Source organism: Panthera tigris, chromosome C2, assembly GCF_018350195.1.
Source record: "Panthera tigris isolate Pti1 chromosome C2, P.tigris_Pti1_mat1.1, whole genome shotgun sequence".
In the NCBI taxonomy this organism is placed as follows: domain Eukaryota; kingdom Metazoa; phylum Chordata; class Mammalia; order Carnivora; family Felidae; genus Panthera; species Panthera tigris.
Genome location: NC_056668.1, coordinates 123,051,987 through 123,124,075, shown reverse-complemented (window position 1 = coordinate 123,124,075; position 72,089 = coordinate 123,051,987).

Sequence of the window (72,089 nt, the reverse complement as noted above, 5' to 3'; positions counted from 1 at the left end):
CTCTTTCCCTCTGCTTTTATAACCTCACCCCCTCCAAAGACCCTTGAGGCCCAAGCTCTTCCCTGGTCTATCCCAGGAGGCAGCTTGGTCTGTTGGTATTGGGAAACAGCATCTCCAGGATAAACACACCTTCCTGCTGATTATGGTCACTTTTCATGGCACAACTTTGATATGTATGTGGAGATACTCCCTTCCCTAGGGGTGAGGTACTCCTCTATCCTTTTTGGTGAGGGACAGGGTGGCCTAAAGGGCCCAATCTCCCCCTCCCCCACCCCCCATGATTTTCTCTACCCTATTCCTTAGTTTCCTGTCTTGTTTGACAGTGTCTAGATTATGGGGTCTGGAGCTGGACTACTTTACATTCTGATTCCTGCTCAGTCTCTTTCTGACTGTATGATCTCTCCAGCACCATTTGTTGAAAAGACTGTCTTCCTCTATCCAATTACTTTGGCATCGTTGTCAAAAATCAGTTGGCATATATATGTGCATCTACCTCCATACTTCCTATTTTGTTCTATTGACCTTTATGTCTATATGCCAATACCATTCTGTCTGGATTACTATAGTTTCCAGTAAGCTTGGAAATCAGGGAGTGTAAGTCCTTCAACTTGGTTCTTCTCTTTCAGAGTTGTTTGACTATCTAGGTCATTCTGCATTTCCTTATAAATTTTAGAACGAGCTTGGCAAATTATTAAAAAATATACTGCTGGGATTTTGATTAAGATTCTGTTGAATCTATAAACCAATTCGGGGATGATTGCCATCTTAGCAGTGTTGAGACTTTCAATCCATGAACATAGGATACCTCTTCATTTATTTAAATCTTATCATCTATTTTTGTTGTAAAGGTCCATAGGTTTTTAGTTTTCCTAATTAAACACTTCCTGTTTTGATATTGGGATCTGGGAAGATGAAAAAACTATTCTGCCACTATTGCCATCTCTCCTGAATCTCTTTTGCTTACTTCTTGAGAAACAATGCTTAGTTCATTAATTTTTATTATTTTTTTCATTATAAACATGGGCATTTGTGGCTATGTTTTCATCCAAGCACTGCTTTATGTCTATCTGACAAATTGTGGTGCATAGTAATTTTTCCATTCAATTCACTTCAAAAGATTGTCTATTTTCTCTTGGGACTTCTTCTTTCATTCATTGGTCATTTCAAAATATATCCCTTAATTTCTAGGCATATAAATATATTTTAGATTTTATTGTTGCTGTTGTTACTGATTTTAATTTAATTGTATATAGTTAGAGAATATACTATTACTATTCTAGTATATTCTAGAGAATATACTATTACTATTCTAGTATATGCTAGAGAATATACTATTACTATTTCCATACTTTTCAGTTTGTTGAGATTTGTTTCATGGTCCATTATATGTTAATTTAGTCATTTTTGTGTGCCCTTGAAAATAATTTTTTCTGCAGGTGTTGGGTGCACTGTTCTATAATTGTCCCTTAGTTACATGTTGTTATCATGTTATTTATCCTTATTGATTTTTTTAATCTACTTTTATTAACAGCTACTGATTGTTAAATATCTCATTTTGAGAATTTATATCTTTATAGATTTGTCCATATTTGAAGGCATATTACATGTTTTAAGGACATATTATTGACTACATATAATTTAGAATTATTTTATCTTCTTGATGAACTGAACTTTTTGTCATCATGAATTGGCTCTCCTATTTCTAGTAATGCTTTTTGCCTTAAGGTTTTCACTGACTAATAACAATCTAGTCATACTACTTCTTTAGGTTACTGAGTGCATGGTGTATGTTTTTCTATCCTTCAGCTTGTAACTTTTCCGTCTTAGTCCATGTGGATTGTTATAGCAAAATGCCCATTTAGACTGGCTGGCTTAGAAGCAACATTCTCACAATTCCGGAGGCTGGAAGTCCAAGGTCATGGCACTGGCAGATTAGGTGTTTGGTGAGGGCTTGCTTCTTCACAGATAGCTCTTTTCTCACTGTGATCACACATGATGGAAGGGATGAGAGAGCTCTGTGGGGCCTCTTTCTTAAGGTCACTAATTCCATTCATGAGGGCTCTGTCTTCACAACCCAGTCACCTCCCAGATGCCCCACTTCCAAATACCATCACCTTTCAACATATGAATGGAGGGGGACGCAAATATTCAGACCATAACACCTTTCTGTATACTTACGTTTTATGTTTCTTATGTATGTATGTATTATTTTTAATTGAAGTATAGCTGATATATAACATTCTATTACTTTCAGGTGTACAACAAGTGATTTGACAATTATATACGTTATGAAATGTTTACCATGATAAGTGTCATTACCATTGGTCACCATAGAAAGTAATTGCAGTATTATTGACTATATTTCCCATGCTGTACTTTTCATCCTTGTAACTTATTTATTTTATAACTGTAAGTTTGTACCTCTTAATCCCCTTCATTTAATTTTATCTTCTTCCACTCCCCTCCCCTCTGGCAACCACTAGTTTTTTCTCTATATTTATGAGTCTGTTTCTCTTTATTGTTATTGTTGTTTGTTTGTTCATTTGTTTTGTTTTTTTAGATTCCACTTATGAGTGAAATCATATGGTATTTGTTTTTCTCTGCCTGACTTATTTCTTATAGTATAATACTTTCTTTTTTTTTAATGTATTATTTGTTTTTGAGACAGAGAGAGACAGAGCATGAACGGGGGAGGGTCAGAGAGAGGGAGACACAGAATCTGAAACAGGCTCCAGGCTCTGAGCTGTCAGCACAGAGCCTGACGCGGGGCTTGAACTCACGGACCGCGAGATCGTGACCTGAGCCGAAGTCAGCTGCTTAACCGACTGAGCCACCCAGGCGCCCCAATACTTTCTAGATCCATCCATGTTGTTGCAAATGGCAAGATTTCATTCTTTTTTATGGCTGAGTAATATTCCACTATGTCTATATACCACATCTTTTAAAAAATTACATGTGTTTTTATTTTATTTTGTTTTTTGTTACTGTCTTTATTTTTACCCTATTCTGTTAACAGTTTTCTAGTATCCCATTGCCTTTATACATTCATCTATTGATGGACACTTAGTTTACTTCATATCTTAGCTATCGGGTATTTGGGGATGCATATATCTTTTCAAATCAATGTTTTCACTTTCTTTGGGTAAACACCCAGGAGTGGAATTACTGGATTTTATGGCACTTCTATTTTTATTTTTTTTTTGAGGTTTATGATTCTCTTTTTACTATTTTATTATTTTTAAAAACACTTTATTCCTACTGCAAATATCGCATTTATTATGCTATGTTAAGATTAGTGGTCAGTGTGTGGGTCTCCTGATTCCTTTTTTTTAAATAATTAAAAAAATCTTTAATGTTTATCTATTTTTGAGAAAGAGACAGAGTGCAAGCAGGGGAGGTACAGAGAAAGAGGGAGACACAGAATCCAAAGCAGGCTTCAGGCTCTGAACTGACAGCACAGAGCCCAATGCAGGGTTGAACTCATGAGCCATGAGATCATGACCTGAGCTGAAGTTGGCCGCTTAACCAACTGAGCCACCCAGACGCCCTTATAATTTTTTAAAAATAAGCTCTATGCCCAATGTGTGGCTCGAACTCATGACCCTGAGATCAAGAGTCGCATGCTCTGCTAAATGAGCCATCCAGATACCCCTATGTTTCTCTTTTTAAACAGATATATTTAATTTAAAAAATACTTCTGATAGTCTTTCAGATTTTTATTTTTTAATTTAATTTATTTTTTTTAAGGTCATTTATTTATTTTGAGAGAAAGAGAGAGAGCATGAGCAGGGGATGAGGCAGAGAGAGAGAAGGAGAGAGTATCTCAAGTAGGCTCTGCACTGACAGCACAGAGCCTGACACACGGTTCAATCCCACAAACCGTGAGTTCATTACCTGAGCTGAAATCAAGAGTTGGATGCTCAGCCAACTAGGCCACCCAGGCGGCCCTTCAAAGTTCTCTTCCTAAAAGATATTTTGCCATGTGCTTTGAAGTAACATGTTTTTACACTATGTATTAGAATCAAATAAGATATTGTATGAAAATCATCTAGTTTGTCAAATCAAAGTTTCTCAGTTAATGTTAGTTCCATGTAAACTGAAATAACAACTACAACAATAAAAGAAACAAAACATGAAGATTGGTAACCAACTGATCCTACAAGGTACTGGTTTTAAGCAATTGCTTTTAGAACAAGGCAGGATATAAGCCAGTGAAAACCCTAGTAGGGAAGCTAAAGTGCTTCACTCATGCATGAGCTCCACCCACCTTCTTTGGGGTGAGGACACAGCTCTGGGTCTGGAGGACTGCACCACTCATCCCAGCCCTCTGAGGGCAGCATGGCACTTATGCAACTTTGGAACTGAGCTAAGCTCTACCTACAGGCTCTCATTTAATCCTTAGAACAATCTCATGGAGCAGGTTGTTCTTCTTTTCAGATTAAGAATCCAAGGCCCAAAGACAACTTGGGTGACTCAGTCCATTAAGCTTCTAACTCTTGATCTCAGCTCAGGTCATGATCTCACGGTTTAGGAGACTGAGCCCTGTGTCAGGCTCTGCACTGACAGCGTGGAGCCTGCTTGGGATTCTATCTCTCTCCCTCTCTCTTTACTCTTCCCCTTGCCTCAAAATAATAAATAAACATTAAAAAAAAAAAAGAATCCAAGGCCCAAGAGCACCAATCACTTGTTTGTTTTCCTCTCGCATAGGCCCTATGGATATGGTCTGATTGGTTTTTCCAAATGCTCCCCTAACCCTGCCTCTGCAGTTAGTGTGGAGACTGGGGCTGGGCTGGTTTAAGGAGCTGCCTTGGTCACTGCCACATGAATGGGTGTAGAGGCAGAGCATCTTTTTGTTCTGACCCCACCACTAGGGCATGTCAGTGGATAGTCTATCTTCTGTGGCTGGTTGGGGCCAGAACAAACCAGTTATCTGAGTGCATCCCTGGGCTCTCCCCTGCAAGCAAAGCCATTTATTACCTAGTGGACCTTGTCCATATCTAGAATTGCCCCATTGTCATGGTAGCTTTGGACTTGGAGATGAACTTCCCTGTGGAAAACAGGCTGGGTCATGTGTCTACCCCGCCTCCTGGGCTTCCTTGTCTCACAGCACTGATTTTCCCACACTGCCATTATCAGACTAACCTGTGTGTCTTCCTTCCTGCCGTGGATGCATGGGGGGGCACAGACCAAGTCGTAGTCATCCTGGCATGGGGCCTGGAAGTGGGTAGGTAAATGCTTCTTGGATGGACTAAAAGGTATAATTTGAGCCCTGATCCTGTGTCCTGAAGTTGCTGTAAGTTCCCAGCCTGGTCTCACGTTTGTTGAGGTTTAAATAGCCTTCTGGGCAGCCTTCCTGACCACTCAGCTCCTCTGAGCCTGGTCTGGCCCCCTATGTCTCTAAGCCCAGGCTTTTCCTACTTTCTGCTGCCTCAGCTGTATGAGGCTGTCAAAGCCTCTGTGGCCCCAACCTGGTCTTGTAGCCCTTCTAGTACAGTTCACTTGCTTTGAAACTCTAATTCTTTAAAGCCAGACTCTTCATGGCCTTCTTCATCTTTTCACTAGCCAGCTTGTAGACTGGCCCCTCTTGGGTAAGTGTCCATCCAGGTCTGATCACCTGGGTTCGGCTGGTGGGATCCCATGGCCCACACGATGGCAGCCCAGGCAGCAGATGGTCCTCACTGGTTGAAGGCTACAGAAGGGAGCTGGGGGCAGCAGGCTCAGTGACATGCATCTCTAACCCACTGACAGCCACTCACGGATGCAGGGCTGATCACCTGACTGTCCTCCCTCACCAGCCTGAGCTCTGTGGAGGTGGACCCACATCTCATTTGCATCTGGATCTTGAGTGCTTAGCACACAGCCTGGTCCACAGTGACAACCAATAGCTGAGAACCACGGCAGGGATGTTGATTCCTGTTGGGGTGGGCCGAAGGTTCTACTGCTGGCTTCCCGAAGATCCAGATTGCTGTGTGGCAGAGGAGTCTGCTTTTGTTTGTATCTACCAGACCATAAGCAGCCCAGCTCTGATCTGTAGGGACCTGGGCCTCGGAAGTTTTTAGCAGGGGCATCTGTTGTTCAGGAAAATCTCATTGCCTGTACATTGCACCAGTTCCCAACCTGCACAGCATCAGAGTGTCACCAAATAGGGAGGATAAACAGTAGAGCCGCTCACGGGGCTTGACCCCACAGCCTGACTCCCCATAATATAGCATGCGTGCTAGAAGCCCGCTGCCTTTCTCACAGATGCCCTGCCTATCGCCCTCAGAGTGGTGCCCAGGAGCTGCTACTTTCTGCCTGCCACTCACAGGGAGAGGAAGGGAGTGTTGTGTCCTGCAACTAAGTGGGCAGCTTCCAGCAGACTCCTACGCTTACCTTTGCCCCCCTCCCAGGCGGCACTGAGGAGGCTTGCCGGGAGACCTTCCCTAGCACTCGCAGCTGCTCCTGGACCTGAGTGGAACCCGCCATGTCCTCCTCAGACCAGGAGGAGAAGAGTCTATAGTTGGCGATCCCCTTGGGGTGAGGGGTTATTATCATCCCTCCCAGGGGATTTGGGTGGAACATGGGGATGGCATAGTGTAGTGGAAAGGGTGAGAACAACCAGGGCTTGGATGCGGGCTCTGGGTGACTGGAGTGGAGCTGTGGGCAGAAGGAGAGAGGATACATATGTGAAATTTAAGAAACAAGATAGATGAAAGTAGGAGAAAGAAAAAAAAATGGAGGTAAACAGTAAGAGAGACTGTTAACTATAGAGAACATACTGAGGTGTGACAGAGGGAGATGGGTGGGGAGATGGGCTAAATGGGTGACAGCCATTGAGGAGGGCGCTTGTTGCGATGAGCGCTGGTGTTGTATGTAAGTGATGGATCACTAAATTCTACTCTTGAAAACAATATTACACTATATGTTAACTGACTAGAATTTAAATAAAACCTTGAAGCATTAAAAAAAAAAAAGGAGAGGGACTAAGCATGTGGTGTTCCTCAGAAATGGATTTTGTGAGGCTTGTGGAAGCGGCAAACAGCTAGAATGTGCAAGGTCAGGAGGGTGCTTGCCGTGACCCGGGGATCAGGTGAGGAAAGTTGGACTGGGCTGGCAACAGGAGAAGGGAAGGTGAGAGGGAGGCCAGGAATCTGAGAATAGGAAACCGGTCATGGTGGCTTGAGCAGAGAGGAGCGGGGGTGAGGACAGTCCCAAAGCAAATTCCCACATGTTGTGTCTGGGTCTGGGGACAGGGGCAGAGCTGACAGGACCAGCTGGGCCGGTCCTTGAGTGGGAGGCTGGGATAGGAGGTGCTGAGTGTGCTTGCCCGTGGGCCAGAGGGTGTGTGGTTCACCATGGTGTGGCTCCCAGGGCCTCGCTGGAGGGAGGTGGTGTGGCAGAGTGGGACGGTGCAGGCTTTGGTCTGGCCTCACCATGCCACTCTTAGCTATGTGACCCCAGGAGGAGTCCCTCACCTTTCTGAGCCTGACTGTAACATATCAGCTCCCTCCCCCTGGCCTCGAGGCAGTAATTACAGCTGCTACAGTCCAGCGTACCCAAAGAGGGCAGATAGAAAGGAGCCACAGATAAATGGGTGAAGAAATTGTGGTATATATACGATGAGGTATTATTCAGCCTTAGAAGAGAGGGAGATGTTGTCATTTGCAGTACCACGATGACCTGGAGAGCATTATGCTAAGTGAAATAAGCCAGACACAGGAAGAAAAATTCTGCACGATCTCACTCACATGTGGAATCTAAAAAAGTCAAATTCATAGAAGCGGAGAGTAGACCAGTGATTACCAGGGGCAAGGGGCAGAGGAAATGGGCCGGTCAGAGGATGCAAAGCTGCAGTTGTGTAGAATAAATAAGTCTATAGAGATCTAATGCACAGCGTGGTGACTATAGTTGATAATACTGTATTGGCTGCTGGGTTATTTGTCGAGTATGTTTCAGGTTCTCTCCTGTGACACACACATAACTGTGTGAGGAGATATAGTAATCATTTCACCATGCACATGTGTATCAAATCTTCGTCTTCTACACCTTCAGTATATACAACTTTTATTTAAAAAGGAAAAGAAAAGAAAGGAGCCACGGCCAGACTGAGTCCAGACTGGGCAGCTCCATTTCACAGGCTGGAGAACTGAGACCCTAGAAAGACCTCCCTCACCCAGCTGGCCTGCTGGGGCCTGCTTGTGGCTCCTCACATGGTGCTGCTGGCAGTGCCTGGCGGCCTTGCCGTGGCCGCTCCCACCCCCTATTAGCTGTTGACATACAAATGCCCTGGTAAGGAAAATATTTTCATTCTTTTATTACAACATTCTCGGGCCTGCTTAATCATATTTTTCTTTGTCTTTAAAAACAAGCTTCTGTGTGGTTTTTTTATCTTCTTGCTGCTTTTCTCAGGACATCCTAGAACCGAGCCTCACCGATGCTTAATGCCTTTTCATGTGTCACCGCCCTCTGGCTACTTTAGGGGAGTTTAGGGTGGGCAGCTGCTGAGCCCCTCCAAGTGCCTCACACCACACTTGACACTTTGCATCCAGGGATCTTTTACCAACCTCACTTCTACTCTGGGAGGAAGGTGTCAATCACCTCATTTTGCAGAAGAAACTGCTATTCAGAGAGGTTCAATTCAGACCTGGCCAAGGTCACACAGCTATAAGTGGTAAAGCCAGAGCTCACGATGGGATTCAAGCCAATTTGATTTCCAAGTCAGGAATTATTCTGTTAATATATCTGCTCTGCTAGCGCTCTGTTCTGATCTCTGGCACCAGACTGCTGTGGTGACCTAAAGCAAGTCCCTGACAGTCCGTCTCTGTGTCCTATCATATCCTCTGGGTGTGACTCATCGTGAAAATGGGAGTATGAAGATGATAGTGGTCATTGACTGACTGTATAAGTGGTTAGTCAGTTCTTTGGCCAGATGTTTATTGAGGGCTTACTATGTGCTGCTGAAGTTGTAGTCCCCCCAACCAGATTGTGAGCACTACACCCCCCACTCATGGTGTCCTCACTGACACACAGGGCTCAGCAAAGATGTACTGAATGTTGGAACTGGATCCCATACACTGCAGCCAGGTTGTGACAGAAGGAAGAATCCATAGAGGTGTTTGCTGGAAGCCCAGGGATTTCATGGGTTTGGGGAGGTGGCATCCTTCACAGAAGGGAAGAGGAGAAACGTGTCCTGGATGAAGCCTGGATTCCAGACCTGGAAACCCATCCTCAGAGCAGCCTTCCATTACTCTGTGCCTGACAGCAAAGCCTCTTCCTGTTTGGCCTCTGTTTCTTCAGCAGGAAAATGTAGGGTCTGTCCCTGCTGGCTGCATGGCCTCGTATCCAGGTTAATTTCACTGAGCTCCAGCTTCTTCTCTGAGCATCCCACCTGCTTTCCTTGCACCCTAACAGCCCCTGTGGGAGCCCAGGCCTGGCCTTTCTCCCCTCTGTCAAACACTCCTTTCTGGAGATGGACACACACACACACACACACACACACACGACTGGAGAGAGTTACTCTGTCCTGCTGCTGCCCTGGCCGCTTGTGGGGACAGGTGTTCTGCGGAGGGAGTGGAGGGGAAGGGGCTGTTATTAGCTGCACAGAGTTCCTCTAGGCTACCTTCATTCTCTGCTCAATAGAGCCCCCAGGTCCTGCCCTCTGCTCTGGGATCTCTCCCTGTCCCAGGGTCCTTTGGTTCTGACCTGACTGATGATGGGCTCTGGCCACCGTCCCAAGCTGGGAAGAGCAGTTGGTGGAAAGTGTGTGAACTCCGTACTATCTTCAGCTGTGCCTCTTTATTCTCAAGGTCTTTTGGTTGTGAAGCAAGACCTGGGGCCTTGGCTGGCAAGATTAGCGTGGGAGGTGGTGGTTCCCTCCTGCTGTCTGTGGTGAAAGCTGGGCGGCCTTTCCTTCAGCCAGTGTCAGAAGCTGTACTGTAGCCTGTAATTATGGACATGAAAATCCCCACATGCAGAGAGTCTGGATGGGGCCTGCCATGCAAGTAGCCTTGGGCCAAGGAAAGGTTGGAGTCAATAGGCCTGTGTTTGAATCTAGGTTCTGCCTCTCAATCATCTGTGTGTCCTTCGGCAGGTTACCTGCCCCTGGTGGCCTCAGCTGCCTCCTCTGCAAATGCAATAACTCTGCTCACCTTTTGGTGTCGCTCTGAGGGTTAATTAGACTGATGTGTATAAAATATATGACACAGGGCCCGGACTGAGCAATGTCACGTCAAAGTGAAATGGATCTTCTGTGCATGATCACACTGTGTACCCAGCGTAGCAGTCCCTCATTCATTCCCTGGGCTCCCCCATTCTCACCTTTGCCTAGAGCCTCATGCAGACTTGTCTTCTTTTTCCATCTCCCCAGATCCACAGTCCTCTTTCTTCCTTCTGCCAGCATCCTCCTCCAAGCCTGAACTAGCTACCACTCTGGAAACCAACAGGACAAACAAATTCTCACCAGTATGTGAACAACTGATAGGATCCTAGAGTTTCACTCTCCCATGGGCATTTGTATTTTCAGAGATTATTTTTTTTAAACCCCACTTTCCCAGCTTTGGGTCTGGCACACACATGGTAGATGCTCAGTAAATGCTGGTTAATTGAGTAAGTGAAAGGACCTTAATAATGTTCTACTGGTGGAGTTTCAGTCATATGTTCACACATTTAGCTTCTTTACAAATATTTTTTTTTTGTCTGCCAGACATTGGGGATATCTGGATGGATCAAATAGCTACAGTCCTACCCCTCTGGAGCTTTTTTTTTTGTTTGTTTATCTAATTACTTTGAGAGAGAGAGAGAGAGAGTGAGCAAGAGGGGTGGGGACAGAGAGAGGGAGAGAGAGAATCCCAAATAGGCTCTGATGAGGGGCTTGAACTCATGAACCTATGAGATCGTGACCTGAGCCAAGATCAGAGTCAGACGCTTAATTGACTGAGCCATCCAGGCGCGCCCCACCAAGCATGGAACTTTTGGTGTACTATTCCTATAGTGGAGATAATCAGACAATAAGCAAACGAACACACTTCTATTTACAAATTGTGATAAATTCTGGGGTGCCTGGGTGGCTCAGTCGGTGAAGCGTCCGACTTCAGCCCGGGTCATGATCTCACAGTGAGTTCGAACCCCGCGTCGGGCTCTGTGCTGACAGCTCAGAGCCTGGAGCCTGCTTTTGATTCTGTGTCTCCCTCTCTTTCTGCCCCTCCCCTACTCATGCTCTGTCTCTCTCTGTCTCAGAAATAAATAAACGTTAAAAAAATTAAAAAAAACCCAAATTGTGATAAATTCCTTGCCTGAAATAATATTGCAGATTCTATGTGATCTGGTATGACAGGGGCTCCTAATTAAACTGAGGTGATCCTAATCCCAGTTAGGAGTAGGATTTGGGAAGGACTTCCAGAGAAGCTAAACTTTTAGGTGAGAGGGAATTAGGGCCAGACAGGGCAGATGTCCTGGCTTGCGGGCCTTCCTGGGCTCTGTGACACCCCCTCATAGGCCAAGACCTCCAGCCTGTATCCAGTTCTACACACACAGTGCCCCTGTCTTGGAGGCCCTCACAGTGGTCCATGTCTGCAAGGCCCCAGGGGTTAGTGCCCAAACTCCTTGTGCTGCTAAAGATTGTCACCCAGAGATGCTGCAGCAGACTGCAGTGTTAGCAGACTTAAGTTAGTACACTTAGCAGACTAAGTACAGGTTGCACATTCCGCCCTGGCCTGCCCATGACCTGGTCCAGCAGATGTCCCTGATGCTTCAGAACAAGAATGAGTTGTCCTCCACCCGCCTGGGGGCTTTTTTAAAGTACTTGTCTGACACCACATGCCTGGCTTTGAAAGCTGTCCTAGAATTCCAGAACCCATGGAGATCAAACCTTCATGCAAGCCAAAATGGAGGTATTTTAGACAAAAGACCACTTCTTGAAAATATAGATGTTCTTCACAGCCATCTTCTCATTTAGTCAGGGAGCCACTGGTGGAGTCTCTGAGGCTGAGTTGTTTCTCCCAGCCCTTAGGGTCAGACTGCCTGATGCCTCTGCACCCACTCTTCCTTCTTCTGCTTGCCTGTCGTAGCCTGTGTCCATATCATGTCCTCCAGATCCTTCCAGGATCATGCTGCTTGTAGGCTACTCTATAAAAGCCACTCTACCATCCCGATTGTTTACCATCCGTTATCCTTAAGCCTTTGTTTGTCCTTATGTCTGAGTGGATAAACTTAGTGTTGAATCCAGTCTGTGTTTGAATCTTGTCTTGGCCACTCACTAGCCTTGGAGGTGGCAAAACAGGGTGGCCATATAATTTATCATCTCAACTGGATTCTTTTGAGAGTGAATCGCACAGGGACAACACACATAAACTAGGACTGTCACAGGCAGTGGGAACCTGCTTACCCTTTATTATACACCCAAAAAGGGCACCGGCTTTCCAAGATAGATTGTGTTGAGAGGAGGAACTGGTCTGGGGTGGTCAAGGTCATGGTCATTTCCCACTTCCTGTGCTGGTCATGGGGGCTCTGAGTTGAGTGAGACTAGGCCCCAGTCATCTTCTCCTTCCCTCCATGCAGAGTGTCTGGGGCCGAGGGGGAGAAGGTGGAGTTGCTGGCCTGAACATTCTCCACTAGGAAAGCCAGTATATGATATGGCATTGGAATGAACTCTTCAAGTGTCTCTTTCTGCTGAAAGGAGAGGAGGTGGGAGAGAGTGAGCAGAAGGACATGAGCTGTGTTCATAGACACGCCAGTTGAGTTGGTTAAGGGACACTGTGACGCTGCAGACCCAGAACCTGGATGGCTGCTCTCCCTGCACTAAGCCACTTCAGACAAGAAGAGACTGTGGTACCTTTTCCATTTCCAGAGGTCATCTGAAAGCCAGCCAGCCTGGCACCAGTCCCTGACTCACGGGGCCCAAAGGTACCTGGCCTCCACCCTCAAACGCAGTGAGGCTCCCTGGGTTTCCAGTTTTATGGAGTGATATTCCCAAGGCCAAGAGCAGGCAGGGGGCCGGCCCCAGTCTGGATTTCAACCTGCCCTGCACTGGGGGCCGTGCCAAGGCCCAGAGCTCGCTCTGACCCCCGTGTCCCAAGGCAGGGCAGACTGAGCCTGTTTTGGGGCAGTTATCAATAGTAGAAGCTGCCACCCGAGATTGTGGGGGCCAGAAATGGGAGAAAGGGCAACAGGCTCAGCTGACTTCTCCTGTCTTTGATCACTGTGAAAGCCTTCAGCCTGGGGGCTGGGAGGCACAGAGGCTTGGCACTCCTCCAGGAAGCCATGCCTGCTTTCTGTTTGTCAGGTGGCATTTCAGGTCTAAGGAGCCATCTTAGAGGACCCTTGGAAATGAGAACATATCAGGGAATAAACTTGGAAGGATGAAACTTTGCTTATTCCTGCTTCTCTGCAAAGCTTCTCCTTTTGTCCTGCTTTTACTATCCTCACACACTGTGTTTATTCCCACCTCCATGTCTTAGCATTTGCTCTGCCACCTGCCTTAAATGCCTTCCCCTTTCCTGCCAGTCCTTTGTGACCCAAATTCAGGCCTATCTCTGGAAAGCCTTTATGCCTTTTTAAGCCCACAGAGACCTTTGACCTCTTGGGTTTTTTTTTTTTTTGAGAGAAAGAGAGAGAGAGAGAGAGAGAGAGAGAGAGAGAGAGAGAATCCTAAGCAGGCTTTGTGCCCAGAATGGAGCCCAATGTGGGGCTTGATCTCATGACTGTGAGATCATGACCTGAGCTGAAATCAAGAGTTGAACACTGAACCAACTGAGCCACCCAGGTGCCCTGACCTTTTTCCTCTTGGAGTCCATTATTTAATGTGTGCCCAAGGGACACCATTCAGGTCCATGGCTTGTGCAGTTCCCTACCTTCCACATGAAGGTCCCGTCTCTCCAATGAGGCAGCAACCTGTATCACCAAGATCACTTCCTCTCCACCAGCCCACTGTAGTGAGCTATGGGACCCAGCACTGGGAGCAGGTGTGCAGGAAGCCCTAGCATCAGAGAAGCCACATGTAGACGTGTGGGCTGGGATTGTCCTCAGATGGGGTCAAGGTGCCCCATGGAACCTCAGGCTCCAAAGCCTGGAGTGCCAGATGGTTTTTATTCTACTGGCATTTGTCACTCAACCAGTTGGCTCATGGGAGTAGAGAGCAACCACAGTCCCATCACTACCCAGCCATCCTTTCCCAGTTCTCCAAAGGGGCAATTTGTCCTCCTGGCCCTGTGTTTGAATTGCCCCTATTGTGGTGACAGTGATATCAAACTGGCCAACTCTTCTGCCCTCGAGATGGTAGTGAGTTCACAGAGACAAAGAGCAGCCTCAGAGAGTGATGCTCTGGTTTTTAAATTTCAGGGTTTCTTGGCACAATTCAAGGAAGTTACCCCATATAGGACAAATACATGCATATTCTCATGATTGTCTTATTTTTTTTCTGGCATTTATCAGCTGCCTCTTATTCATTGCCTTGATTTCTTTCCAAAAGACAACTACATTCATTCCAAAATTCTAAGTTGGGCTCCAAATGTCAAAGGATTGGTCTCTGCCATGTGTCAAGCCATACGCCTGAATCTTTGCTCATTCAACAGGCCATTCTTGTGATGTCCCGCAGGGGTACGGCCAGAATACAAAGTCGCTCCTGGAGCCCCTCATCTCAGAATGTGAAATGTGTTCAGTAGAGGGGTGCTTGGTGGAGGAACAGTTCCCTGCAGGGCTGCCAGAAGGAGTTTCTAGCTTATGTACGTTTGGACCACCTGGGGCCCAGACATTCTGTGCCCTGGTAGCTGACAATCCCTTCTCTCATGAGAACGGTCCACTTCAAACTTGCCTCAACTGTGTAAATATGCTAGGCAAGCCAGGAATCCAGGCCCGATCCATTATCCATTTGGAACACAGCCTTCTCTCCAGGCCTCAATTTATACCAATAGATAGGGGTGATGGACATACCCGCTTGAAAGGCCAGCCAGAGTGGTGAGTTCATTCTGTCCATCTCTGTGGCTGGTCCTTCTGGGAATGCCCCCAGAGTATTCCTACTTTAACACTCACACACCCTAGACTAATTAGAGGACCACTGTTGACTGCTTTTGGAAAAGAGGGAGAAAAGCACATTCCAGAGGACACATGCCACCCTTGATGTCAAAGTTTCTCTAGTGGAAGGTTACCTTGGTTAGATTTCAGTTGCAGGCTGAAAACACTTCACTCTGCAATGTTGTTAAAAAGCTTCAAAAAAAATCCTCCTGTGGTATGTTTCTAATTTAAGATTGAAAAAATATTTCTATTGTGCCATATATAGAGTAACCTAAAACCCAATAAAAGCTCCGAATTAGGGCCGGACTGAATGGTTTGAATTAAGCTCAGGTAGAGGCGAGGACACCGTATCTGTTGGCTGGGGCTGCTGGCTCTCAGGCCAAAAGGCAGGTTCAAACTGGGAGAATGGACCTGCCAAGTCTGGAGAGGAACCAGCTTTTCTGCCAGATTCTGAGGCTTTTGGCCACTGGCCCATAGGGCTCCGATACTATTGTCATCTGCCCCAGCCCAGGAAGGGCCTATTGCTTTTCATGTCATCTTGGTTGTTTTGTAGGTTTCTCACTGGGGCTTAGTTTATTTGATTTGCTGGATATATTTTTTTCTTTTCTGGAGGTACCTGCCAGCCTTTGCCTGGCACCTCCCTTTGAGAAGCTGCTTATGGCTTGGTCTCTATCCATACCATGATTGCACATTTTTTTTTGAGCTGAGACTAGACTTCCTTGCCTCAGTGTCCAGTGTTCCATTTGGAGTCCGGAAAGCAGCACGTGCTCAGTGAATGCGTAGTGAATTAATAAATTTGGAACCAGTGAGTGAGAAAAATGATTTTTTTGTTATTGTAGATAACAATGCTCCATGAAACATTTTTGCACCCATCTATCTACTGACCTGTCAGTCATGTGTCTATGTCTATCATAGTCCTCCTGCCTCCACTCCATTCTCACATCACATACTCTCATTGCTCAGTTTGTGCTGCACAACCCAACCCTAACTACCCTCCCCACTCCAGCCCCCTGGGGCCAGCCCACAGCTTATTGGATAAGGAAGGTCATCTGCCTCCAGAGGACCCAAATCATAGGCTACATTAAACCAGTCAGACTCTCTTGAGATTTGAACTAAGAAACAGAGAAAGGTTGTGGCAGTGGTTAGACTGGTAGGACAGTAGCATCAAGAGCTGAGGCTAGATTCTGGTTGGCCATGGTGGGGCTATGTGCAAGCAGGTGAGTGAACAGAAAAAGCCTAGAGATGGAGATGATAGAGATAGAGATAGAGATAGAGATAGAGATAGAGATAGAGACAGAGATAGAGATAGAGAGACAGATAGACAGATAGAGACAGAGAGATAGAGATACTCCCATGGCCCCAGTGATGTGAAAGATGTGACTTTAGTTCCTGTGAGGACTGCCTACACTTTCTACCCTCAGATGCCATGAGATATTCCTGTATCCTTTCAAAAACAAAACAAAACAAAACAAAACAAAACAAAACAATCTTTCTTTTTTATGTCACCTTCTGACTCTGATATGGGCTTCTCCTTTACACTGTGCAGCTTCCCAGTGGGCCAGGTGGTGCTGGGAGTTGACTTTCTTGTGGCACCAGAGGTGGTCCAATGTGAGCCAGGTGGAGGGGAAGATATGAGGTGACTTGAACTGTAAACTCCCTTCCTCCCCCATTCCCTGTCCCACTCCACCCCACCAAACCTAAGAGATCAATGTGGACATTATTGTTCATTTCTCTCTGCTCATTTCTGGGGCAGAAGAAAATCTCTGACCTATGTGCCCATCTCCGTGCCAGAATTTGTCAGTGATGTCTCTCTTCCACCTCCAGGTACCTCACTACTATGACCATGGCTCCCATGACCATAATCACAGAATTGGCCTACTGTTTGAAGAGGCACAATAGCCACACAGACCTGGGTCCCGGTCCAGGCTCCTCTGCCTACCTTGGTGGCCTCAGGCAAGATGAGTCCCCTAATCTTGAGGGTGCTTCCTGTAGGGTAGGTATCTCAGAACCTGACTCAGCCCCTTGTGCCATTTAAAATAGATAATGTGTAGGTAAAGTGGCCAGCACCTCACAGGCCCTGCTGCCCACCATGACTTTCCTCTCCAATCTGAGGGATGATCATGTGCCATGGCCCACTCTCTTCCCCTTCAGTGGCTCTGTCTGCCCACTCCCTCTTCCCCATCCTGGCCAGTGCTGTTCTGGGGACCTCTCACCTGGGCCCCTGGTTTGGTCTTGGCCTTCCTTTGCCTGGAATCTGGGCCTAAGAAAGGTGGGATGTGGAGAGGAAAATGGACGGACCCAGAGTCAGGAGGCTGGGTAGGTCAGAGAGGAGGCCCCAGTGGAATGAAACCACCACCTTCACAGTCCTGGATCTGGAGATCATCTCTCTGGGGCTCATCAAGGGGAACTCTGAGGGCAGGACAGCCCCCAGCCTCCACTAGATGGCACTGTTGCAGGTCATTTCTATTCAGGAACCCTTCTCAGAGTGAGAGTGTGCACGCATGAATACCTGAACTGGTTGGTGTGTGTGTGTGTGTGTGTGTGTGTGTGTGTGTGTTGTGTTGGACATTCCTGGCTTCAGTCTTGCAATGTCCTAGCCTACCCTTTGTTCCTTAGGATAGAAGTTACTGCTTCTGAAACATCTTCCAGGGCCCCTGTGGGTCAGGGCATGAGTACCTGACTCTAGGGAGTTACAGAGAGACCAGGGCAGGTCCAGTGCTCCTCATGGCACACCCACCTGTGGGAGGATGGTGAGTTCTTCTGAAACTGAAGCCCAGAAGGTGCAGAGCCCCAGTAGGCTCCATGCTCTGGGTGGGCATTATTGGGGGATTTGGACTGGGGGCAAGCTTTCAGGGTCTTGAATGTTTCCAATGCAAATTTTATTTTGTGTATTAATGCTGGATGGTTGGTAGCATGTACTGGAGTGCTATGTTGAACATGCTTTTGAGGCTGGGTCTGGTTCAGGAGGAAAGAATGCTCTTGCCAGTCAATGATATCTGCCAGAGGCTTGGGGTAAGAGTAGCACTCATGACATTTTTTTTTTAGTGTAAGTTGTCACTTGTCTATGAGGATGTACCTGTATGTCAAGAGAATCCTAGATATTTAGGACTTTAGAAATTTTCCAACTTACTCATTTACTTCATAGATGGAAAAACTGAGGCACACATAGACAAATGAGTTATTCTTGGACACATGGCTTGTGGCAGAGGGAAGATTGGAAGGTGTCTCTGACCACCTGTACTGGTGTCTTTCAGACACATCCTTGTATTTCTTGTTGATCCAGTTCTGTGTTCAAACAAGGTACCCAACACCACATTAACTACTGTTATCTGGTGTTTTGAGATCTTTGGACATGGCTGCCAAGAGAAAGTTCCAAATTAAATCTCTTTGTGTCTTTATTGTACCCCAGATAGATTTTGAGTAGGGCAGATTGTAAGGGCTGAAACTTGGAAAACAAAATCTTAGAAGAAAGGAAAGAAACTGGGGTTCTGTATATTTTAAAGGGAACCCAGGGCAGCAAATTAGATATGGCTTCCGCCAAGGGTAGTAATTCTTATTTAGTACAAAGAGGTAGGCTGAAAGAGAGCAAGAGGGTCTCAGGTGCGACTTGAGGAAAGATTCCCTCGTGGTGGAGGGGGCTGCTGTGTCGGTATCTCGGAGCTGGGTCTGCACAGGCAGCCTCACATGCTCATCTGCTAGAGTGGAATAGGAGCCAGCAGAGTTCCATGGAGTAGAGCAGGTGCTCAGGACCTGGAGCCAGGAGCTGCAGGTTCTAGGCCCAGCTGCATTACCAAATTAAGTGTATTGCATGCTGTCCCTTTGCTTCACTTTTGTTACCAGGCATATGGGGTTGGTGGTACCCCAGGATTCAGTGAGAATCAAATGAGATAATGGCTATCAGTCTGTGTGGGTATATGAATTGGTTCGAAAGCAAGGGTGGAATCTCCTGAGGATTCCATGAAGAAAACCACAAGCCCTGTTTAATAGTCTTTGTGTGCCTAAATGTGAGGGTGAGAACATGTGTGCATATTGCAAGTAGTAATATTAAATGTTGGGAAGTAGCCAGGAGCTGTGCTAGGCACTCTATCTTGGTTAACTCTGCAATAATCCTAGGGGACAGGTACTATCATTACTCCCATTTTCCAAAAGAAGAAGCTGAGGCCAGAGAGGTGAAATCACATGTTCAAGAATATACACTCAGCAAGGGGCAGAATGCTTAATCAACTGCCTGCCTGTAATGAAGTGGGTGCTATCTGTTAGCCTGAGAGAGGGCTAGCTCTATATATTATTTGGACTTATTGCAGGTGTTGTGGTGTGAATAAGGGCTTAGAGTTTTTCCAGGTAGGGTGCGTATTTTGTATGTGTGTGTGCATGCACATGCATACATTTTAGAAAACGATGCCCAAGGTGGAACCCAGAAGGTGGTGACCCTTCCATGAGAGCAATACCATCCTTGCATGGTACCCAAGCTGGAGATCAGGCCTCCATTACCCATGATGTATTGTACTAATACAATTAGGATTCTCATGAGAAGCCAGCAGGCGATGTATATATACATGTACACATATATTTGTGAATATACACACACATATACACACCTATGCACCCATATATATGTATATATATATAAATATACATATTTTTAAGGAACTGGCTCATGTAATTATGGGGGCTGGGAGCTGGCAAGTCAAAAATTTGCAGGATAGCCTGGCAGACTGGAAACCTAATCTTCAACTGATTGGATAGGGCCCACTCAAATTACAAAAGGTAATCTGCTTTATTCAAAGTCTACTGACTTAAATGTTAACTTTACCTAAAAAATATCTTCACAGCAACATCTAGACATGTGTGACCAAATATCTGAGTACTGTAGCCCAGCCAATTTGACACATAAAATTAATCATCACATCTCTCCATTCTGGTCACTGGAAGGCTTAGGAAACATCTTTTTTTGTGAGGGGATTCCCCCACAGATAAAAACCTGGCAGGTAAAACAATATGGCTGCTTTCCCCTGTTCGGGGGAGGACTGGGCTGTACCCGTGGGTCAGGAGGAAGAGCCTTATCTGGGGCACGTACACTGAAGAATCCCCTGGAGCTAGCTCTGCTGCCTTTTTGGTGGGTCTGGTAAAGGATTTGGTAGAACTGTCCCTCTGGATCAGCTGAACAGCTATTGTGTTCCTAGAGAGCCCCACTGTATTAACGGGAAGCCTGAGGAGACTTCTGGGTGTGGGCATGGCCTGCAGCTTTTTCTTCTGTCCACAAATGGTTAATAGCACACAGGATTTCTAGCCCTGGAATGTCCTCTTTCCAGAATATTCTCTAGCCCTTCCTGTTGGTGGCTGTGAATTTTCTGGAGTTCTTGGTGGGCACTAATCTGCAGGCTCTGGTTATACTCTCATAGGGACTGCTGGAAGCTCTCTAGGAACCTGACCAGAGCCTCTCTAGGCAGGAGGAGATGGCATAAGAAGTGGTGAATAGCTTTAGCCATGGTGCCTGACTCCAGGGAATGGGGAGCCTGTACAACCTGGCCTGCCCACCCTAGCCAGTATCTTTGGTTCTCTGAACCTAATGAAGACAGAGCTGGGCAAACAGATGCCATGCTTCTGACTGCATCTTCATCTGGTGGAGAACAGTATAGACTTTACCAGTTGTCTGTTCCCAGGAAGGGCCTACCTCTATGAGCTCAACTCTTGAGGGCAGGGTTTTGTGGCATGGGTGACCCTGAGAGCAAATGTGGAGGCATCTAGTGTGGCCTGGCAGGTCAGGGAAGGACATTTGAGAAGACATAGGGACAGTAGTAGTCAGGTGAGGTTATGTATGTCTGTGCATCCTTTGTGTGAGTGTGTGTGCATCCTTTGCAAAAGTCCTGATGCAAGATTCACATGGCCCAGTGAAGGCCCTGGTTAAATGTAGCAGGACCCTAGAGTTGTAGAGGAGATGCAGAGGGAGGCAGGACAGAAGGGCAGGCTCTTAGAGATGCAAGGTGTAAGCCAAAGGAGTTTAGACTTATGGGAAGCTTTTAGTTTTCCAGAGCTCACAGTGTGGAGCAGATGGGGTGACACTGGAGGCCAGTGGCCACAAGGCAGCTGTTGTGGTCACCCAGGTGACTGAAAAGAGGACTGTGGCCAAAGAGGTCTGGTTGAGGGGATAGAGCTGAATGTTATGGATAGGCTATGTTGGTTGACTAAGCATATGCAGCATGATAAGGCATGAGTCAAGGGTGAGGGAGGCCTGGTCTCTAGCTTGGGTACCATTTGGGGGAATGGTGCTATTTTCTTGTCAGGGCCACCATCTTTTTCATGGATGTTGGTCTCACCTTCCTTGGGGCACCCGTTATGCTCTCATGAGTCCCCTTACTTTAATGGCCCATCTCATAAACCTGAGCTTGGCTGGGATTGCTGGGTGCCATTGTCACTCCTTGGAACATATCCTCAGGGTCTATCTAAGCCTAGGAACCTGATTCAGTAGTGAGTGGTTTGGAAGCTGGTGCTGGGCAAGTTCAGTCATGGCACCACAGCTCTGCCAGGGCACTGGGGCCAGACTCCCAAGGCATTCAGAGCCCTCTCTTGACCCCTGGCTCTGGTTTCCAAAGAGCTGTTACATCTCCCAGGAAACAGCTCGGGTCCTGATGGTTAGGCTCTTCTCAGAGATTTTCTAAATTGTTACATGGTGGCTGGAGACTCTTGGGGTTTGGCAGTTGCATGTCAGGAAAACCTCAGGTAGGACCCATTAGGAGACCAATAACTGGCACCCAGTTACCAGAAATTGGTTTGGTTGGCAACTTCAGGAAGGGAGAGCGCAGTGTGGACTAGAGGGGTGGGGATGCCTCAGATAGGAGGGAGAGCTTAATCTAAGTCTTGTCCTGTGCTCACAGAAAGGAAAGAAAGAGAGGTGTTGTCTATGAGGGAGGAAGGGCAAGAGCAAAGGTCAGGAGTGAGCAATTGGGAAAGACTGGCTTTTGGAGTGAGTGTGTGTATGTGTGTGTGTAAGCTGCACAGATCAGGCACTGTTTCGTTATGTATCCTCCTGTGTCTACAATGTACAAATTATACATTTCTGCTTCTAAAGGGGTTAGGGGGGAAATTGGGCACATTTTCTTTTGAGTCACAAGTTGAGGCAGACAGTTTTGGTTTCACATAGGCCTTGGTACAGCCCTTCCCACAGTGCTGACTGCTGCCATCAGGAGCAGGGTGGAGAGTGTGAGGAGCTGCCTCTACCCCGACTCCACCTCCATCAGGGCTCAGTAACCCGACACTCTCCCCAAGGCCTCTCAGCCCAGGCCAGTAGCACTCCCTGTCACCATGGCAACCTTCCTGGATCTGGGTATGGTTAGGGGCACTCACAGGGACCTCTGTCTGAGAGGGCCTGAAGTCATTAGTTGGCCTGTCATGAAAACTGACATCAGGGAATTGGTTTCTAGCACCAAGCCCACAGGTGGACAGTGGACAGCCTGAATGGCTGTGAACAGTAGTTCTGTCATCAGGTGGGAGTGGGGCTGACACCTACACCCATAGCAGTGGCATGTAGGGGGAGAGGGAGGAGGGTCTTGGGTCATTTCCGAGGTGGGAGAAGCTCTGGTCTGACCATGACAGGGTAGATGGCCCAGCCACCTGAGAGGTTGGATTGAATCAGATCCAGTCCACCCTGTGCTGTTTCCCACCTGTTTTTCCCATCTCCCGCCCAGTGTGATGGGCTGCAGCTTGGACTTGTGTAGTGGGCTGGGCCAGGGCTGGGCTCATGGGGCCTCAGAGAGGACCTGCCTTAGGAGGGAGGCCAGGGAAAGGGCTATGGCATATCCAGCTTGCCTCATAGGTAACTTGATTCCTGGATATGAGATTTTCTCCATTTGTCAAATTGGTTTTCACTTCCAGTTACAGAGTGAAGATAAGCCTGGTCCAGCTGTCAGCAGGCCACCAGGCTGCCCTTCTCCTTTGAATGGCTGCCTCTACCTTCCCCCTGGCCACCAGATCCTGAATTTCACCTGTGCAGTCCCTTTTCCTCACTTGGCTGGAATTATCTTCCTAAACACACACACGGGAAGCATGAGCTCCTTAATGCTGTAGCCAGACACCTGTGCATAGCTCCTACTTCCTGGACGAGGAAGCTATCGTCTCTCCTCTGTGCTCCCCAAAGCATCAATACACACATCTTTCATTGCCCTGATCAGGAGGTGCTGGGATTATCTGTCTATTTCCTCCCTTCAAAGTAAGCACCTTGAGAGCAGTGGCTTCGGTGAAGTTTTCTGAACCAAATCCAATCATGAAGGGGACCAAGGAGGGGTGGGAGGAGCCCTCTACTGATGGTGATTGCTGAGCAGTCTAAGGAGAGGAATGTTCTACATCTCAGCCTTTCTCCTGTCCTGGGACTGCTGGGCAGACCATGCCACTGAGGGGCCAGTAGACTCAAAACTCACATTAGAGTAGGCAGTTAGATGGTAATGGTAATGGCACTAAGTTTCCACATAGAGAACATACTATGTGCCAGGACTTATTCCCAATGTTTACATATCTTTTTAAAAAATGTATTTATTTTTGAGAGAGAGAGAGCGAGCACACATGAGCACAAGCAGGGGAGGGGCAGAGAGAGAGGAGGACAGAGGATCTGAAGTGGGCTTTGCACTGACAGCAGAGAGCCTGATGCGAGTTTTGAACTCACTAACCATGAGATCATGACCTGAGCTGAAGCCAACCAACTGAGCCACCCAGGTGGCCCCCAGTGTTTACCTCTAACACTCACACAGCCCTGTGAGGTACAGAGTATTAAAAAAAAATCCCTCCAATGAAGAAACTGAGGTTCAGAGAGGCTGACTTGTCCAGAGTCTCACAGCTGGTAACATTCAGGGCAGGGATCAGAATTCATGCCGGTCTCATCTCAAAATCTGTTTCTTTCCATGACTCCACCCTGGCCCTTTGTAAGTCTGGCCTGTGGGAACAAGCTCACTCCAGAAAGGTCCATTTCTGCCTGAATAGCATGTGCTGTTTGTTTCTTACCCAGTATTCTGTCAGGGTCCTTGGCATAAGCATCTGACAAGTCGTGTAAACTCTTATGGGCGTGAGCCCTGACGTCAGGACCAGCTCCTCTTCTGTTAGTGTTTCCTAATTGGTATTATCTCAGCAGTTGCTTTAGAGATTTGACTTTGATGAAAAAAAGTTAATTACATAATGAATTACTCTCTGAGGACCGGGCTGTTGTGTCATGGCTCAGCCACGTGTGGGGCAGGGAGCTGGCTGAAGGGGAGTGTTTGGGATGAGCTGATGTGCATCCCCCCACAGTGTGCCCTGCATTTTTTCGTGGTGACTGCAAGATGGATTTTGGGACTTGAATGGCCCGCGGGGATAACACACGAGTATATGGGCCACAAGGAAACATCTGCGCCATTTTGCTCCTAACGGACCAGAGAAAGCGGAGTGCGTAAGAAGCCTTGTTTTGAAATGTGTTTTCAAAATAAAGGGTTTCATAACAACCATGATTGCAGAAACAACTGCTGATGGGAATAACTTCCTGGAAAGCAGAGGCCTCCATGAGAGCTGGGATTTAAAAGGCCAAGTTGAGTTCCAAACCTAATTGAAGTTGAGCACTGTTTTTTGTGTGCGCGTGCACGCACATATACACGTGTGCACACACACACTCACACACATGTGGGTGCCTCCCTCAGGCTTCAGGCTTTGTTGTTAGCCTCTGATACTCCACCCAGGACCACCGAGCTTTTGTTTCAAGGTCTGGGGCGACATAGGAGGCTAAGAGAACTCTCCATTCTTCCAAGAACTTGAGGCCCCTGGTCTAAACAGAGTGGCTGGAAGTAGCTCCTTCTCCAGTGATTGCGCAAAGCTGAACTTTGTAGCGGTCCTTTGGTCACATGATCGGACCAGAGAGTGAGGCTCAGTCAAAGGCAAATCTCATAGGTTAGCAAATAGCCTGTGGGATGGTCTGTTGCAGGATGCTGTCCAATAGAGACTCAGCATTTGATATCATGGCTATAGGCCCAATCAGATCTTCTGTGTGGATACCACAGCAGCTAGATGGCAGGCAGAGAAAAGGGGGAAGTCAAGATATTCTTAGAAGCCATGGACCAGCAGGATAGCAGGGACTATTGAAAGGATACCTGGTGGCAAGAGGAGGAGACAGAAGACTAGGGGGTTAAGAATGTCAGAATCCCGGAGCCACTGGAGCCATGGTGGCCTCCTGAAGGTAACAACTGTTCCTCATGGCTGAGCACCTGTATGTCTTTGCATAACCTTACAATAAATATACATTCCTGGAGGTCCTTTGAACCCATTTAGCTACTTGGTTCCTAATGGAACCTAGCCAGCCAAGGGTCCACCATGTTCTTGCCCATGGTGATGTTTCTGTCAGTCTCCACAGATGAGCAAAAAGAGAAGACTCTTCCAAGAGGAATTGCCAGCCTTGGCACTGTCTTCGTCTCACCCTTCCTTGGGCTTTTGGGTGGGGTAGGGTGGCTGTGGGACCCTCCGCTTCCCACTCAGGGGAGGTTGGTGGGAGGTGGTGTGCTAAGGCTGGGGACTTTTGGAAGTCCCAGGAGACCCTGGTTTCCAGACCAGAAGAGTTTCCTACAGAGGTGGAAGGACACGGTTCTGCTTTGGATTTGGAAGGGGTCTTGCTGAATTTTTCCAATGTTGGTTCAACGAAACTAAAAACTTTTTCTTAATGCTTTCCTCCCTTCATTTTAAAGTCACTCTATACACACAAAGAGGCAGTACATGTGCTTTTGATTCCTTTGCCCTAAAATCATCACCCTTTCTCCCTTGAGAAATCCCAGGTCTCAGAAACCTTTGGAGACATTTAAGCCCTTTCACACCCTCTTAAAACCAGGACCCTGCATGCTGCTAAAAGCAAATGGATGCCGAGTGTTTCAATCAAGACAAAAAAGCATTCCTCCCGGCTTGATCCAGTGTGATCAAGGCCAACCTAAGAGCAGCCACGTTCCCAGGAAACAAGGCCTTGGAGAAATCAACACCTGATATGAAGACACTGAAGACCAAAAAGAATAGCAATGGGGTGTCAAGTTGTAAATGATTGTCAAAAGTTGACTTGTGTATTGCATCCTTCAGCTGCAGTACACAGTCTTCTCTCTCCCCAGCTCTGGGGGCTGGAGGCTCACACCCTGTACACCGGTCTATATTCTGCCCTCAGCAGAGTCTCAGTGGGTGTAGATGGGGGTCCTCAGGGTCCACTCCTCCTGCCTCTTGTCTTCAAGACAGCGTCTCCTCTCAGGTAACCTTATGACGATGGTGATGTGGCAGGGGTGATAAGACAGGATGGCAGAGGTGACAGGCTGTGTGCATGAACTGCTGGAAACTCATTCTGGGCCAGTTCTCTGGGGAGGGGGAGAGGAGCATGCTGCATTCACCCAGGCTGGGAAATGGCTATGCTCCCTTGAGGTGGTGCAGTTCAGGGGTTAAGTGCACAGACCACCTGAGTTCAAGTGCTAGTTTTGCCACTTACCAGCCCGGGGACCCTGAGCCAGTTGCTTTTGTATTTGAGCCACAGCTTCACCATCTGTAAGATGAGGATAATAATAGGTCTCCCATGGTTGTGGTCTTTCATGATCGAAGATATATGAGTGTGTGTTTGTCATGTTGTACCTACGTGGCATTCAGCAAATGCTCTTCAAATGTTTGCTGTTATCAAGAATGACATGTATATGAATGAAATAATATGGTGTCTTAGATTTGCTTTAAAATAATATGGGATAAAGAAAATGTGGTATATATATATACAATGGAGTATTACTCGGCAATCAAAAAGAATGAAATCTTGCCATTTGCAACTACATGGATGGAACTGGAGGGTATTATGCTAAGTGAAATTAGAGAAAGACAAATATCATATGACTTCACTCATATGAGGACGTTAAGAGACAAAACAGATGAACATAAGGGAAGGGAAACAAAAATAATATAAAAACAGGGAGGGGGACAAAACAGAAGAGACTCATAAATATGGAGAACAAACTGAGGGTTACAGGAGGGGTTGTGGGAGGGGGGGATGGGCTAAATGGGTAAGGAGCACTAACGAATCTCCTGAAATCATTGTTGTACTATATGCTAACTAATTTGGATGTAAATTCTAAAAAAATAAAAAATAAAATAAAAAATAACAAAAAAAAAAAAGAAATCATCTGAAATCCATAAAGAACAGGAACCCTTATGTGTTTAAAATAGACTTTGAGAGAGAAACTTACTGGTAAATGTTAAAATTTGGTCTCTGAATATTTAATTATATTAAACATTGTTTGGACTTTGGAAAAAAAATAATAATATGGGATTGGGAAGTGGGTTGGTATACAGATTAAGTGGGACTAGCCATGCTGATAGTTGTTGAAGCTGGGTGAGGGATACACAGGGGTTCCTGATATTGTTCTTTCTACTTTTGTTTTTGAAATTTTCCATAATAAAAAGAAAAAAAACCTTCATAATAAAAAGTTGTATGCATGTGTATATATGTATATTCATATGAGAGATATCAATATTTATAGCAAAGCTTCATTAGATATGTGCAGTGCACAAGCTGATTTTAAGTGATGCCCATGAACTTTTAAATTTTAACAATTATGTATTTAAAATGTAATTAATTGTAGCAAGTGGTATGGGCTGTGACAGTGTGAAATATTTTCTTTTAAAATAAAGTTAAGTAGAAAAATTGAGTTATTTGATGAGAGAAATTAAGATAATGTGAGAAGAAGAGAAAGTCTGGATATGGCAGACATGATGGCAGTAGAGATTGAATTGCTGAGGTTTGGAAAACATCATTAAAGTTCTGATGAGGAAGGGCTCATGTTTGTTTCTCTGAGTGCATGCTGTGTTGGCCTTATGGGACCATTTATCTAGAAGGTTCAGCATGGGGGTCACAGCAGCAAGAGACAGGAGGGAGACTGTGGGCTTTGAGGATTCACAGACCTTGTTTCCGTTCCTGACTCTGCCACTTAATGGCTGTGTGACATTGGGCAAATGACTTACCTACTCTGGGCCTTGTTTCTTCGTCTTCAAAACTGGGATGTTACTACACATCTTAAAATGTCCCTGGGGTGCCTGGGTGGCTCAGTCACCTGAGTGTCTGACTCTTGATTTCTGCTTAGGTCATGGTCCCAGAGTCATGGGGTTGAGCCCTGCATTGGGCTCTGTGCTGAGCATGGAACCCACTGAGCATGGAGCCTTCCTAAGAGTCTCTCTTTTCTCTCCCTCTGCCCCTCTTCCCTGCTCGTCTCAAAAAAGTAAAAAATAAGAAAAATAGAATGTCCTTGTGAAAATTAAATGAGATGATGCCTGTGGTGTATCTGGCATTGTGCATGACATGCAACAGGTGCTTAATAAATGGTAGTGCACTTGAGAAAGAAATAGAAAAGGCAAGGTGGAGTGTAAAGGCCATGTCTGAGCTCTGGGCATAGTCCTCACAGGTTCAGACTTTCATTCTGAACAATTTTACTCCCACCTGAGACACAGTTTTAAATGAGTGTGTTTTTTATTTGTTTTGCTGTTCTCCTACTCTGTGGATCCTAAGAAGTGGATAAGAGACAGGTGGGGATATGCTGAGCAAACAGAAGGGGGAGGCTGTTGATTGACACAATCAACACGTCGTTAGCCGCAGGACGCATCATGTGGCTCTTCAGCTTTTTATAACACTGTTGGTTTCTGTTGCTTGAGACAGCTCCTACCCCAGTCAAGCCAAAATTTGCTGTCTATAATTCACAGATAATAGTTTTTATTGAGCATTTGCTGTGAGCTAGGACCATGCCGAGCCTCCACATTCATTTTCTGACTCTACTGCCCTGACAGCCCTCCAAGCGAGGGGTCACTGTTTGCACCTCATGGCTGAGGAAGCAGAGGCTAAGAAGACGTGGTAACTTCCCGAAGGCCCCACATCAGGTGAGTGGAAAGGCCAGGACAGAACCAGGTGTGATTTCAAAGCCCATGTGCTTGGTCACAGGACTCCACCACCACTCTAACTGAGGGCCCCTGGGCTCCTCAGGACATCCCTTCCTCCTAGTGTATGGTCCTGGTCCTGGCCTAGTGGCATGAAACCTCATCAGGTCAGCTTTTGGGGTCAGCTTCCTGGTGGCAAGGGTGCCCACCGAGTGTGGCTGCAGCCTGGCAGACATGTGGCTCTCCCCAGTCTGGAGACCCTTCAGACATTTACACTTAAAAGTGCAAGCTCTGCCTGACTTCAGAGGACAAGTAATCACAAGCAGGCTCTGAACATTTGTATTTTTAGGTCACAAGGACCTTACCTTTTTTGTCTGTGATTAAAGGGTAAGGATGGAAAACTTAGGCCTTGGCTTCTGCCACTTGTGCCCAGAATGCCAGAGATAATGGTTGTTTGAGCTTCATAGTAGTCTGCTATCAGATTTCCAGGTGATTCCCCACTAATCCAGCAGTTCTCTGTAGATGCCCATAGGCATCTAGCATTGCCAAAGACAAAAACAGCCAGCCCAGGGTTTAGAAATGGTAATATCCATTTATTGAATTCTCATAACTTCTAAATGGGACCATCTCCTATGCAGAAAAAATATGGTCACTTCAGCAGTCACACTAGGAAGTACTCAGAAGATATGAGAGATGATACCTATTATCACAGGTAAATATGCCAGCATTTACATGTCTGAATGTGCGTTCCTTTTTTAAAAGGTAATTCCCTTGAGAGTGCTACATTTATTCCAAAGATGCTTCCATTGCTCCATGCTTTTGGATGTTGTGTTCTACACGTCAGCTTTTAGGACCTATTACATGTTCATTTCAGTGTCTCTAAGGCATTTCTTTGTCTTTAGGGGCAGATCTGGCTTTTAGAAAATCCCAAAGTCAATCCAAGCTCAGTTCAGCTCAGTGTGTGTGTGTGTGTGTGTGTGTGTGTGTGTGTGTGTATGTGGTGGGGGGAGGGGTGGTGGTGGTTGTATCAGTTATCAGTTGCCACAGTATTGCTGCAAAAGAAACAGCCCAAGAAACCTCAGGGACCCACAATAATGAATATTATTTAGCTCATGACTCTGCAGGGATTCAGCTGGGCTGGGCTGGGTTTGGCTGATCTTGGCAGGTCTTGCTCATGAGTCTGCTGTCTGCTGATCTTGGCCGAGCTTGCTCAGATATCTAGGGAACAGCTGGATGACAGCTGGTCTAGAGTAGCCTCATCTGAACATCTCAGGGACTCAGCTCTGTTTGACTTGTCTTTCGTTTGTCATGAAGCTAGCTGGGGCATGTTTTCATGGTGATGGCAGAGGCATAAAGAGAAGAAACCTCAACGTGCATTTCCATTTCAAGCCTGTGCATTATTTCTGCCAACATCCCATTGGCCAAAACAAGTCATATGGCAAAAGATATGGACACAAAGAGGAGTGAAGAACTGTGACTTTTTTTTGCCATCTATCACAGTGATTAAAGTTGCCATTCTATCACAGTGACTAAATTGGAATGTATTTTGTTGTTATTGTTCCAAAGGGAGTTGTGGCCTCAAAATTCTGACAATGATCTTGTGGGTAGTCAGTGAATTGCCCCAGACAAGCGTTCCAGACAGCTGTCTAAGGGGACGATTCCAAATGATCTGTACCAACAGCAGAATCTTTTGAAGGAGGGGTATGGCCTGTGAGGTGACTGTGGGGAGGACAGTGGTTGCCCCCTTTTTTAATGGAAAAAAATTTGTGTTTTTTTGGTGTATTCATATACTTAGAAAAGGAGAAATATTTAATACTTAGAAAAGGAAAAATATTTACCTTTTCAGCTAATTGTAAAATATTTCTTTAATGCTACACCAAAACTTGACCAGCCAAACTTTTTCAAAGGTTAGTTGTCATGTGGAGCCTGAAACTAAGTAACTGCACTTTTGTGCACTATTACACTAAAGTATATTGGTTTGTTGTGGGTATTTTATTAATTGTTATCCATGCATGATTTCATGATACTGTTTGTTGGTCATTTAGAACACATTGGTTCACTGAGTCATGTAGATCTTCTAAATATTGAATATATCTTTTTTGAATATATATATTTAAACTTTCTTTATTTTGAGAAAGAGAGAGACAGAGAGAGACAGAGAAAACACCCATGAGTGGCAGAGGGGCAGAGAGAGAGGGAGGGAGAGAATTCCAAGTGCTGTCAGTGAGGAACCTGATGCCAGGCTCAAACCCACGAACTGTGAGATCATCACCTGAGCCGAAATCAAGTGTTGGATGGACCGGTCACTTAACTGACTGAGCCATCCAGGTGCCCTGGATATATTTTTTACTGAGCCATCCAGGTGCCTTGGATATATTTTTTAATTGAAATATTGTTGACGCACAATGTTACATTAGTTTCAGGTGTGCAGTATAGTGATTCAACAAGCCAGTATAGTATGCTATTCTCACTAGGAGTGAAGCAGTTATCACCATACAATGCTATTACAATACCATTGACTATATTTTCATGCTGTACCTTTTATCCTTGTGACTTATTTATTCCATACCGGAAGTCTGTATCTTCCACTCCCCTTCATCGATTTTCCCCTCATCCCCCAGCTCTCTGGCAATCATTTCTCGACCTGTTCCTGCTTTTTGTTTGTTTATTCATTTGTTTTGTTTTTAAATTCCACATGTAAGTGAAATCATATGGTATTTGTCTTTCTCTGATTTATTTCACTTAGCTTAATACCCCCTAGCTCTATCCTCTTGGCAAATGGCAAGATCTCATTCTTTTGTATGGCTGAGTAACATTCCAGTATATATAGTCCATATATATATATCCCACATCTTTTTTATTCATTTATCTCTCTTTTTTGTCTTTTTGATTCTAGTCATTCTGACAAGTGTAAGGTGATATCTTGTGATTTTGATTTACATTTTCCTAATGATTAGTGATATTGAGCATCTTTTCATATGTCTCTTGGCCATTTGTAAGTCTTTTTTGAAAAATGTTCAGGTCTTCTTCCATTTAAATCAGATTCTTGATATTATTATTTTTGGTGTTGAGTTGTATAAGTTCTTTATACATTTTGGATACTAACCCCTTATTGGATTTATCATTTGCAAATATCTTCTCCCATTCAGTAGATTGCCTTTTTGTTTTGTTGATGGTTTCCTTCACTGAACAAAAGCATTTTATTTTGATGTAGTCCCAATAGTTTATTTTTGCTTTTGTTTCCCTTGCCTGAAGAGACATATCAAGAACAATGTTGCTATAGTTGATGTCAAATAAATTACTGCCTATGTTTTCTTCTAGGAGTTTTATGATTTCATGCCTCACATTTAGGCCTTTAATCCATTTCGAGTTTATTTGTGTATACTTCAAGGAAGTGGTCCAGTTCCACTTATTTATTTTTTGCATGTAGCTGTCCAGTTTTCCCAGCACCATTTGTTAAGGAGACTTTCTTCTGTTGTAATTTGTCCCCCATCTCCCCCATCTAGCAACATTTGCTGAGCATCCTTTGTGTTCTGTGTCAGACTCTGGGCATACAGAGACACACAGGAGAGAGCGGGGAGGAGGGTGGGGATGGAGGTAAAAGAGGAGGAGGCCTTCATGGACCAGTGATGATGAATTACCCTGAAAGTGAGAAGCATGTTTAATCCAGCCCTTTGCACCTGAGGTTAAACATGCGTGTGCACGCGCGCGTGTGCAAGCGCGCGCGCACGCATGCACACAAAGCAGAATGCCAAAGACAGAGAGAGTACCTGCTTCCAAGAAGCTCAGAGAGCAGAGTGGAAGAGACACATGCACTAAACTATTGCACTAGTGAGTGACAAAGGTTATACTAGAGGGCTAAGTGTAGGGTACTACTGTAAGGGGTCAAAGAAGAGGCATCTCTTCCTGCATGAGAGGGCTTCTCAGCAGCGGTGACTTTTGAACTGGATCTCCAAGAATAACTAGGAATTCACAAGCAGAGTGGGGGCAGCCTGGTTGGCATAGGCAGAGGTGTGAGACAGCAAGTCTCACTTAGGAAGGGGCAAAACAGTGAAGGAGAGGCAGAAGTTGTGGGATGTTGTGGAGAGGGGATATAGAGGTGACCAGTTTGGAAGGGTGGAGGGAGGACAGGTTGGGATGGAACCCAGTGGGAGATGGTGAAGACCCCCTGGCTGGGGCACTGGGGATGGAGAGAAAGGACTGATGGGAGGGGACTGGAGGGGTAGTAGTGCCAAGGGCTCAGGGGCTGATGGGGTGAGGGCGAGGTCAAGGTCCAGGCTGCCACCTGGCTTTGGGTAACTGAGGGCGAGTAAAGAGGAATGTAGAAGAGGTGTGTGTGCAAGAAAGCAGTGTTGGTCAGTTATGTAATTAGTGTACCAGAAAGAGCGGGGTTGGAGTCAGGAGGCCCTGGGTTTGAATCCTGGGTTTACCACTGTGTGCATTTGGGCAAGTCACTTGCTGTCTGTAAGGCTCAATTTCCTTATCTGCAAAACGGAGTTGATACACAGAAGACTCTTGAGTACTAAATTATATTGTGGGTTTAAAGCCCCTGGCATAGAGCCTGGCCCATTTCAGGTGCTCAAGTCAACCCAGATAGGCAGGCAGGCAAGGGGGGAGCCATTTGAGGAGACAGGAATGATGGGCACAGCCGTACGATTCCCTGTGAACACCCCTGAGCATCTCCAGCATGGGCTGAGCAAGTGGGCATGTGTGAGGGTTGCCAAAGGCTGATTGGGTGAAGAAGATAGGTCAGAGTTTGAAGGCAGGTGTGTGTGTGTGTGGTTCCTCTGAAATAAACCATCTGAATAGGTGTAGTCAAGTTTGGCTACAACATTATGTGCTTCCAGCAGTTCATGTTGACCTAGGCTCTCAACTCTATCTTTGGATACCACTCTGAAAACAGGGAAGTTGGTCCTACTGATGCACACTGAGGTCAGTGAAAACCATGAGGATCAGTGAGTACAGGGGGCCGTGAGCACCTCTCTGCTCAGTGAAGCACCCTCATGAATAGTCACTCTCCCCCTTTAGAGCCTCAGGCTCTGGGAACAGAAGAACAGCTCAACTGGCTTTGTCTTTATGAATATGGATGGAACCTGGTGCCTACAGGTTGGCAGGGGAGTGGCTGTAAGGGCTGGAGATGCCCCAGGACAGACAGACAGACAGACGGACACACACACACACACACACACACACACACACACCAGATTCAGGATCCAAGATCTTGGGTCATTTAAAGAGGAGCCACACAAATGGCAGGTGCTGGCGTCTCCGGATAGAAGTTGCACTCACTCGTCAGAGTGAACGCTGTATGAATTCCTCCAGGTCTGGCCACTGCACCTTATGCCACCACCCCTTCCATCAGGCACAGCTTTGGCCTGCAGAGAAGCACCCAGGGTGGGTACCTGTGCTCAAAGCAGCCACTGATGCAAAGATCAAGATGGGAGGCCTTTAAAAAAAGCAGCAGCCATCTCTGCTGTGCCCTGGGAATCCTGAACAAGTTTACTGATGGCATGAGGTGTCCTTAAGTATTTATCATAAGACTATCGAACATGTAGTGGATACTTCCCCTCATGTGTGTTCTCAGTGCTTTGGGGGAAGACCTGAAGAAAGACCCAACCTCAGTTTTCAGTGAGCTTGTGGTCTGGCTGGGGGTCAGCAACTCCCATGTCAATCACTAGGTAGGGAACAGAGAACTAGGAGGGATTGCATGCATTCTTCTATTCATTCACTCAGTCAGTGTCTGGGAGCCCCTTCTCTCTGTGGACTAGTGCTGGCCATGGCTGTGCCCTCTTGCAGCCCATAGTCTGGTTTGGGGGTGGGAGTATGATTTCAACCTGAGTATACAGAAGCACAAGTGCTTTGTGGGTACAGATAATGCAGCCTCTGAGGGTAGTGACACTTGAGTTGAACCTTAAAGGCTGATTTTACGAAGGAAGATGGCGGCGTAGGAGGACGCGGGGCTCACAGCGCGTCCTGCCGATCACTTAGATTCCACCTACACCTGCCTAAAGAACCCAGAAAACCGCCAGAGGATTAGCAGAAGGGAGTCTCCGGAGTCAAGCGCAGACCAGAGGCCCACGGAAGAGGGTAGGAAGGGCGGCGAGGCGGTGCCCGTTCCACGGACTGGCGGGAGGGAGCCGGGGCGGAGGGGCGGCTCGCCGGCCAAGCAGAGCCCCCGAGTCGGGCTGGCAAAAGCGGAGGGGCCGGACAGACTGTGTTCCGACAGCAAGCGCGACTTAGCGTCTGGGAGGTCATAAGTTAACAGCTCTGCGCGGAAAGCGGGAAGGCTGGAGGACAAAGGGAGGGAGAGCTGCTGAGCCCCCGGACGGCAGAGCTCAGCTTGGCGGGGAACAAAGGCGCTCGCCAGCACCATCTCCCCCGCCCATCCCCCAGCCAAAATCCCAAAGGGAACCAGTTCCTGCCAGGGAACTTGCTCGCTCCGCGCAAACACCCAACTCTGTGCTTCTGCGGAGCCAAACCTCCGGCAGCGGATCTGACTCCCTCCCGCTGCCACAGGGCCCCTCCTGAAGTGGATCACCTAAGGAGAAGCGAGCTAAGCCTGCCCCTCCAGCCCCTGTGCACCTTGCCTACCCACCCCAGCTAATACGCCAGATCCCCAGCAACACAAGCCTGGCAGTGTGCAAGTAGCCCAGACGGGACACGCCACCCCACAGTGAATCCCGCCCCTAGGAGAGGGGAAGAGAAGGCACACACCAGTCTGACTGTGGCCCCAGCAGTGGGCTGGGGGCAGACATCGGGTCGGACTGCGGCCCCGCCCACTAACTCCAGTTATACACCACAGCACAGGGGAAGTGCACTGCAGGTCCTCACCACGCCAGGGACTCTCCAAAATGACCAAACGGAAGAATTCCCCTCAGAAGAATCTCCAGGAAATAACAACAGCTAATGAACTGATCAAAAAGGATTTAAATAATATAACAGAAAGTGAATTTAGAATAATAGTCATAAAATTAATCGCTGGGCTTGAAAACAGTATACAGGACAGCAGAGAATCTCTTGCCACAAAGATTGAGGGACTAAGGAACAGTCACGAGGAGTTGAAAAACGCTTTAAACGAATTGCAAAACAAAATGGAATCCACGATGGCTCGGCTTGAAGAGGCAGAGGAGAGAATAGGTGAACTAGAAGATAAAGTTATGGAGAAAGAGGAAGCTGAAAGAAAGAGAGATAAAAAAATCCAGGAGTATGAGGGGAAAATTAGAGAACTAAGTGATACACTAAAAAAAAATAATATACGCATAATTGGTATCCCAGAGGAGGAAAAGAGAGGGAAGGGTGCTGAAGGGGTACTTGAACAAATTATAGCTGAGAACTTCCCTGAACTGGGGAAGGAAAAAGGCATTGAAATCCAAGAGGCACAGAGAACTCCCTTCAGACGTAACTTGAATCGATCTTCTGCACGACATATCATAGTGAAACTGGCAAAATACAAGGATAAAGAGAAAATTCTGAAAGCAGCAAGGGATAAACGTGCCCTCACATATAAAGGGAGACCTATAAGACTCGTGACTGATCTCTCCTTTGAAACTTGGCAGGCCAGAAAGGCTTGGCACGATATCTACAGTGTGCTAAACAGAAAAAATATGCAGCCGAGAATCCTTTATCCAGCAAGTCTGTCATTTAGAATAGAAGGAGAGATAAAGGTCTTCCCAAACAAACAAAAACTGAAGGAATTTGTCACCACGAAACCAGCCCTACAAGAGATCCTAAGGGGGATCCTGTGAGACAAAGTACCAGAGACATCACTACAAGCATAAAACATACAGACATCACAATGACTCTAAACCCATATCTTTCTATAATAACACTGAATGTAAATGGATTAAATGCGCCAACTAAAAGACATAGGGTATCAGAATGGATAAAAAAACAAGACCCATCTATTTGCTGTCTACAAGAGACTCATTTTAGATCTGAGGACACCTTTAGATTGAGAGTGAGGGGATGGAGAACTATTTATCATGCTCCTGGAAGCCAAAAGAAAGCTGGAGTAGCCATACTTATATCAGACAAACTAGACTTTAAATTAAAGGCTGTAACAAGAGATGAAGAAGGGCATTATATAATAATCACAGGGTCTATCCACCAGGAAGAGCTAACTATTATAAATGTCTATGCGCCAAATACCCGAGCCCCCAGATATATAAAACAATTACTCATAAACATAAGCAACCTTATTGATAAGAATGTGGTCATTGCAGGGGACTTTAACACCCCACTTACAGAAATGGATAGATCATCTAGACACACAGTCAATAAAGAAACAAGGGCCCTGAATGATACATTGGATCAGATGGACTTGACAGATATATTTAGAACTCTGCATCCCAAAGCAACAGAATATACTTTCTTCTCGAGTGCACATGGAACATTCTCCAAGATAGATCATATACTGGGTCACAAAACAGCCCTTCATAAGTTTACAAGAATTGAAATTATACCATGCATACTTTCAGACCACAATGCTATGAAGCTTGAAATCAACCACAGGAAAAAGTCTGGAAAACCTCCAAAAGCATGGAGGTTAAAGAACACCCTACTAACGAATGAGTGGGTCAACCAGGCAATTAGAGAAGAAATTAAAACATATATGGAAACAAACGAAAATGAAAATACAACAATCCAAACGCTTTGGGATGCAGCGAAGGCAGTCCTGAGAGGAAAATACATTGCAATCCAGGCCTATCTCAAGAAACAAGAAAAATCCCAAATACAAAATCTAACAGCACACCTAAAGGAAATAGAAGCAGAACAGCAAAGGCAGCCTAAACCCAGCAGAAGAAGAGAAATAATAAAGATCAGAGCAGAAATAAACAATATAGAATCTAAAAAAACTGTAGAGCAGATCAACGAAACCAAGAGTTGGTTTTTTGAAAAAATAAACAAAATTGACAAACCTCTAGCCAGGCTTCTCAAAAAGAAAAGGGAGATGACCCAAATAGATAAAATCATGAATGAAAATGGAATGATTACAACCAATCCCTCAGAGATACAAACAATTATCAGGGAATACTATGAAAAATTATATGCCAGCAAATTGGACAACCTGGAAGAAATGGACAAATTTCTAAACACCCACACTCTTCCAAAACTCAATCAGGAGGAAATAGAAAGCTTGAACAGACCCATAACCAGCGAAGAAATTGAATCGGTTATCAAAAATCTCCCAACAAATAAGAGTCCAGGACCAGATGGCTTCCCAGGGGAGTTCTACCAGACATTTAAAGCAGAGATAATACCTATCCTTCTCAAGCTATTCCAAGAAATAGAAAGGGAAGGAAAACTTCCAGACTCATTCTATGAAGCCAGTATTACTTTGATTCCTAAACCAGACAGAGACCCAGTAAAAAAAGAGAACTACAGGCCAATATCCCTGATGAATATGGATGCAAAAATTCTTAATAAGATACTAGCAAATCGAATTCAACAGCATATAAAAAGAATTATTCACCATGATCAAGTGGGATTCATTCCTGGGATGCAGGGCTGGTTCAACATTCGCAAATCGATCAACGTGATACATCACATTAACAAAAAAAAAGAGAAGAACCATATGATCCTGTCAATCGATGCAGAAAAGGCCTTTGACAAAATCCAGCACCCTTTCTTAATAAAAACCCTTGAGAAAGTCGGGATAGAAGGAACATACTTAAAGATCATAAAGGCCATTTATGAAAAGCCCACAGCTAACATCATCCTCAACGGGGAAAAACTGAGAGCTTTTTCCCTGAGATCAGGAACACGACAGGGATGCCCACTGTCACCGCTGCTGTTTAATATAGTGCTGGAAGTTCTAGCATCAGCAATCAGACAACAAAAGGAAATCAAAGGCATCAAAATTGGCAAAGATGAAGTCAAGCTTTCACTTTTTGCAGATGACATGATATTATACATGGAAAATCCGATAGACTCCACCAAAAGTCTGCTAGAACTGATACATGAATTCAGCAAAGTTGCAGGATACAAAATCAACGTGCAGAAATCAGTTGCATTCTTATACACTAACAATGAAGCAACAGAAAGACAAATGAAGAAACTGATCCCATTCACAATTGCACCAAGAAGCATAAAATACCTAGGAATAAATCTAACCAAAGATGTACAAGATCTGTATGCTGAAAACTATAGAAAGCTTATGCAGGTAATTGAAGAAGATATAAAGAAATGGAAAGACATTCCCTGCTCATGGATTGGAAGAATAAATATTGTCAAAATGTCAATACTACCCAAAGCTATCTACACATTCAATGCAATCCCAATCAAAATTGCACCAGCATTCTTCTCGAAACTAGAACAAGCAATCCTAAAATTCATATGGAACCACAAAAGGCCCCGAATAGCCAAAGTCATTTTGAAGAAGAAGACCAAAGCAGGAGGCATCACAATCCCAGACTTTAGTCTCTACTACAAAGCTGTCATCATCAAGACAGCATGGTATTGGCATAAAAACAGACACATAGACCAATGGAATAGAATAGAAACCCCAGAACTAGACCCACAAACGTATGGCCAACTCATCTTTGACAAAGCAGGAAAGAACATCCAATGGAAAAAAGACAGTCTCTTTAACAAATGGTGCTGGGAGAACTGGACAGCAACATGCAGAAGGCTGAAACTAGACCACTTTCTCACACCATTCACAAAAATAAACTCAAAATGGATAAAGGACCTGAATGTGAGACAGGAAACCATCAAAACCTTAGAGGAGAAAGCAGGAAAAGACCTCTCTGACCTCAGCCGTAGCAATCTCTTACTCGGCACATCCCCAAAGGCAAGGGAATTAAAAGCAAAAGTGAATTACTGGGACCTTATGAAGATAAAAAGCTTCTGCACAGCAAAGGAAACAACCAACAAAACTAAAAGGCAACCAACGGAATGGGAAAAGATATTTGCAAATGACACATCGGACAAAGGGCTAGTATCCAAAATCTATAAAGAGCTCATCAAACTCCACACCCGAAAAACAAATAACCCAGTGAAGAAATGGGCAGAAAACATGAATAGACACTTCTCTAAAGAAGACATCCGGATGGCCAACAGGCACATGAAAAGATGTTCAACGTCGCTCCTTATCAGGGAAATACAAATCAAAACCACACTCAGATACCACCTTACGCCAGTCAGAGTGGCCAAAATGAAGAAATCAGGAGACTATAGATGCTGGAGAGGATGTGGAGAAACAGGAACCCTCTTGCACTGTTGGTGGGAATGCAAATTGGTGCAGCCGCTCTGGAAAACAGTATGGAGGTTCCTCAGAAAATTAAAAATAGACCTACCCTATGACCCAGCAATAGCACTGCTAGGAATTTATCCAAGGGATACAGGAGTACTGATGCATAGGGGCACTTGTACCCCAATGTTTATAGCGGCACTCTCAACAATAGCCAAATTATGGAAAGAGCCTAAATGTCCATCAACTGATGAATGGATAAAGAAATTGTGGTTTATATACACAATGGAATACTACGTGGCAATGAGAAAAAATGAAATATGGCCTTTTGTAGCAACATGGATGGAACTGGAGAGTGTGATGCTAAGTGAAATAAGCCATACAGAGAAAGACAGATACCATATGGTTTCACTCTTATGTGGATCCTGAGAAACATAACAGAAACCCATGGGGGAGGGGAAGGAAAAAAAAAAAAAAAAAAAGAGGTTAGAGTGGGAGAGAGCCAAAGCATTAGAGACTGTTAAAAACTGAGAACAAACTGAGGGTTGATGGGGGGTGGGAGGGAGGGCAGGGTGGGAGGGAGGGCAGGGTGGGTGATGGGTATTGAGGAGGGCACCTTTTGGGATGAGCACTGGGTGTTGTATGGAAACCAATTTGACAGTAAATTTCATATATTAAAAAATAAAAAAAATAAAAATTAAAAAAAAAAAAAAAAAAAAAAAAAAAAAAAAAAAAAAAGAACCTTAAAGGCTGAGCAGGATTTGGGACAGGCTGTGGAAAGGGCAGAGTTGGTGGGGAGAGCAGCGATAGGTGCAGAGGTCAGTGGCCTTTCTTGCTGAGGCCAACCCCATCCCTGATCACTGCCCTACCACCTCCTTACTCCTGAGAACAGGAACAAGAGTGGGAAGAGAGTCCAGGATCCCTAGACGGACTGGCAGTGGTCAGCCTGGCAGGGGCCCTGGTCTGCTCCTAAACCAGTCTTCAGGGTTTTGCAGAACACTTCCTGAGCCTGGCAGGTGGTTGGGCAAGATCTGACAGAGGAGGAAGAGGCAATGGCAGACCCTGGAGGCTCTCACTGACCAGCTGGTTTTTATTGAGGGGAGAAGGGAGAAAAAGAGCAGGGTTAAATGCTTGTTCTGCTGCGCACTGCCTCGGGAGCTGCAGTCAAGTCTCCTCGCTTTTCTGAATCTCAGTTTCATTATCTGTAAAACGGGAACAGTAGTGACTGTTTTTAGAGTTCTCTGAAAAGATTGTTGTAAGAGTTGAATGTGGTGGCACATGGGGCACTCCGCCAGCGCACTCGCCACTCCGTGGTGAGCTGGGTGCACACACTTGGTGACTGGCAGAGCCCCTGGTGCTATGTGAAGGGCAGGACCTGTGCTGTGGTAGGAGACAGTAAAGGGAGAGCCCAGATGGTGTCAGTCATGGGCAGTGGAGGAGGGCCCTCAGCCTGGATCTTCTTATCCTGTACTGTTAACTCTGCAGGGAGGCAGCTTCAGTTCACCCTTCAGTGAAAGTCACCGGGGACACCAAGACCCCCAGTCCTGTCCCTCATCCCTCTTCTACACGAGATTTGACTCAGAGAACAGGGGGTACTTATATCTCTGAGTGGTGGCTGCTTAGTCCCACCTATCCCCACCACTGCACTGGCAGTTATCCTATGGTAGGTGGGCCAAGGCCTCTGTGCCAGGAGTCCACAGTGAAGGTGGGGCCATTTGGGAATGGGCTGAGGGAAGCTGAAAACTGGGATGAGCCTGGAGCCGTGATAATAAGCCATGCCACTGTGGGTGTGATGGTGCTCAGCTCAGAGTGCCTCTCCAGGGCTGATGCCCCCATGTCCCAGCTACTGGTGGTGTCGCTGCTGATGATACAGGGCCCACAGCCATGCACCTCACTGAGCCCTGCTCTCTACAGCAGAAAACTGCCCCACTTAGCGTTATAGCCCCTCCTAGGCATAGCCCATGGGCCAGTGCTTGGCTGATGTGGAGACACCAAGGCCCAGCCAGCAGGATCAGCTGGGGCCTCAGTTGCAAATTGTACTGTGGGTCAGCTTCTTCCTCCTCCCAGTCCTGTGCTCCTCACTTCTTACTCGTGTCTCATTCAGGGTACCTCCAGTAGGACTTCTGCACATCTCTCTCTGTCTCAGAGTGTTTTTAGGAAATTCAACCTAAAACAGTTGGTACCCAGAATGGTCCTGAGAATCAGCTGGCTTGCCATGAGGACCCCACTGTGGGTGGGAGGTGAGTGCAGGTGTCCCCTGGTGTGCTGTAGAAGTGCAGTTGCTACAACTTTTATCTTGGTGAACTGGGATGAGATGCTGATGGGAGCTGCAGGCTGATGTACCAACTCTGGTATTTGAGGAAAAGAGGGAAAGGGTAACTATGAGGACTGGAGAATTAGGTGGCTATTGCTGAGTGTCATTGATTTGTTGAGGAGAGGTAATGGCAGGCTCTGGAAACAAATCACCAATTTAAGGCAAAAATGGGAGGGCAGGAGCACCTGGCGGGCATCATTTAAGGAAACACTGACCTTATGCAGCCAGGGCAGAAGACTGTGAGAGTGGAAGGACTTCAGGGACTGCATCCCCAGCTCCAGCGAGAGGCACTCAAGACCCTAAGGCACTTGAGATGGGATGTCTGGGTACATATGATTGAAAATCTTGAGCTCCCAAAGTCCTCCAAACATGCTGGGCAAACATAGCCTGGTCCTCATTATTGGAAGACAGTTGTTCTCTCTCCACCCCACCACCTGTTTGAAGATCAAATAAGACAAGGCAGGTGCTTTATGAAACAATGCTTAACTCCCTTGGGATTTATCCCCATTTCCCTTCCTGGCAACCAGACCATTAGCAAGGATCAAATCCCAGAGGAGCAGACTGGGGAGACGCTGGCCTTATTAGAAGGGCAGGCTCTGGCTAATTTATTATATACATGGAAGGAGTTGGGAGGATGCACATCGGGTTGGATCAAGGTGCTGTATCAAGGGAGGAAGAATATAAAGCTAGAGAGAAGAGAGTTTATTGATATGGTAGCACATACAGGATTTAGCATCCTGGCAAGAACTGCAGGCTAATATGCTTCCAGAATAGCTTTAAGAAACTTGGCAAAAGTGATGGCCACACAAAGTGGAGTAGACAGGGCAGATGGCTATGGTAGACAGGGCTGAAGGGATCAAAAGGCCTACAGAGTAGGGTGGATAAACTATGTAAGGTTGGGAAAAGTCGGCTCTGTTCCACAGGAGGGCCAAGAGGACATTTTGTTTACTCAAGTGATAAGGAATGCAATGGGAGGGGCACCGGCATCACTGAGAAGCTTAGTAGACTAGGGCTAACGTTAGTAAGAGATGCTGTTGTAGTAGCTGACTCCCTCGTAGCAATGGGAAGTGACAAGATCTCAAATGCAGGGCCAAATGGCAGTGCTTATGTCTCAGAAGCAAGGTGGGCATAACTGTGGTGACGAGTGGCAAGGTCTGTGTGAGGGAGGAGGGTCCCACCTGTGTAATACTACGTACAGAGCTGGTTAAAGGACCACAGTCTTCCTTACAAGACAGATGGGCAGTTCACAAAGAGGGGCTGGGTTTCTATGAGGAGGACCCTGCAGCTCAGAAGGCACTGTACTAAGAATTATCCCAGACCTTTCCCACAGTTGTGTCTGCTCGGTTACTCAGGGAACCATGCACTAAGAGGGAATACTAAGATTTTCCTAAAATGTGAAAAAAAATTTTAGACTTTTCATTGAGTCTGAACTGACACTGATACCCAAAGATCCAAAGTGCCATCCTGGCTTCCCTAGATCGGGGGCATATGAAGTCCCTGCATAAATGGGTCTAGGCCCAGATCTAGCTCATAGGGGGTCCATTGAACCCATGGATCTATGATGTTCATCGCCCCAGTCCCCAAATGTACAACTAGAATGGACTTGCTGGGTGGTTTGCAGAACCCACAAATTAGTTTCTTGACCTGAAGGGTAAAGAACAACTGTAGTGGGAAAAGCCAAGTGGAAGGTTCTGAAACTGCCCTCCTTGCCTGTCAAGATAGCACGTAAGACGGTAACGCCTCATCCTGGGAGAGCTGGCCTTCATGCTATGCTCAAAGACTTAAAGGATTCCATATCCCTATTTAATTCAGCAACCTGGTATCTATAGCACTTAGGTGGATTCTGGTGGATAATAGTGGACTACCCCATTGTTAACCAATGGTAAACTCTGACCTGGCCGGTTAGCCAGTCAACCTAGCCTGTTGATACTGGACAGATGTGACTGGGTGACATAAACCTGACTCAGACACATCACAAAGCAGCAGGACACCATAATCCCGAGGCAGGGACTGCAGATACTCAGCAGAGGCACCTGGATGTTAAAATCACTTCTTCCAATGCTTATGTGACAGAAAATCCCAATTATCTCCACTCAGACATTGATTTCCTAATATGGAATAGAAACAACTCTCGATCTGTTGGCTTTTGACAGAGCTTCATTATTTCTCTTTCCTTGCACTTTGTTTCCTAGAGCTTGCCTACAATTTGTGCTGGATCAGGTTCCCTGTTTGGCAGTGAAACCTTTTCACTCAGCCACCAAATTTTGGTCTTGAATAGTCTTTATTTTAACACCAAGAAGTAGTCCCACTGTAGCTGCTGAGCCAGAAGGTGATATATGCACATCAGTCTGGCGATCATGTTCTTTTCCATACCCATCATGAAGCAGGGGCAGAATCACTTGGGATTCACATGGGACGGGCAACAGTAGGCATGTGCAGTCTTGCCCCAGGATGATGTCATTTCTCTTACTTTATGTTACAGTTTAGTGCAAAGGGACCTGGACTTCCAGGACATTCTAATGAATGTCACATTGGTTCACTAGATGTATGACAACATGTTAATTGAGCTGGATGAGCAAGAAATGGGTACATTGGAGGTGTTGGTGTGATGTGTGTTCTCTGTATGTTTGGAGATGAATCCTATGAAGATACAAGGACTTCTGTGTCTGTGGAATTTTTATGGGTTCAGTGGTGAGGCGCATGCTGGAATATCCCTTCCAAAGGACAGTTATTGTATTGTGCACCTTCCAGCAAAAGCAGCACAGTGCTTGATAGGCTTCTGTGGCTTCTGGAGTAGCAAACACTGCATTTGGGAATACTAGTCTGATCCGTTTATGGGGGATAAAGAGAGTTGAAAGCTTTAAGGGGGGCCTAGAGTGCAAAAGGGCTTTGCAGCAGGTCTAGGCTGTGGTATGTGTAGCCTGTCGGTTGGAACGTAAGAACTAGTAGACCCTCTGGAGCTAGCAGTTGGGCCGGCTGATGCAGAGTGGCCAATTCTGCCGCTTTGTTGTTTAGTGCCTCTTTGGTGGCACCCTGAGCCTGATGTGGATAATGAGCCAGGATATATGGCTTGGTAAGCAGAGCTGAGGGCTGATCCCAGATCCCATTAATGCTCTTGTTAGTTCCCCCTTGAGAAGTTCCCCCAAGTGAACTACTGTATCCTTTGAAAACAAAGTGTTCACGGCCCTTTGTTAGTGGTTCACAAGTACCTCAGTAAAGGGAGGTGCAGCAGGGACTTGCATTCCCACTTAATAGATAAGAAAACTGAGGCATAACTGACTTGTAACATATGTTACAGATGTTAAGGGTCTTGTTAAAGAGTCTTCCAGTGAGTCATTCACTTATCCATTCACCAGTTATTTATTGAGCATCTTCTGGAACCAACATTGTCTGACACCAAGGTATCAGTACTTGGTAGACCTGTCCCTCTTCTCAAAGTACTTGGCTGGGAGAGGGTGTAAGAGGAACGGAAAGTGGAGTTAGCTAGTAGTTCCAACACTGTGGAATAAATGTTAGCAGAGGTGTATACTTACACTCTTAACATAGTGTAAGTATAGGGTGCTGGGTGAACTTGGGAGTTGGGGGGTTGGAGAGAAGAAAGAGATAAAAAGAGCAGACCAGGGGACCTCCATGCTGTTCTGAGTGGCTGGAGCCAGGGTGGGGGATACAGAAGGGGTTGTGAGGACAGTCCTTCAGGGTCCAGACCCCTTCCCTGTCACTAGCCCTTGTTCCCAGGGCAGCTGTCCCCAGAGCTATCACAGTGGGTGAGGCCCCAGGCCATTTCATTAGGGAGGTTTCTTTCTAGATTCATCCCCTAAGCCCTATTAAGTCTCTTACTTAGTGGGGAAGCAGCAAATCAAGATGACATTTTAAAAGTAGTGGCCCAGACTGTTCCTGGAGGAACAGCTAAATCCTCACCCATATTAAATACCTTCTCCTCAACAGCAGTGGCTGGGCCATTTAGGAAAATTAAAAGGAGAAAGATGAACAGAGAGTGGGGAGATTAGAAACAAGTGTAATAGTGTTTCCAGTCCTATGGCAATTAAGAGACCTCACATATGGCCTTTACACTTTATCCTTCTCTTGGCTTATTCAGAGGGCTGGTCATTATGAAAGTGGTTTTGCAAAGAGGTGCTCGGGTTTCCAGCTTGCTTTCATTAGGCCAGCCAGTTACCTGGCTGCTGGCTGGCCCAAACCTGTGTGTCTCACAGCACACGTGCTGGAGACTTTGCATTGAAAAAATCACCCTGTGGAGAGATTTCTATAAGGCAGCAGAATTCAGGGTTTGCCTTTACTCAAGTAAAGCCAATGCATAGGAAAGGAACTAGCCGACCAGCATGGGAAAGAGGGTTTACTATCACTGTTCATCAAACAGTGGTAAATTAAAAGAACAGTGACATATCATTTTTTAACCCTTTGGATTAACACAGGTCAAGAAAAGAGAAAACTTAAACACTACTAGGACATAGTAAAACGGGCTGGCCTGTGCATTGCTAGTGGAAGTATAAAACGATGCCAGCTTTTGAAGAGCACTTGGGCTAAAGGCATCAAGATTTTAAATATGTTTAAAAATTTTTTTAAATGTTGGAATAGTTGTTATAATAATTCTACTTGTAAAAATAGGTCCTAAGGAGATATCAGAAATGTGGACAAAACATTAGGCAGGAATGTGTTCACTGCGACATATTTTTTAGCATTAAAAAAGAGAAAGATGCCTGACAATAACAGATTACTTACATCAAAAATGGTACATCCACAAGAAGAAATGGTAGTCAGTTATTTCAAATGATCCTTATGAAAGATAAGCTTATGTAAAAATATTGAGTTAAAAAGGGTACAAAATGCTATATATACTGTGAGTTCTTTCAACTCTCTTTCACAGACACCCATACCTTCCCCTGCCCTCTGCGCACTCACCCCCCCACTAACTCTGTGTTTATAGACCTCCACTTAACTGACCACTCAGCTGAACGGGCTAGTTGGATTAACTGATACTCTTTATTTTTTCTGTAAACAAAGCAGCAGACAACCCAGGGCAAAGATAGCGATAAACCTTCTTCTCATTCTACCTCCCCAGCTCAGCTCTATGCTTACCAATAGTCCACTATTGACTCTGCTAAATTTGATTTGATAATATATTATCGAGTATTTCTGCTTCTCTATTCAAAAGTGTGCTTGACCCATTTGTGTGTGTGTGTGTGTGTGTGTGTGCATGTGTGTGCACGCGCGTGCGCAAACTGGGTATAAGGGTTAAGGCTAGACCTGTAAAGGGGGCTGAGAAGCTTTCTTACTGTGTTCCGATTGGATAGTCTGAGAATAATCTGTTTGCTGAAGGCTGGGCACAATTTGCCTATACATACCATCTTAACATAGGCTTTTTAGTGTGTGTGTGGGGGATAGGTCATTGACTATTTTTTCTGTATCTTCTGTGGTTGTCTCTTAATGACTTTTACATTTTCTTGAGCCAACTTTGTAGTTTTATTTTGCTAGAGAAACAACAGTCTTCATTTAATTTTTATTTTATTTTCAAAAATGTTTATTCATTTTTGATAGAGAAAGAGCAAGTGAGCAAGAGCGGAGGAGGGGCAGAGAGAGCAGAGAGCCCAACGGGGGCTCGAACTCACAAAGCGTGAGGTCATGACCTGAGCCAAAGTCGGATGCTCAACCAAGTGAGCCACCCAGGTACCCCTTTATTTTATAATTATATTATTTTGCATTTTATCCGATGGTAGAGTGTACTCACTGTCAGAAAATGTGATTTTAAATTTTAGTAATAAAATATCTATTTTTAATAAGCACACACTATGTGTCAGGCACCAAGCATGTTCTCATTTACTCAGCACAAGAGCCCAATGGTGTAAGAACTATTATCATCCTTACTTGCAGATGAAAAAACTGCAGACAATAATTGTCCCTGATCATGCAGTTTGTAAGTGGTGGAGCTGGGGTTGAGCCTTCATTTGTCTGATTCTGAGCCTGGGTTCTTATCCACTAGGCTATACTCTTGAAAAAAAAAATGGACAAGTGGACAACAGACGAACCAAATTATGTGCCACAGTGTGATCACCCTGCAGTTTTAGGGATTTGCTCCTGCTCAAACTCAGGCTCTGTATATTTTTGCATAGCTTTTCTTAACCTGTTTCCTGAGCCTGTGGGAGCTGGAACTGCAGCGTTACATGGACACTTCATGTTTCCACCATTGTTAAGGTAAAATGTATTCTATAGAACTGGTTATTTCCTAGAGAAATTAAGCTCACTCCTGAAAACACTAAAATTTTTAGTGATTCTCATTGGAAGTTTTGAAAAATTTTTTTATAACTTAATTTTCTTTTTGAAATTGAGAATGCAATTTATCGTCCATTTTTTGAATTGAAATTTTACTGATACAATTGTAGATTTACATGCAGTTTTAATAAGTAATATGGAGTGATCCTTTGTATACTTTGTCTAGTTTCCCCCAGTGGAAACATTTTGGAAAACTATAGCATATATCGCAAACAAGATATTGACATTTATACAATCCATCATTATTATTCAGAGTTCCCCAGTTTCATTTGTGCGGTGTGTAATAAGTTCTATACAATTTATCACCTGTGTAGGTGTGTGTGTCCATCTCAACAGCTCTCAGAAGCAAAATGAAGTTATGAAGACACTGTTTTTGTAAAATACGAGGCCCAGTATTTGTAGAGTACATGTTGTTTTCAAGAACACATAAAAACCCATGTAAAAATTGCATATACTAAGATTTAAAGCAAGTCTAAATATTTTAAAGGGCTGATTTTTTTTTACTACAATGCAGTTAAGCTAGAAATCAATAAAAAAGGACAACTATATTTGCAAATAAGTAATATTATTCTATACAAAGTTAAATACACAATGGAAATTAAACAAAATATCTTGAATTGTATGATACAAATGTTTTATTTAAAACTTGACGAAGGCAGTTAAACATCTAATTATAGAGAAATTTATATCCTTAGAAGCATATAAAGACTGAAATTAATGCACTTAGCATCTATCTCAAGAAATCAGGAAAACATCATCATCAACAGCAAAGACAAAATAAAACAAAGGAAATAGAAGGAAAAACTTGTATAGTAAGATTAAGAGTAGAAATTAATGAAAGAGAAGCAAGATATAAAATAGAAGGGATCAGCAAAGCCAAATGTGGTTTATTGAAGAGACTAACAAAATTGATAATGCCCCAGTTTTTAACTTGTAAATAAGTGATGTTAGGAATGAAAAAGAGGGCATCAAGTTCAGATCCACAGACATTGGCAGACAAAAAGAGAGAGGATGTCATGAACAACTGTGTGATAAAATATTTGAAAGTTTAAATAGAATGGACAAATTTTTATAAAAACACAACTTTTCAAAAATGGATATAAGAAATAGAAATTGTAGGGACACCTGGGTGTCTCAGTCGGTTGAGTGTCTGGCTCCTGATTTCAGCTCAGGTCATGATCCCAGGGTTGTGGGATTGAACCCTGCATCAGGCTCCTCACTGAGTGTGCAGCCTGGAAGATTCTCTCTCTCTCCCCCAGTGCCCCTCTCCTCCTTTCATGCTCTCTCTTTCTCTTTCTCTCTCTCTCTCTCTCAAAAAAAGAAATTTTAACAGTTCTAAAATTATTTAAAAAATGGACTAGAAGTTATATTTGAATACGAAAATATTTCCACAAAGAAAACATCCCAGGCAACTTCTACCAAACAGTTATGTAATTACATTAATCTTACACAATCTCTTCTAGAAAATAGAAGAGGAGATTCCTCAACTTATTTTAACAAGTTTATCATAATCTTGGTGGTAAAACTTGACACATTATGAAATGAAAATAATAGGCTAATTCCACTAATAAACATAAATTTAAAAATATAAAATGTACTATTAGCAAATTGAATCCACTAACATATAGCAAGCATAACACATCTTGGCAGAGTTGCATTTATTCCAAAAATGCAAGATTAGTTTAAGATTTGAAGACCAGTCAATGTAATTCACCAAATTAACAGAAAGGAGAAAAAACATATGATCATATCAACAGATATAGAAAAAGTAGTTGAGAAAGTTTCATCTGTGGTAGAAAAAAAAATCTATCAGCCAACTAGGAATAGATGGGAACTCAGTCTGATAAGAGGTATCTATACAAACTCTACAGTCAACACCATACTTAGTGGTGAACCTTTTCTCCCTTTTCTCCCAAGATCAGGAGTGAGGCAATGATGTCCACTGTCCTCACTTCTATTGAGCATTGTCCTGGAAGTCCTAGCAGAGCAGTAGGGTAAGAAAAGAAATAGAACTAATGAAAGGAATAAATAAAACTCTCAGTATTGAAAGAGGATAAGACTGTATATGTAGACTATCCAGAAAGGTCTGCAGATAAGATATTAGACTTGGTAAGAGTTTAGCTGGCCACAAAGACAATGTACAAAAATTAATCCTGTTTCTATATACCAGCCACAAGCAGAAAAATATAAAAAGATGCCACTTTAAATATGCCAACAAGTATCAAATACCTAGAAGTAAATCTAACAAAGCTTGTACAAAACCTCTATGGAGGAAACTATAAAGTATTATTGAAATAGGGACACCTGGGTGGCTCAGTCTGTTAAGCGTCCGACTCTTGGTTTTGGCCTCAGTCATGATCTCATGGTTTGTGGATTTGAGCCCCACGTTGGGCTCCATACTGACAGTACAGAGTCTGCTTGGGATTCTCTCTCTCTCCCTCTCTCTTTGCCCCTCCCCTGTTTGTTCTCTCTCTTTCTCTCTGTCAAAATAAATAAACTAAAAAAAAATCTATAAATATATTGAAAGAATTAAAATTAAGGACTAAAGACATACAATAGTTATAGATTGGAAGACTCAATGCTGTAATGATAGCAGTTCTCAAAGTGATCTATAGATTCAATGCAATCTCAATGAAAGTCCTCACTGTTCTGTGGACTTTTACAAGGCGATTCTAAGGTTTATATGTAAATGCAAAGGGATAAGAACAGCAAGGACAATATTGGAGAAAGAAATAAGTATGTAATGCTTCCTTGAGACTTATTATAGGGTTACAGATATTAAGACAATATGGTGCTGCCACAATGATAGACAAATATAGTGATGGAAGAGATTTGAGAATCCAGAAATAGATTGTGCATATGTGGATGTTGGTTCATGACAAATGTGGTACTACAGAACAGTGGAGAAAGGTATCCACAATAAAAAGTACAGAGAAAGTTGGGTATCCATATATAAAAAAAGAAGAAACTTGGCCTTTACCTTACATCATACATGAAAATCAAATCCACGTGTGTTGTGTATGGAAATGAGAAATATAAAAGTAGATTTGGGAAGATACAATGGGACAATATCTTTATGACTTTGGGTATAGGGATAGTTTTCTGTTAGAGCCAACAAAAATCACTAAACATAAAGGAAAAAGTCTACATTAAAATCAAGGACTTCAGTTCATCGAAAGATACCATAAGGAGGGAAAGAAAACTGAAGTGACAGAATGAAAGATACTTCACACACGTTGAACAAAAAGTCCGTGTCCAAAACCTACAAAGGACTCCTACAAATCAATAAGAGAAAGACAACCCAAAAGAAAACTGAGCAGAAGTCTTAAACAGGCATCTCACAAATTATGGCATTCAAGTGTCTAATAAACATTTTAAAAGCTGATAGACCTCATTAGTAATAAGGGAAATGGCAATTTAAGCCACAATAATATACCTATCAGAATGGCTAAAGTTGAAACATCGGGAAGCATCAAGTCTTGGTGAGGATGTGGAACAATGGGAACTCTTCCACATCATTGGGGTGAATGCGATATTGGTACAACTGCATGGAAGAGAGTGAGGAATCATCTAGTACAATGGAAGATACCCAGCCCATGACCCCAGCAATCCCTTTCCCAGAGATATACCCCAAATAAATGTATACCTGCGTGTGGCATTGTGATATGATAAATGTATATTTTGGTCTTCACCCCCAGCTTCTGGCCAGTGCTCCTAATACCTTTATAATTTCCTAAGCAATAAAGGTGCTAGGAGCATCTTTTGTTCTAATATTTTGTCTTTGACACCAGTTCCTGAAACAGAGCTCTAACTCTCTTGGAATTTCTTGAGTGATTGGAGCATCTTTTGTTCTAATGAGGTATCTCTCAGTGGACTCCTGGGGCTCCTCGGGGGCTGGTCGCCAGAAAGACCAAGCTGTGTTTAGAAGCTTGGAACTTTCATTTCTACACCACCCCATTCTCTGGGGAGGGGAGAGGGGCTGGAGATTGAGTTAATAATCAATAATGCCTACATGATGAAGCCTCCATAAAAATCCCTGAACTGTGGGTTTAGAGAGCTTCCAGGTTGGTGAACATATTTACATGCCAGGAGGGTGGCATACTCCAATGCCATGGGGACAGAAGCTTCTACATGAGACCCATCTGGACCTTGTCCTAAATACCTCTTCATCTGGCTAATCATTTGTATTCTTTATCGTATCCTTTATTATATGATAAACTGATAAACACAAGTGTTTCCCTGAGTCCTGTTATAGTGAATTATTGAACCTGAGGAGGGGTCCTGGAAACCTTTGATTTGTAGTCAAGTTGGACGTAAGTGTAGGGAATCTGGGGACCCATTATTTGCATGCAATTAGCATCTGAAGGGGGGTGCAGTCTTGTGGGACTGACCTGTGGGATCTGATGCTAACTCCAGTAAATAGTGTCAGAATTGAATTGAATTGAATTATAGGACACTTAGCTGGTGTTGGAAACTTGGTTGGTGTGGGAAGAACGTGCACCTGGGGTGGAGGCAGAAATGTTCTGTGAGTACATAGAGGAAAAAGAGTTTGTCTTTTCACTGTGCCCTGGGATAGAGATAAGAATGCTTATTAACAACTGCCTGAACAAATTGTGGTATGTTCACATGAAGTGTTATGCAACAAAGAAAATGAATTAAGTGACACCAAACAACCAGAATCACTTCAAAACACATAAGGTGGTTTTTAGAAGCCATACATACTTATGATTCCATATATTCATTCTGTTAGGTGCAGGAGAGGGCTACGATTGCAAAGCAATCTATGGTGGCTTTCAGAGTCCAATTTTTTGACGTGGTGAGGAGCACATAGATATTCAATTTATAGTAATTTCTTAAGTTATGCATTGAGTCTTTAAGGATTTTCTGAATGCGACTTATACTGAACAATAAAAACGTTTTAAAATACAGAGAAGGAGCTGATGGTTGCCAGAGGGGAGGTGGGGGGGGGGATGGGCAAAATGGGTGAAGGGGAGAGGGAGGCACAGGCTTCCAGTTATGGAATGAATAAGTCTTGGGGAATATAGTCTATGGGATTGTTAATATCATTGTATGGTGACAGGTGGTAGGTATACTTGGGATGAGCATAGTATAATGTATAGAGTCGTCAAGTCATTACACCTGAAATGAATGTAACATTGTGTGTTAACTATACTCAAATAAAAAAAATATTTTATAAGTCCCAGTATTTTACAAACACTGATTTGGTTGACTGAGCCAGGTGGATGGTAGGGAGTGAGAGGCTAGAGGTGGGGCTCGGGATTTTGCACAAATTTGATTCTCACAACATCCCTACAAGCTGGGCATTGGCATGCCTGTTTTTAGGTGACTTACCTGAGACTCAGAGAGGTTAAGTTGCTTGTCTGAGTTCATGCAGCTAGTTTGTAGCTGCATCAGAATCAGAATCTAGATGTAGGTCTGTGCCGATTCTGCTAAATAACATAAACTCCCCTGAAGCCTCCTTTCGCAAATACTCCCCTGTTTGTCAGTAGCTCACTGACACTTGCCAGAAATTTCAAGACTGCAGGTGACTCAGTCCTGCTAAGGGCAGGTAGTCTGACAGTGTTGTCATTGTCTGCAGCTTCTGGGCTCTTCGAGGGCTCTGCCAGCTCTCTTGCCTGGCCTGTGCCTGGCCCCAGTTCCTGTTCTTTCCTCTTCACCTTTCCTCCTAGTCCACAGGCTCAGTGAGAGGAAAGTGCTGCTTTCTGATATTGAAGCATCTGCCAATCCCTGTGGAGCCCCCTCACTTCCAGAGCCTCTTATTTGGGAGATCTGACATGGCCACGTGTTTATAAACAACCTTGTGTCAGGTGGAGCCTTGCTGGCCGGTGGGGCCTGCCTGGTGAGGATTATACCTGTACCTGCAACGACAGCTTCCCTGGCCAGCAAAGCCTCCAAACAAACCCCTGCCCCTTAGCCCTTCTGTTTGTTTGGCTTTGCACTGACTTGAAATGAATACCTTCATGGGTCTCTGCAGCAGGACGGACAGCACTTGGGACCTGTGGGGACAATGGCTGTGCCCACCTGTAGGTCGAGGGTCAGGCTCAGCAGGGCAGCCCTGTCAGTGCTTCAAAAGCTGAGGCCTCAGTCTTGTTGGGCTCCGCCCATGGATCAGTGACTGGCTGGCCCACAGGTGTGCCTGGCTATTCAAGTCCCTGTGACCAGGACAGGGGGTGGTCCTAGGCTGTGTGCCTGTGGCTTACGTGGGATTACAGCCCAGTCACAGGTGTCCGCTCAATGCCAAGGAAGGGAGGCTGGGCTGGGGGCTCATATGCATGGGGTGGGGGAGCAGGCAGAGGCACCTGCATCTCCTTGGAAAGAGCATATGATCATAGGCTTTGGGTGGCATTTCATGGGACCACTTGCTAATTCTTGGTCAGTGTTTTTGAGAACTTCTGGAAACTTGACAAATTTGAATATTCTTTTTAATTTAATGAATCTATACTTACCGAGTTAATTTTTAGAAACAGTGGAAGGAGAAAAATGGAAGAGGTGTGTGTGTGTGTGTGTGTGTGTTGGGAGGGGCTGCTGCTGAAAAAAATCAATATAGAAGGCCAGTGGAGAGGTTTCTTATTTGTGTGTTCGCACAGGAAAAATTCACTGTGCCCCTTCTACACTTCAGATTACTGGGGTACAGAGATCCTGCCATTCATTCACTTATTCATTTTGCCAGCGGAGACACCACCCAACCAACCAACCAACCATTTTCTGAGTAACTATTAATTCCCAGATTCTGGGCCAGGCACTGGAGATACAAAAAGAAACAGACAGTCCTAGCCCTCAGGATCTCTCAGCCCTGTGGTAGAGACAGATATGCAAACAGGTAATCGTAAGTGGCTATAAAACAGATTTCTCAAGTGATAGCAGTAGTGTCTATGGGGGATGCCACAGAGTAGAGCATAACTGAAGCAGGTCTTACAGGAAGAAGAGCTTTTCAGGGGGCACCAGAGAGAAGGGAGCTGGAGGCAGAGGTGTACAGATCGGAGCATTTGGGGGAGCTGCAAGCTGGTGGTCAAGGTGGGAAGGGGATTGGGGAAGAGGAGGCACTTGGAAGGAGGCTAGGAACATGGGTCTAGGGATGACCATGTGGGGTTTGCTAAGGAGCTGTGCATGAGTTTGGACTTTATCTTGAGGATAAATGAGAGCAGGGCTGGGTTTTAAGCATAGAGTGACCTGACTAGATGTGAATGTGGAAGGTTTCCCTTGGCAGAGGTGGGCAGGGCGGGCTGTTACTTTCAGTAACAGAGGAAAGGGAATACAGTTAGGTGGCCCAGCCCCAGCCAGAAGGGCTCTGAGCATCCACCCTGCCTCTCCTTATTCTACCTAACACTAGCTAACCCAAGGACCCTCCCCAGGAAGCCCTCCCTGACCTCTTGATCCTTCCCAAAGCCATGGTGCTACCTTCCATCCACAGAAACCTTTGCTTTTCTTTGATCTGGTGTTCAAACAAGCTGGCAATTCCCAATCCCTTTGCTGTCAAATCCCATTCATCCAACTCTCCAGACTTCTGCTCAAGTGAGCTTTCCAACATTAAAATTATCTTCTCAAAGAGAATAGATTCATTTATCCCCTTTACTTCAAGTTTTTTGAGAACCTACTGTATGTCAGATAATGGCTGGCCACCTCAGAGCAGGAGATGCTTCAAAAGTAAAGGAGAAGGGGTGCCTGGGTGGGTCAGTCGATTGAGAGTCTGACTTCAGCTCAGGTCATGATCTCACAGTTTTTGAATTTGAGCCCCACATCTGTGCTGACAGCCCAGAGCCTGGAGCCTGCTTCAGATTCTGTGTCTCCCTCTCTCCCTGCTCTCGCTGTCCCTCTCTTTCAAAATAAATAAACATTAAAAAATAAAAAAAAAAGCAAAGGATATAAGCTGTGTGATGCCAGCTGCCTCATCCAATTTTCATAACTTTCTGCCAGGCAAAATTATCCCACAATTTACCAATAAGGAACCTGGAATTTTAGGAGGAATAGTGGTTTCCTCAAGGTCACACAGCTAGAGAGGGCTGGGAATGGGGCAGTTTAGTCCTGCTCATGTTAAGACCCATGTTTGTTCACCAGCTACAATGTTAGTTTCATTTTGTGGAAAGCTGGCTTTCCTGTTATTTGTCCTAAATTCCCCTCTGTCAAGCTTCTCCCACCCCAGAACCCTCATCTAAAAGACAACCCCCATTTCATAGTACTGCCATTGGTCCCACCTACTTCTCAGTGGCTTTATCCTTGTGTTTGCCAGTGACTGAGTAGAGTGTTGTTTTTAGTACTTTATGTGTATATGGTTCTTCTGTCCTTTTTCTAACTCATTATTGGTCATGGATTTCTTGTCTGTTGTTCCTGGTTCTATCTCAGGAAACCACCTTACTTTTAACACTGTTCTTGGGCTGGGGTGGGGGGCTGCAATTTCCACTGCAGTAGTCTGTTTTGCACACAACTTCAAGGGATGCTGCATGGACAAACAAAGGGCATAGGGGTATAGAATCTCCTAAAGAGGAGCGGTGTCCTCTTGGAGGTTTGGTTGATTCCAGGTCTGGGGCAGGAAATGCACAGGATGATCCCAGATGATCTTACCATATCACAAAGAAGGAAGGCATCAAAGATGAATGGGGTCGTGTCAAAAGTATAAATTAATATTTTAAATTACTGCCATCAGGAACAAAAAAAAACATATATGCACCATTGGCTAATCAAAAGGATGCTGTTGCAATAAATCTGACAGTTTTGAAGATGTCAACTGAATCGCCAGAGAACCGTTACATGAAAATGAACCAAAAGGTTCAATTACACTTAGTTCCCCTGATCAGCTCTCTTCATCCAGCCCTGTAACAGCATTTTTATGGCACTGATCATGGCAGTAGAGTCATCTTTGCCTTGCAGTTGTTGATCAAGAGTATTGAGGCTTGAAAACATATTCTAAGTAAAACATCTCTGAGAGCCACTTGCTGACATTTCAGTGAACAAAGACTTTATTCACCTTAATGAGTTTTTGCCCTTAGTCATGGCATGCTTGATATTTTCCTCTATGAAAAACATCACCCTTAAGTCTGAAAACCTAGACCAGCATCTTCTTCCTATTAGGCCAGCACACATATGTTTGGTAAAGCAGGCTTTCAAAACAACTTTTCTCTTATTATAAAGTGGCCCTAAGAGATAAGTATTCAAACTGCTAACTTTTCTATACTGAATTTCAATTAGAAGTTTTTACCACTTGGAACTTAAGAGCAGAGCTTTTAAAAACATGCTTTATGTGTGACGCAGGTTCCAGGAACCCTCATTGTGTGTAATAGCCACCATTCTCTGCCATTTTGCCCATCAGAGATTTGGCTCACCTCTGCGGGGATCTGAGCTGCTTATTTACAGTTGATAATGATCTTCTCAGACTTACACATCTTGTTGAAAGTATATTTCCTTGTTATTTTACCATCAACCACTTCAGAAATTGACATGTCTTCACAGACATTTGTTAGTATTATGGTGAACAAAGACTGGATAAAAGAGTCAGATCATTAATATCTGCATTTTCATAACCACTGTCCCCTCTACATCTGTCTTTTTGAACCCACTAAAGTGCACTGGTAGACAGTATGGCTCTGTAAGGATACCTTTTTTCAAATCATCTGCCTCTTTTTGATACAGATAGAGGTGTGGTCCTACCTATGGTGAAGCACTTAACCAACTTTGATCAAATTACTCAAGCTATAACTTCAGAGGCATTTCTCAGACTAAAGAAATCTTTGAGACCCTTTAGTTTGCTTTAAAAATTTTTTTTAATTAAATTAAATTAAATTTTAATTTTGAGATAGAGAGAGATGATGAGGGAGGAGCATAGAGAGAGAGGGAGAGGGAGAGAGAATCCCAAGCAGGCTCCGTGCTGTCAGCATGGGGCCCAATGCAGGGTTTGACCTTACAAACCATGACATTATGACCTGAACTGAAATCTAGAGTCAGACACTTAACTGACTAAGCTGCCCAAGCATCCCTAATTTGCTTTTTTGATTTTTTTTCGTTATATCTCTCTTCATCTTCTTTATTTTATGTTTTTGAACTATTCTGTGATTTTTTTCCTTGAAATTGCATACTTGACTTTTTCAATGTCATTGCAGTATGAGATGGTTTTCATACCATTATTTCATTTGCTCTTCTGTGACTCCGCTAAAACAAACTCCACTAAAGTAAAACCCACCTCAGCTCACTGTTTGGTATTTTAGGGAGTTTGTTGCTCATTAGATGTGTTTGGGGTGGAGCTCTGGTCCTGGTGTCTGTCATAGTCACATGGTGGACCTTAAGGTCAACAGCACATCTGTCACTACTATGTGACTCATGGCTATTCTGATTTTGCCTCAATAGCTTCATATTTTCACTGTTTACAAGCTTATGCTTCAGATCTCCTATTTTTAACCACTGATCCATGTTGTAAGTTGAAAACCTAATTGAAAAATTACTATATTTTATAAAGATAAATTAAAAATAACCCAAACCCCAGAACTTCTGGTTTCTCTGTGTTTGCAGAGAATTCACCGTGGTGGGAAGTGGAATGCTGCCCGGTGATATTTGTAAACAGAATACATGATCAAGAGGAACAATAGCAGGCAGCCGAACAGTTTGGGGTGGTCAGCTTATATAGTCAAAGGGAAAATAAAACTGGTTTCTAAGTTGGCAAACTCCTTTTTCAGAATATTTCAGGGAATTGCTAAGAAAACACATGCCCTGCCCAGCCCCAGCTTGTGGCCGAGACATTGGCCAAATCTGTTTTTGCTGCAGCAGTGAGTTCAGTTCACTTTAACTAGAAGGCATTGGCTTTCTTCATAACCAAGAGGACTGGATTGTCCCACCTCTCACTGCACATTCCACTTTTCTGTTATCTAGCCTTTGGAAAAAATGACATGGGTCAACAGACATCAGTGGGACTTGGCTGATTTTACTTGTACATGTATGACATTTGGGGGAGGATTTGTTTAAAACACATTTTAAAAAATTTTAAGAATAATACATGCTCAAAAATAAAAGGGGGGATGGGGGCATGAGAAAAAAAATAAATCATGCTCACTGTTAAAACTCAAACAATACAGAACTCTATAAAGCAAAACATTGAAATTCTTTTCTCCCTATACTTCCTACTCTCATCCTTCGTCCCCCTCCTTATGATTAACTACACTCAATAATTTACTGTTTGTTTTTCATATCTTTCTTTCTCTCTCTTTTTAATGGCACACACAAACACATGCAAATATGTCATTTCAAGTTAAAAATTCATATAGGATTGTGTTATTTTGCAACTCACAGTTTTTATTCCACTATATGCCTTGGCAACTCTTTTTACTGTCTCATTTATATGAGTGTACCATAGTTTAATCATTTGTTTACTCATTTACACTTGTTTCCAAATTTGCATTATTACAGAAAAGCACTCAGCAAACATCCTTTGTATGTATGTCCTTTGCACTTTTGTGCATAGTTCTGTGGGGCAGAGTCCAAAACTGGAATTGCCAGGTCAGTGGACTTACAGATTTAAAAAACGGATAGATTCTGCCAGGCTGTCTTCTAAAATTGTTGTATCCACTTATGTTCCCACAAACAAAGAATGAGAGCATCATTCTTCCCAAATCCTTGCCATATGTAGTTACTATCAATTTTTAAAATCTTCCCAATCTGATAAGAGAAAATGACATTTCATTGTTATTTTAATTTGCAATTATCTGTTCATTCAAAAGACTGCGGCTGCTTTCCTATGTTTATTAGCAATGGTTCTCAACTGGGGATGATTTTGTCTCCCATGAGACATTTTACAGTGTCTGGAGACATTTTTGATTGTTTCAATGGAGTTGGGGTGTAGGGGTGGGGGTACTATTGACATCTAGCATGTAGAAAGAATTACTGGCTCCAAATGTTAATAGTGCTGAGGTTCAGAAGTTCTGGTTTATTTGCCATTTGTATTTCTTCTGTGAATTGTGTATTGATTATCTTTTTATTGGGTACTCTTTCTGTTTTAGAGATCTTTGTCCTTTGTTTATAATATATATATTATTGCAAACACTCTCCCCATCTGATACTTATATTTAATTCTGTTTTTGGTATCTTTTGCACTAGAGAATTTAAAATTTTTATGTAGACATATCTACTTGTTTTTTAATTTACGCCATCTTAATTTTGTACTATGCTTAGAAAATGTTCTTTTCTCAAGTGTATATAAATATACTCCTATATTTTATTCTAACATGTTCATAGTTTTATTTATTTCAATGTTTAGCTCTTTAATCTATTTGGAATTTATTTTTGTGTAGGTATAACAACATTTCTAGGAATTCTTTAATTAAAACATTTTCCCTTTTGGGGCGGCTGGGTGGCTCAGTCAGTTAAGTGTCCAACTCTTGATTTCGGCTCAGGTCATGCTCTCTGTTGGGCTTTAGATCAAGCTCCCTGTTGGGCTCCACACTGAGTTTGGAGCCTGCTTGGGATTCTCTCTCTCCCTTTCTCTCTGCCCCTCCCCCACTCACACAGTGTTCTCTCTTTGAAAGTAAAGAAACAAAACCAACCCCCCCTTTTTTTCTTTCAAATCTATAAGTGAGATTGATGCTATAGGAAGGTAAGCCAGGTTTATCCAGTGGTACCCTCTGAGAGTGCCTTCATAGGGTGGAAGTGAAAAGCCAAGGAACAAGTTTAAACTCCCAAGCAATATCTTCAAGATACTTCAAGCACTTTGGGCACCTGGGTGGCTCAGTAGGTTAAGTGTCTGACTCTTGGTGTCAGCTCAGGTCATGATCTCAGGGTTTTGTGAGTTTGAACTCCGTGTTAGGCTCTGTGCTGTCAGCACAGCTTGGGATTCTTTTTCTCTCTCCCTCTCTCTCTGCCCCTCCCCTGCTTGCACTGTCTCTGTCTCTCTCAAAAATAAACTTAAAAAAGAAATAGATACTTCAAGAGCTTCAAGATTTATCTCCAAAGCTTTCCAATTCCTTCCTAACCCACTGCCTCCTTCAGAAAGCCTTCCTAGATTCCTCAGCTTGCTTTTTGCCTTTAATGTCTCAGAGCACTTTATTAAGGCATCCCTCCTATTCTGCTTAGTTGTTTTGCTTTGTTAGTATTTTTTAAGGTGATCTTTTCCATCTAATCAGCCAACCAGCTTCTGGGGGGCAGTTTCTGTGTGCCCTAGTTTAGTGCTTCTATATATGACAGGTGTTCAAAAATATTTCTCTAAGTGAATGAGAATGTGCTACCGTTCTCAGAGTCTGTGTGTGGGTACATGAGAAGTTGGCAGAACATCTATGTTTGTGTCTGGGGGGGAATGGAGGGCTGGATCCTTTTGCTGTTCCTTTGAGGGAGAGAGGGGCTGAGAAGGGGACAGTGAAGGAGCTTTAGCTTGTTTTGCCACTGAACCTCAGTATGGCTTTGGGCAGCCCCTTCCTCGTTTCAGTTTCCTCCTCTGAAAAGGAACAGGACTTTAGAGATGATAAATATAAACTCCACGAAAGCTGGAACTGTGACTCTTTTTGCTCCAATCTCCCCAGCCCTTTGCATAGCACTTGACACTGGTGAGTCATTTACAGAATAAATGAATAAATGAATGAAAGAAGGAATGAATGGCTAGATGTGCCCCCTGTGCCTTCATGGCCTGTCCCATGACCCTGCCAGGCATTGCTAATCAATTAGGATTTTTTTCCTCTCAATTCGGATGTGGCTTTTCTTCAGTATGGACTACAACAGACGGTGGTAATCAGTTGGTGTTGGTTCCAGAGGGAAACCCATGTGCCAGCTCTGGGTCAGGAGCCTCTGAGTTCCCTTGGTGCTCTGCCTGGGAGGGCAGGGGTTGTTTTGTGTGTTCTGGTCCCTGCCCTCCCACAGAGCAGAAGTGTGGGCTGGGCATCTGTTGTCCCGGTGCCATTGAAGGTGGATGCTGCTCATCCCACAGGAACTTGCTTTTCTTTATGGGCTTGGATTTCTCATAAAATCAACTCACTGCAAGGGGCCCCTGGTCTGGGTTTTTTGTAAGGAAATGGGAACAATTAATGGGCTTATCTGATGAAAAGTAATGCTGCTAATGATTTATTAATTATCATGAGGCTTATCTTTCTGCTTCTTATTAATCAAAGATGTCCTGGAGCTCTGGGGCTCTCCATGAGGGGAGCAGACCCAGATGCAGCCTTGGGGAGGGGGTGTGGGCTGGAACTTCCCTTGGTCCTGCTCAGGACCACTCTATCCTGGGTGTAAAGTCTGGTCAGACTGTAGGCAAGGAGAGCTGAGAGGGGCAATGGAGAAGGGCAGTATGTTGGTTGAGCACCTACTCTGTGTCAGCCATTGTACAGAGTATTTTATATCCACATTTTCATTCCAGACCTGCAAAGAAGGAATTATTGGTCTCATTTCTTTAGATGAGGAAACTGAGGCCAAGACATGTTAGGGAGGTTGCCCAAGTTATAGTGTTAGAAATAGTGGGGCTTGGCTAGGGGGGGGTGCCTGGGTAGCTCAGTCAGTTGAGCATCCAACTCTTAATTTTGGCTCAGGTCACCATCTCACAGTTCATGGGGTTGAGCCCCATATTGGGCTCTGTTATGACAGCATGGAGCCTGCTTGGGATTCTCTCTCTCCCTGTGTCTGCTTCTCCCTGGCTTGTGCCTATTCTCTCTCTCTCTCTCTCTCTCTCTCTCAAAATTAATAAATAAACTTAAAAAAAAAGAAATAGTGGGGCTGGGATTTAAACCCAGGTATGGCTGACCTCAGAGTTAATGCTTTTCAACTGGGACGGCCTAAGTGAGAATAGAGTGATCTGGGGGCAACATCCCAGGCAGTGCTGAGCTAAGGGATGAGCTCTATGCTGTGTGTTCTGGAGCCACAATGGGTGGGCCATGGTTCTTTCCTTGGGCCTCAAGGCTTTACTACCTCATGATTGAGACAAGATTCATACCCAGAAACCAGTTGGGGACCCTTGGGCTCAGTGCACACCTGCATGGATGGCCACTCTTCCCAAGGTTCAGGCTTGCCCCCAGGTCAGTGCTGATGACAGCACTTCATGGGGACAGGGATGTGTTGGGGATCTTGCAGGCTGGGTAGGATTGGATAGATAGAACATTATGGAGAAGAGCATCGAGGCAAGGGAAACAGCTTGACAAAGGTGACAAGGGGCAAGAATGACCACGCTCACTGGGTACAATAGCAAAGAGGAGCCAGACTAACTGCATGGTGAGAAGGAGGGAGTCTGGGGGAGGCAGCCATGGAAGGATGGGAGGAATGACCAAATTGAGGCTTAGGAGCTGGTGGCTCTTGCTTTCTGACCCTGGCAGAGCCAGCTTTAGATATCTTGAGTGGTCAAATGCTGATATGTGAGGATGTGAGTGTATGTGTGCGTGTGTGTGTGTGTGCGCATGGTGAATATGTTTATGTATGTGAACATGTATATGTGTGAAAGCATGTATTCACATGTCTCTATGCAAACATTCGAATTACTGTTGGTGGGAATGTTTTATGTGTTTGTGAGAGTATGCAAATCTTGTGTGTTCTTACGTGAGTGTGCATTGGTGTGAAAATTAGTGTTAGCCAAGAGAGGACTCTATGAATGTATATGAGAGAGTATATGTGGATATGTTAGTGTGTCTGTCTGTCTTTGTTCTTGTATTAGTGTTCTATGGGGTTTGGGGCAATGTGGGTTCTTGCCTGGTGTGGTAGAAGGGGCATGTGGAGCTGTGGGTGGGCAGAGAGGAAGGTGAGAGTATTCTTCAGGACCCTGGGGAGAGGAGCTGAGAGCCCTGCCTTGCTGCTGCTTAGCTGAAGTGCCACTCTGGACCTGGAGCCAGGACAGAGCCACTCTGACAGGGAAAGCCTTCAGGTGAGCCTCCTTTTCTACCTGTGAGCTGGGAGACTGCAGCGTTGGCCTTTTAAGTGACGTGTGGACACCCTAAGGGATGCCAAGGAAGGTAAAGAAGCCAGCCCAGGAGCTTGGAACCACCATCTTTGGGCTGTGACCCAAACCAGCCCAATCTCCCTCCCTGCCAGCCCTAATAGCTGTGAGACTGCCCGCTCCCTGCCTCTGGTGTTGTGTGAGTAACCAGATGGTCTTTGTGGCAGAGGGGTACTGGGTGGTGATGGTGTGACATGAGACCCATGGGGTTTTGGTGCCAGGGCTCCTGCACTGGGAGGACAGCCATGGGACTTCAGCTGAGTGATGTCCTCAACACCCAGTTCAGTCCACCCCTGCTGAGTGAAGGTCCTTGCTCCTGGCTCTCTCAGCAAATTTCTGCCTGCACAGAGGTCAGCTGGGCCAAAGACCCACACAGCTGAATCTTGCTTTCTCAAGAACCCCACTTCCCATAATGCCCAGCCATCCAAAACATTTCATAGGACAATAATCCCCTTTTATTCAGCAGAGTGCTAAAAAACTTCATGAGAGCTCATCTTGTGGAGAAATAGAAGATGGAGTTAGAGAGGCTTTGGGAACAGGAACATGGGGCTCCTGAGCAGGCCTGCTCCATCAGGGGCCCTCTGGGTGTCTTGTACTTTGTTATCCTATCTCTCCTCCCTGCTGTCTGTGTGGCTGGCCACCACCCCTCCTGCATCCTACTCTCAGCCGCCCTTATTTACTCAGGATCTGGGTCTGCTCCTGTTGGCAGGGGGTGTCCTGTGTCCACCACAGTCCCCGGCCCAGGTCAGGTCCCCTTCCTGGAGATGCTGTGTCAGGCGGGGCTCCACACACTGCCCTGCTCCTGGCTCAGAGGTGGGAGTGAGAAGGGTTGCTGCCCTGCCTGCGTCCGGGTGGGCCTGGCTCTCTTCAAGCAGTCGGGCTCCAGCTGCAAACTCCCAAACACATACTTTGGGAGGTCAGCCTGGCCTGCGACTGGGGCATTCCATTATTTTGGTGACATATCTTTGAACATGCTGCAATTCCTGCACTCCCAGCTCTGGCCCCAGTAGCCGCAGAGCTATCTAGATACCAGAGGAGCATTGGCCAAGTGCTCAGCCCCAAACTAGGTCTGAGACAGAAACAGGAGATGCTGATGCAGGGGACTGCCCCAGAAGCCCCTAGCACCCTCATTTGGCCAAAGCGTTGCCTTCAGCTCTTCTTTTACAAATTAAAATTTTCTGGAGAGTCACATATGAGATTCTTGATACCTGAACATGGGGGACATTTTCTATCATTTCCTCCAAGCATGGGAAGATGAAGGAGCCCTGGAAAGGGGGATACTAGTATTGCCTGCTCTATGGTTTTTATTTTGATTTTTCCCTGATCCGTCCTTACCTCTACTTCTGATTCCAACGTCCCTACCTGTAAAAAGTCCTCTCCAGATGGTCTATTGCGAAGTATTGAGAATGGCACCCCAGACAGAGTGGCCAGGGAAAAGGGTCCTGAGTAAAAATAGATAAGTCTGTTTTTTAGCCCTGCTTAGCTAGTATATGCTGGGTGACAATCAACAAGGTCCTTAACTTCTTTGAGCCCCAGTTCCTCAAGCTACCACAACACATTACCAGGACCCCCTCCGTTCTGGGCCTTGGGGCCTTTATATACTATATGCATACACTCTGTGGTTGGGAACCCTGCTGCTGCCTGCTGGGCTGGAGGAAAGGTGTGCTTCCTGATAAGGGTGCAGATGTGCTAATGTGAGGATGGTGGTGAGCATTAGCCCCAGCCATGAGCTCCTGGCCAGATTGGCTGCTCCTGTATCCATGGGATATGCAGCGCTGCTCCCACACCAATTCTGTCCCCAACAACTCATCATTTGTTGTATAATAACATGGCTAGTATTCTGGAGATGACTCACTACACTGGAGATAGTTGCGTTTTTCTTTTGAGCAAAGGGAACTCATTTATTAAACACTTGCTATCCACTGGGCACTCTACATGCTCATTTCATCCTCATCACTGGACAGGTATTTGTATTTTTATTTCACAGGTGAGGAAATTGAGGCTCAGAGAGGTTAAATAATATGCCTGACATTATCCAGGCATTGGCTAGAATAGGATTTGAACACAGGTCTGTCTTACTTTCCCTCATTGCTTCTCCGGGACTATCTGATACCCTGTAAAGATGTCAGTTGAGAAGAGAGAGAGAAATTCTGTCTTCTCCCGTGGTGGCTTTGCCTTCTCTGTCAGGGCTTTATGAGTATGCATTGTAGCACCTTTTCTCCCTCAACACATTATATTTCAGGCTTCCCTGGGGTCCCTTGATCTGGGAGAAGGGTGTTGGTCACGTTCTTCCCATGATGGAATTAGGCCTATAGGATGTCACTCCTGCCCAGAGGAGTAGTGTTTTTTAAAGTCTTTATTTAAATTCCAGTTAGTTAACATACAGTGTTGTATCAGTGTCATGTGTAAAATGTAGTGATTCAATACCTCCATACAACACCTGGTGCTCATTATGACAAGTGCACTCCTTAGTCCTCATCACCTATTTCACCCATTCCCCCACCTGCCTCCCCTTTGGTAACCATTAGTTTGTTCTCTATAGTTAAGAGTCTGTTTCTTCATAAGAGACTCCTAGAAACTGAGAATGAACTGAGGGTTTATGGGGGGTGGGAGGGAGGGGTGGGTGGGTGATGGGTATTGAGGAGGGCACCTGTTGGGATGAGCACTGGGTGTTGTATGGAAACCAATTTGACAATAAATTTCATATTAAAAAAAAAGTCTGTTTCTTGGTTTGTCTCTCTCTCTTTTTTCCCCCCTTCGCTCATTTGTTTTGTTTCTTAATTTCCACATATGAGTGAAATCATGGTATTTGTTTTTCTCTGATTGGCTTATTTGCTTAGTATAATACTCTCTAACTCCACCCATGTCATTGCAGATGGCAAGATTTCATTCTTTTATATGACTGAGTAGTATTACATTGTGTATATATATATATATATTATATATACACGTATATATTATATAATACATATATATACACATCACATCTTCTTTGTCCATTCATCAATCGATGGACAGTTGGGCTATTTCCATAATTTGGCTATTGTAGATAATGCTGGTATAAACACTGAAGTGTATGTATCCCTTTGAATTAGTAGTTTTGTATTCTTTGGGTAAATACCTATTAGTGCAATTGCTGGATTATAGGGTAGTTCTATTTTTAACTTTTTGAGGAACCTCCATACTGTCTTCCACAGTGGTTATACCAGTTTGCATTCCAACCAACAGTGCATGAGGGTTCCCCTTTCTCTACATCCTCACCAGCATCTGTTGTTTCTCTTGTTAATTTTAGCCATTCTGACAGGTCTGAAGTGATATCTCATTGTAGTTTTGATTTGTATTTTCTTAATGATAAGTGATGTTGAGCATCTTTTTATGTGTCTGTTGGCCATCTGGATGTCTTCTTTGGAGAAATGCCTGTTCATGTCTTTTGCCCATTTAAAAACTGGATTACTTGTTTTTTTGGGTGTTGAATTTAATAAGTTCTTTATATGTTTTGGGTACTAACCCTTTATTAGTTATGTCACTTGCGAATATCTTCTCCCCTTCTGTAGGTTGCCTTTTAGTTTTGTTGATTGTTTCCTTAGCTGTTCAGAAGCTTTTTATTTATTTTTATTTATTTCTTTAAATATTTATTTATTTATTTTGACAGAGAGAGACAGAGAGAGAGAGAGAGAGAGAGAGAGAGAGAGAATGAGCAAGGGAGAAGCATAGAGAGAGGGAGGGAGAGAATCCCAAGCAGGCTTCTGTCAGTGTAAAGCCCAACATGGGGCTTGATCTCACGAACACTGAGATCATGACCTGAGCCAAAATCAGGAGTCAGATGTTCAACTGACAGAGCCACCCCTAGAAGCTTTTTTTTTTTTTGATGTAGTTCAAAAAGTTTATTTTTGATTTTGTTTCCCTTGCCTCAGGAGACATATCTGGAAAGAACTTGCTATGGTCGATATCAGCGAAATTACTGCCTGTGTTCTCTTCTAGGATTTTTATGGTTTCAGGTTTCACATTTATGTCTTTCATCCATTTTGAATTTACTTTTGTGTATGGTATAAGAAAATGGTACAATTTCATTCTTTTCATGTTGCTGTCCAGTTTTACCAAAAACATTTGTTGAAGGGACAGTCTTTTTCCCACTGCATATGCTTGCCTCCTCTATTGAACATTAATTTACCATATAATTGTGGGTTCATTTTCCAGTTTTCTGTTCTGTTCCATTGATATATGTGTCAATAGTATACTGTTTTGATACTGTTTTGATGCTTTGTAATATAACTTATAATCTCAAATTGTGATGCCTCTAGCTTTGCTTTTCTTTTTCAAGATTGCTTTGGCTATTTGGGTTTTTTTTTTTTTTTGTGGTTCCATACAAGTTTTAGGATTGTTTGTTCTAGCTCTGTGAAAAATGCTGTGGTTATTTTGATAGGAATTTCATTGAATGTGTAGATAGCTTTGGGTAGTATGGACATTTTAAAAGTATTTGTTCTTCCAATCCATGAACACGGAATGTCTTTCCATTTCTTTGTTTTTCCTTCAATTTCTTGCATCCATGTTTTATAGTTTTCAGAGTACAGGTGTTTCACCTCTTTGGTTAGGTCTATTCCTAGGTATCTTATTATTTTTGGTACAATTGTAAATGGGATTGTTTTCTTAATTTCTCTTTTTGCTGCTTCATTATTTGTATATAGAAATACAACAGATTTCTGTATGTTGATTTTGTATCCTGTGACTTCACTGAATTCATTTATCAGTTCTAGTAGTTTTTTGGTGGAGTCATTAGGGTTTTCTATATATAGTATTGTGTCATCTGCAAATAGCAGAAGTTTTACTTCTTCCTCGCTGATTTCGATGCCTTTTATTTCTTTATGTTGTCTGATTGCTTTGGTGAATACTTCCAGTACTATGTGAATAAAAGTAGTGAGAGTGGATATCCCTGCCATGTTCAGAGGGGTAGCATCTCAAAAGAAAAGTCTAAAGAAGTCAATGCTTAACTTAGGAGAAAGATACTTTATTGGTGGAATTTCAGGCAGCAGAAAAGGTAAAACAGATTGATTTGGACAATGTGACACCCCCCCTCCCCCAGGATCTCAGATGACACCAAAACACTCCGCCATCATGGAAAGCAGGTCTATTCCTGAGTGTGGGCTGGCTTCCTTTGGCTGAGTTTTAGGAATCTTCTTTCTACTGTTTGTTTTCTACGTAGAATTCTCATTCACACACAAAATCATGGTCAGTCTTAGTAAACAAAAAAGGACATGGAGAAGTTAAAATGTGCACAAGTCATCACTTGTGTGGACAGCTGGGATCCTGGTGGCTTTGGGCGGTGCTTATCCTCTCTCTGGGCATTAGTATCCTCATGTGCAAAAGGAATGAGTTGGATAAGTCAGGACTCTCTTGTTGATGAAAGATACAAGTCCAACCAAATTGGCCTGGGTAGAGAAGGGAATAGTATTGGCTCAGATAAGTCCAGGGTAGCTTCAGATTCATGGCATGGATTGATCCAGAGGCTCCCACATATGATCGGGTCTCAGTCTTTCTCCATCTCCACTTCCCTCTAACAGCCTATCCTCTTAGAAGACCTACCAGGAGAGACCATATTCTACCTGCAGAAGTCCTAGGAGTAGCTCTAATTCACCCTACTATGGTCACCTTCTATCTCTGAACCAGTCACAATGACTGCAGATGGAACATGCTGATTGGCCAGGCCTGGGTCATGCCCTCTATTGACTGGGGAATGGGAGACATGGAGGCCTGCTCCATCCAAACCACATAGCCTGAGGAAAGGGAAGGCTGTTAGCAGAAAAGAGGAGAATAGATGTTGGGCAGGCCTTAACCACAGCAACCCACCACTGCTAGGTTAGTGGTTTTCCATTCTGCTCTGGGGACCCCAGACATCTGAGGAGGAACTTCAGTGATAAGTATAAATAGTAAAGTAATTTCCAAAAGTCAATAAGGATTTAAATGAATGAAGGAATCTGTTTATCATTTTTGGCTGTTTTAATATTGGGATTTCACTTAAATTTTCATTTTGATAAGTCTTTTTGATTTTGGTCATTATAAAAAACCTGGAAACCATTGGACTAGATTTGTTTAAGTTTTTGTTCAGAACATTCTAGTGGATCATATGCCAAAGTGAATGCTTTTCTTTAATGAAGGGCACATTAAAATAGTGAATCACTGGCTCTGCTTTGCCCACTTTCTTGACTCTGCCTTCTCCCTTCTTCTCCCAGATGATCTCTCTGGCTTTGATATCTCTGTCAAGGTAGAGCCAAGCTGGCCTGCCCTCCCTCACTCCCAAGGGCCCCACATGCTTCATGCTTTGCAAATATTCTTACAGATGCAAATGGAAAACACTTTTAGTGCAAGCACAACCAGGTGCTGCTTTTGCCTTATCAACCTGAATAACATGGGCCCAAGAGTAAGGAGCTCTCAGGGGTGGGCTGCTTCTAACATTTGGAGGCCTCTGGCAAGAGTACAAGTGGAGGTCCTTATACCACATGTCTTTGTATTTGTAAGTTATAAATCCAACTAACGAAGTTAAATAAAATATGTTTCTTTCCTCTACCTTGACAAATGCCTCTTTGTAATGATCTAGAGGGCTGGATTTAAATTTATAATTTTAAGACCCCTTAGAATTTTGCACTGGAACACAGCAGGAAAGGGTGAATTAGCCCCCAACCCATGGCTCACTCCTGTTCTCTTCCCACCCTGGTCCTGTTCTGTGAGGGGTCCTGCATATAGGTATGTGGACACCACTGTCATTGTCCAGGCAACACTGTGCCCTGTGGCCATCACTTTTACCATTCAGTGCTACCAGTGATTACTAGGGCTTGGCGTGAGTATTTATAACTGTCCACAGTAGCGAGGTCTCTGTGAGCTGCTAACAGCACAGAGGAGCAGGATGGTAGATTGACAGCTGCAGTTGAGGTGCCAAGATCAAATGTAGATCAAATACCAGACTGAGTGGTGAGGCAGTCTAGAATATGTACTTGATTTTCAAAGGAAGTCTGGAGGTATGGTTTCATGACTCTAAAAACTCTTTATCCTGAAGGGAATTGGGGAAGTTGGAGATGTGGTGAGGATTTTGGAGAGAGCTGCAAGAGTAGATGAGCTCTGAGTGGGGTGGTGGGGGGTGTCTACCTTCACCTCGACTGGTGGGAAGGCCTTCAATGCTCACTCAGAAATCCCAGGAAGGTCTATATCTTGTGGCAATGAGTGGCCTGAGGCACTTTTCCATGTGCATAGGAACCTGCCTGGAGCCATGCGGACTGCTGCCCACCAGGCCTGCCCAGAAGGAGTCTCTGAAAGCAGGTCCACTCCATGTGGAATCCAGACCTCATCTCCTAGGCATAGTCTCTCAATAAGTCTGGGGGCAGAGGCTGCTAGTTGCCTTTAATATCTATTCTACCCTTATTCCATAGCAATAAGACTTGTAGCTGGGCACATGACTGTACAAATGGGAGACTGCATTTCTCAGCTTTTCTTACCAGGGGTGACCTTGTCCCTAAGTTCTCACCAGGGGATTGTGAGCAGAAGACATG